General features: G+C 33.5%; 2 protein-coding genes across 2 annotated transcripts; one reads left to right on the forward strand and one right to left on the reverse strand.

The window, feature by feature from the left end:
- Nucleotides 1-18,921: 18,921 nt before the first annotated feature.
- LOC133197915 (uncharacterized) lies at nt 18,922-26,974 on the reverse strand. Its single transcript, XM_061334095.1, has 6 exons — nt 26,908-26,974; nt 26,674-26,685; nt 25,820-26,066; nt 24,158-24,546; nt 22,595-22,785; nt 18,922-19,162 (listed from the first exon to the last, which is right to left on the reverse strand). The coding sequence occupies exons 1-6, from the start codon at nt 26,972-26,974 to the stop codon at nt 18,968-18,970; spliced, it is 1,101 nt and encodes a 366-aa protein (XP_061190079.1). The 3' UTR covers nt 18,922-18,967.
- Nucleotides 26,975-61,305: 34,331 nt separating this feature from the next.
- On the forward strand, nt 61,306-69,501 carry LOC133197935 (uncharacterized). The gene is made up of 2 exons (XM_061334112.1): nt 61,306-61,621; nt 68,918-69,501. Exons 1-2 carry the CDS (start codon nt 61,306-61,308, stop codon nt 69,499-69,501), a joined length of 900 nt encoding a protein of 299 aa, XP_061190096.1.
- The last annotated feature ends 2,588 nt before the right edge of the window (nt 69,502-72,089 follow it).

A 72,089-nucleotide genomic window follows, 5' to 3' on the forward strand; every position in this document is an offset into this window, starting at 1 on the left:
TGACCCATATTATAACAAGAGGTCCATGGGCCACATCGCTCACCTGAGCACTGTGGCTAGGAAAAAGCAGAAATCAGATCAGTATTAAAAAGTTTAAATCCATAAGTGGTTCTAAGGGTGAAACGTTTACTGAATTTTGTAAATGTTTAAATGAATAGCAGTAAACGAAACGTTACCGTTTAAACAGGAGAATATTTTGTGTTAAATTTTAATGGTCACTTACTCAGGAAACACTAATTCAATACTCTAGTCTTTCACTACATTGTAAGTATTAGTTGCTATAACTATTTATTTGTTGGTTTTTATGATGAAAGAATATGAAGCGCATAAAACTCATTCACTTTCTACACCGTCACCCAATATATTGCATTAATAATAATAATAATAATAATACTTTATTTAGAGAAGGTAGTCTGATTAATGTGACACACTATTCTCGCATAATCACCAGTGTAAGATTGACTTGTCCGGTGTGAGACAGCAGTGTTAGATTTTTCTGTCTTACACTGTGTATTACTACGCCGCGAACGATAACGTAAACATTCCGTCTTTATATAAAGAAATTGTAACAATGTTAAAAAATATTACATATACTTAAAATGTTGTCATTTAACCTATTAAGATAAACTTTTTTTCATTCAAAATATTGTCGTATTTTCACTTTTTAAATAGCACTATTTTTAGATTGCGGAAGGATTCTTCTTGAATGAATGTGTACGTTATCGGATAGAAAAGTTCTTTTATTCCAAGTTTTTATCTATCTAATTAATTTACATGGACTGAAATTCATTTTATCAGTTTACACTATGTGTAAACCATTTTCAGGTACGCTCTCTCCGATGGTGTATTTAGATTTTTAATTAGATGGAAAATTAAAAGAATATATTTTTAGCCCTATCATGGCGACGTCATTGACAGGCCGTTATTTTGGATAAAATAATGCGAGAAAAATAATCATTCATTACATACTCGTGTGGGAATAGTGAAATTCCACCTCGGGGCCAAGATTCACGGTCTAGGACTCGGCAAAGCCTCGTCCTAGACCGTGAATCTTGTCCCCTTGGTGGAATTTCACTATCCCACACTCGTAGAAATGAATGATTCTATTATTCTTCCCCAGGGCCTTCTAATTTCAACAATATTACATCAAATAGCAAAGATTAACAACTAGCAATTGAAATATAATACACAAACAATGTCACATGATAATAATGATAATGATAATAATAATTATAATAAACAAATTTATTATGATGACAAATAAATTAATATACATTTGTAAGATTTGACACAAATATACATGTACAAAAGATATAGATCAGAGTAATGAAATTCTATTGTTAAAGATATATTTTTCTATATTTCGTTTAAAGACTGACAGAGTTGGTGCACATCTTAAATCTAAAGGCAAACTGTTCCAAATATGAACACCAGAATACTGGAGGGAATTTTCAAACAAATTAGTTTGGTGTTTTGGAAGGCGAAGGTCAAAATTAGATTCTGAACGTAAAGTGTAAGCATTAGAAGTTTGAAAAATAAATAAATCTTGCAGGTAAGCAGGGCTCTGATTGTTAAATATTTTGTACAACAAGATACATTTGTGTAAAGTTACTAAATCAAAAATAGATAGCCAGCCTAATTTTTCAAATAATGCCTTAGATGGAGCATCAGGAGCAGCATCAAGAATAATTCTAGCGGCCCATTTTTGGAGCTTATGAATTCTCTCAAAGTAACTAGCTGGTGCATTACCCCAGACAGTCAGACAATAATTAATAGAGGGCAGGATAAAGGCATTGCAAAACAGTTTTCTAGTTTTCAGAGGAAGAAATTTCTTGATTTTTCGCAAGGTATATAATTCATATGTTAAAGATTTGCAGACCGATCTACATGGTAACGAAAATTTAGTGTTTGATCTATAAGTACCCTAAGTAGTTTTTCTGTTTCAACATTGTCAAGATGTTTGTCAGAGACATGTAAACTGAGATTTGGATTATTTAATTTCAATTTTCTTTGTTGAGTTCCCATCAGCATACATTTTGTTTTATCAACATTTAAACCATTTGATTTTTCAGTGTTTCTAAACACCAATTTTCAATATTTCCTAAATCAGAATTCAGAGCTGTTTCAATACTCAATATATTTTTCTCATAAACATGCAGAGTTGCATCGTCAGCAAACATATCAATTTTTGTATGACATACATGTAAGGGAAGGTCATTAATATACAACAAAAACAATTTATAAGGGGCTTAATATTGATCCCTGTGGCACTCCTTCTGTGACAGGTAAGACATCAGAAGAAGATGTACCAATTTTAACGCATTGTGTCCTGTTATTCAGATACGAGTGTTGTTGTTTTGTTGTTTTATTTGAACCAGAGACATTACATCTCATAGGTATACAAAATATGTACATAAATATTTATACATAAGCTTTGCACAGGATAAGTGTAGTATATGCTATACAATATACATTACATGTGGCAATTACATAAACAATAGCATTTGATGTATTATCACTTCTTATTGTACACTATTTAAAACATCATTTCTTAATTGATAAGAAAAATACAGAAATTTACCTAGGTTACATAGTTCTTTAGTATTTGTGGAACTCAGTAACTGTACTAATTTAAAAACTGATGGTTTTTTAAAATAATAACTCTTGATATATTTAATTCTTAGTTCTTCATATCGAGGACATTTTATACAAAGTGAAATTCGTCCTCTATCTCATTTGATATACATATTTCACATTTTCTATCTTTTCTTTCCATGTTACAATACCTTCCCCTCTCTATCTTTAAATCATGCGCTGATAGTCTTAAACGACCAATAGGTATTCTATACTTTGAATGTAATGGTTTTCTTAAATACGTCTGTAGTACAACATTATCCACTACATGTTGATATAAAACATATTTAGGAGAATTACAAATTCTTGCCATAACATCTTGTTTATAACCGTCATACATTCTTTGAAATACGATGTTCAAAGAATTATTATCAATACAATTGCTATTATACATGTCAGTTAAACCAAGCCTTTGAAATTCCTTCTTAATGTTTACAATCCATTCATCATTATTTTCCATCATATCTTGATAACATGATTGTAAAATACAATTATCACTGTTTTTTTAATTTCACCCAATATTTCAAAATTTTCTTTTTCCTTTCTAGTATAAGTGGAAATCTACCTAATTCACAATAAACTGCATCATTACTGGTGCTATGTCTGACTTTTAAAACTCTTTTACAATAAGTTAAGTGAACATTTTCTATATCTTGACCCTTGTGAAATCCCCATACTTCAGCTCCATAACTCATTACACTGTTAATATAGGTATCGAATACTGCTAATTATGTTTCTACGTTAAAATGCAAATCCCTGGTTTTACTATTTACACCATACATAGCTTTTTTACCCTGACATGATAAATGTTTCTGTGTTTCAGCAAATTTCCCATTATAATTGAACAACATTCCTAGATAATTAAATTGATTAACAACTTCAACAATGCAACCGTTGTATATCCAACGTTCATTTTCAAGGATTTTACGACTATTGCGAAAATTTTTGTTTTTTCAACATTTACAGTTAAATTCCACTCTGTGGTGTATGTATACAATGCATCCAACATTCTTTGTAAACCATCAGCAGAGTCAGATATCAAATAGTATCATCTGCATACATCAGTAAAAATATATTTATCATCTGCAGTTCAATTGATGGACAATTATTTGTAATAAAGTGACGTTCAAAGTCATTCACATACATAAAAAATAACAATGGTGATAAAATTTCTCCTTGTAACACACCAGACGTAATTTTAAAATACTCTGTAAGTAAGCCATTATATTTTACACATGCCTTGATATTATCATATAAAGACTTAATAATACAAAGTAATTTCCCTTGAATACCCTGAGAACTAATTTTAAGCCACAAGTTAAGTCTATTGATATAATAGAAGGCTTTTTGATAATCCACAAAACAACAATAAAGTTTCCTTTTGTTCCTTAAAAATTGTTAACTAGCGTCTGTAGTACAAATATTGCATCAATGGTACTTGCACCTGGCTTTAATCCAAATTGTGCATCTGTAATTATGTTATATTCTTTGTCCCAATGCATTAGTCTATTATTCAGTATGCTTGTAAATAATTTGGCCATGCAACTAACAAGTGTAATTCCTCTATAATTATTAGGATTATTTGTATCCCCTTTCTTAAATACTGGCACTATACACCCAGTAGACCAGCTCTCTGGATAATGGCTTGATGTAAATATTTTGTTAAATAACATGCATAAAATAGGCATGAGTATTTGTTTACAATGTATAAAGAATTCGTTAATCATGCAATCTTCTGCATTACTTTTATCATGCTTTAATTTATCAATAGCATTTTCGATTTCCTGTTCCGTGATTTCCTGATCTAATTCACAGTATACTGATGGTTGTGTCTCTATGTGATTAAATTCATTATTCCTACTGCTTTCTGTATTACCTTCAAGCAAGTTTTTGAAATGTTCTAAGAAATCATTAGCAGATAAATCTGAACTTATTTGCCCTTTCTTACGTTCAAACAATTTGTAAATTTTTTTAGAATTGTACTTCCGGATATACTCGATTTTATTACCTTGATGTCTCTTATAACTGTGTTTACATTTTTCATAACTTTTTCGTATGCCGATTTTTTATTAAGTAATAGCAATCTATTATCAGTAGATTTCTGTTTATTAAAATGGTTTAGAGCTGTTTTATATTCTATGTACTTTGACTTACACTCTTCATTAAACCATGGTTTATCTTCATTTTGTAATGAATTAATATTTCTATTCACAGAAATAGAGTTATTACTCTGTATAATTTTACAGTATGGTAGTATTAAATCACATAAAGTTTTACTAAAATTTTCTACACATTGATTTACTTCTTCTGTGCTATCAAACGAATGAAACAGACAATTAGAAAGTAAGTCATAGTTATTACTGAGAGTAGTATTTATCTGTGTTACATTTTCTTCTACCCATTTTACTGATTTAAAAACCGTTCTACCTGACTGCTCTTGATCACAAACAACATCACTTTGTTTGTATGACTCATTTAGAGAAAAAATAATAGTGAAACCACTTAATTGACAATTCATCAAAGTTGTAATTCTTTCACTTATCTATAAGAAAGTAATGATTCATTAAATCAAAAGCTTTGCTGAAATCCAAAAATGCAACCAAGCATCAGTTTATTTAGTAAGGCTGTTTGACAAGAGTGAAATTCTCTGAATCCAGATTGAGATTTTGTTATAAGATCAAAAGTTGAGGTGAAATCTCGCATTTGGTTTGCTATGTGCTTTTCAATTAGTTTAGATAATGTTGGTAGTATAGAAATGGACGGTAGTTACCGGGATCTGCTTTGTTGCCCTTTTTATATACAGGGGTGACTTTTGCTTGTTTCAACTTCGATGGAAAAATACCATTACTGATACTAGCATTAATTAAATAAGTGACTGATTTACCAATGATACTAGCTGATAGTTTTAGGAGACGAGGTCCTATGAAGTCATTGCCTGCCAATTTATTGACGTCAAGCCCATTCAACAAATTAACTACTTCATTTTCACTAATTGGTGTAAGGCTAAAAAAGTTTTCATTACCAAGTTTAGATTTTGTGAATTGTCTCAACAATTCTGGGTTAAATCGGCAGTTTGGAAGATTAAGTAAAAGTTTACTTGAAATTCCTGTAAAGTGTTCATTAAAAATATTAGCTATTTCTTGTGAATTGTTCATTTCTGAGTCATTATGTATGATATGGGTGGGAGTAAAAGTTTTAGAATTAGATGCCAATTGATTAAGATATCCCCACATTTCTCTAGGATTTGAACTGTATCTTCGATGGCTGATCTGTAATACAAAGTTTTTGCATTGTCAATCAACAGTACAACTTTATTTCTCCATGCTAGGAATTTTTCAAAATCCCCCTTATAATGGTAAAAATCTCGTAAATGTCTAGCCTCATTTATTTCCTTTGTTAGCCATTTAAATTGGTCTAGTTTCATTAATAGTTTGTTTGGCTACATACCGGATGCAGGAAAAGCACAGTCAAATTAAACTTGCAAAGATGGCTCTTTTAATCCTGAATTAAGTATACCGCGATTTGCTGACTGTATTGAAACACTTTTCAAAGACTGGTGAAAACGTACTATATTTATTTAATCAAAGTAAATAAATTTTTTTACTTGGAAAAATAAAAATAAAATCATAATACATCGTTAGTATTCGCTACTCGGAAATCGGAATTAAATATGTTAGACAGTATTGGGTTTTAGATAGTTTAGTTTAATAACATGTTTCCGGTATTGATTAAAACAATTGTTTTCTTTGGTAGATATGAAATAAAACAACTTGTTTGTATTTATCTTCACTTCTGATAGACATTGGTATTGACCTTCGTGTAAACATTTACTCAATCCGTAAACGTTTAGTACATTTAATCGAAATGTCGCCGTTTACACATGTAATCGTTTCGCCCAACCTATCCTTAAAGGGGAGAGGGCTATTTTTTTAACAAACTTAAATACTTGAATTTACACTAAGTAAGGGTGTTTGCATATTTCTTTGACTAACTCAGGGTTTTTTTACCATTTAAGTTTGAACTTCCATTGTGGTCCCCCTCATCCCTCAATATCCCCTGGTAATGATTTGAACAAATCTAAATCTACACTACCTGAGAATGCTTCCATATGAATATGACTAATCTAGCTTTGCTGTGTTTGTGAAGAAGATTTTAAAGACTTTTCCTATATATTCCTATGTAAAACTTTGCTTATCCATTGTGGCCCCACCCTACCCTGAGAGATCATGATTTGAACAAACTTGAATCTACACTACCTGCGGATGCGACCATACAAATATGATCAATCATGGCTTTGCTGTTCTCGACAAGATGACTCTTATAGATTTTTTTCTATATACTCCTATGTAAAACTTTGCTTGTCCTTTGTGGCCCCACCCTACCCCGGGGGTCGTGATTTGAACAAACTTGAATATACATTACCTGAGGATGCTTCCATACAAATATGATCAATCATGGCTTTGCTGTTCTTGAGAAGAAGATTTTTAAAGATTTTTCCTATATATTTATTCCCATGTAAACTTTGATCGTCCCTTGTGGCCACGCCCTACTTGAATCTACACTACCTGAGGATGTTTCACCAAAAGTTTAACCTTTCCTTGCACAGTGGTTCTTGAGAAGAAGATTTTTAAAACATGCCACCAAATATTATCTCCATTTGAATGAGGGCATGGCCCTTTATTTGAGCAAACTTGAGTCCCCTTTACTCAAGGACGCATTGTGGCAAGTTTGGTTAAAATTGGCAAAATGGTTCTGGAGAAGAAGTTGAAAATGTAAAAAAGTTTACAGACGGACAGATAGACGGACGACGAACAAAATGTGATCAGAAAAGCTCACTTGAGCTTTCAGCTCAGGTGAGCTAAAAACAAGTTAACATGCCTAAGCTTGTTCTTGAAAATAATGCTGCATCTACCGCACTTCGTCATATTCACACACTGGACTTCTTGGAATATTAGTAAGTTTATGTTAAAACCTCACATCTTATAAACAATACCTAATTTATTATATTTTTAACACTTTTCAAAATTTTGTTTTAGAGTGCCCAGAACCAATTTCAAATTCTAATTCATAAACGTTACAGCTGTTTTTGTAAAAACTGTAGAGGTCATTATGCACAACACAAAAGTCTTCTCTTAGAAATTATCTATACTGATAAAAACAAGAGGCCCATGGGCCACATTGCTCACCTGAGTAACTTTGGCCATGCTGTTCTTTACCACATTTCCCCCCTTGTAATACCTATTGTTTTTTAAAAAGATTTTTCCTATATAATTCAAAGTAAAATTTTGATTCTCTATTGTGGCCCCACCCTTCCCCTGGGGGTCATGATTTGAACAATTTAGAATCTACACTACCCCAGGATGCTTTCATGTAAGTTTCAGCTTTTTTGGCCCAGTGGTTCTTGAGAAGAAGATTTTTTAATGACCCCACCCTATTTTTGTCTTCTCTTGATTATCTCCCCTTGTAAGGGGACTTGGCCCTTTATTTTAACAATTTAAACTCCCCTTTACCCATGGATACTTTGTACCAAGTTTGGTTAAAATTGGCCCAGTGGTTCTTGAGAAGAAGTTGAGAATGTGAAAAGTTTACAGACGGACGACGGACAACGGGTGATCAGAAAAGCTCACTTGAGCTAGAAATAAAAGGATAAAACGCATTTAAGTGATTTAACCAGGAATTTTTTTCAAGAGTAATCAGTATACATAAAGTATACTGTTCTTTACCATTGCACTTGGCATCTTGCCCAAGAAACGAGTCCTTTTACTGTAAAATAAAAAATACCACTGCCTAAAGCCGATGTGGAATATCTACTTATAGCTTGTTTGGGTCATAATCAGGTCTGGTACAATCACTAGATTTAGCTACATAGCTTAAATTACCTACATATATGCTTTATTTACCTACCTGAAGTAGCTTTATTTAGCTACTAAATCAAACCTATTTCTTAAATTAGCTTTTTTCTCAGCTAAATGTACTGATTGTACTTGACCCGATACTCTATCCCGTTTGAGAGATTGGTACTAAACCTGTTAAACCACCCCTACACCAGCAGGTCCAGTCCAAAGACTATTTCTACCTACTTGCTACCTACATGTATGTATTTAAACCTACTCTAGGTAGCTTTTTTACCTACTTTTTGCTTTACTTGCATTCTGTGACCAAACACAGGAACAGTGCAATGGTGAGTACCATCACATGAGTTCGCAATTTTATCAATAAAGTCAATAGAAACACTTGATTGACCAAGCCATGAGCTATGCGTTAGCTAACGCATAGGTCAAGGCTTGGTCAATTTTTATTGACTTTATTGATAAAATTGCGAACTCCTATGGTACCATTAATTTCTTAATACAGTCACACTGATGATACAACAAAAAGAATTTGGGTAAAAAAGATTACTTTCTAACTTAACAATTTTGCATAAAAACTATATCCAGTTTCATTTCGGGTAGCTAAAAATCAAAACTAAGTCTAAGATCACCAGGTTCCTTTTGAGCCCTACTCAGCCAAGCCTTACCTGTGTGCAACGAAAAAAAAACTTTGTTAGATAGGTACGAATCGGCCGATGTGTGCCGATTGCCGGTAGCCTGGTTCCCTATCCCTGTTTTGCTTCGTATACTCCGCGTCACTAGCAAGGATGAGACAGGGGACCAGGCTAGATTGCCGCTAGACTGGTATTGCCTGTCTCTATCGTTCGAAAGAGACAGGTGATCACCGCCATGTAAGCCAGGCCATTCCTAGCTTGAGTGATGCACCATCTATCGTCGCTGCTCTACGATACAGCATGGGAAATAATCACACAATAATGCGATCTGCTGACTCAGTGAGTCAGCTTTAAACCGATTTATGGTTCATGCTTTAATTAAATATGTCAATTTCAATAAACAAAACTAGTTTGAAGAGTTGTTGCAGTTCTATTTATCCAATTAATGTAGGTTTATGATAGGATGTATGATAGGAGCTTGCTTATGAGGCGCCATTTTTATTTTTGAGGTATTTTTTGATATCATAAAAACAATTCTTGATGTCAATAATTCGAATTCTTGATATCAAAACATGATTCTTGATATAAAAAAATAAAATTTTTGATATCAAGAATTTGAATTTTTGATATCAGAAAAACAAATTTTTGATATCAGAAATAAATGTAGATCAGTTTTCTTATATCAGAAAATCGAATTCTTGATATCAAAAAATCATTTTCTGTTATCAGAAAATCGATTTTTTCAGATCAGAAAATAAAATTTCTGATATCAAAAAATGCTTTTGAGTTTTTGATATCAAAAAATCAAAAAATCGATTTTTTGATATCAGAAAATATGAGTGAAATAAATAAATAGAACTTACATTAATGAATGCTTCCTTATTCCGTATCTGTGGTTAGTTTACTCGTATTAGTGTCATCCTGAATACCGATGCCACTGCAACGGAAGAGTCTATTATTTTAAAATTACTTCACCAATCAGGCAGTTCAGAAAAACAAATTCCGGTATGACTCTAGATTATGTAATTCGAGAGGGAAGACCTAACCCGATTGAATTGGATGACCCAATAGTTTATGTGATTTTCATATACATGTAGATGTTATAAAATCCTTTTTAGTCTAGGTATCATTAAGTAAGGCAATTATATGAACTTAGAAAAGGAAACTGCTTATATAATTTAAAAAAAAAAAAAAAAGCAGAAGTATAAATTAATGGAATGGAATTAAGAATATTAAAGAATGGATTAAAATAGCTAAACAAAACAAAACAAAACAAAAAAAAAAAAAAAAAAAAAAAAAAAAAAATCCACCAATCAACAAAGGAATCTAAAAAATAACAATAACCCCAATCTCACCCCCGAAAATTAAACTAAGGCAGTTTAGAACTTGGTTATCAATTTCAAGCAGGTATATAAGGGAGTCCATTTGTTCAAGGGTTTTTTTTTTTCTGGCACGTTGTATCATCTTTGAAAAAATAAAAAACGAGGGGAGGAGGGGCAGAAAAAAGACAACTTGCTTCTTAAAATAACTTTGACAAGCCAACAAAAGAAAAAAAGAAGGGGAGGGGGGCAAACTCGAAAATCTTTTATCGTGTGGACGTGTGTGTGTATTGGGGGGGGGGGGGGTAAGGTTAAGACTTCTTTCACGGCAAAATAATATTTATACTTATATGCATTTACATTTGCCTAGTTATACTGCAAAAAAAAAAGAGGTGGGCTGGGCAGCTTTTCAACGAACATTTTAAACAGTAAAAGGATGTGTTCCTCCCCGCCCCGTGATATTAAGACCTTGTACTTGTACTTATTAAGGAAACGGAACAAAAATACTAGTACATGTACATCTGATTTACACATGAAATAAACATAAAATATAAGTGAAAGTAACGGTTAAGCAGAACATAAACAGCCAGTTTCATAGCTAACCCAGGTTGGTTAAATCCTTATCCAGTCTGGAAGGAATAAAAACCATTTGCTAAGAACATAATCCGCTCAGGTAGAAACAATATCAAGTAACTTTTTAGAGCCTAAAACTGAACTTTAAACATTCAGTTTAAAACCTAACCAAGTCGGGCAGAAATTATAAATAAGGCAAATTAGAAACCTAATCCACTCATGCAGGAACTGCAAACAGTCATGCAGTTTAGAATCTAACCCAGTCAGACAGAATCATGAACAGTCAGTTAAGAACCTAACCCAGTGAGACAGAAAAATAACCCACTCAGGCGGGATATAAGACAGTCTATTTAGAACCTAACCCAGTCAGGCAGAACCAAAAACAGTCAGTTTAGAGCCTAAGTCAGTCATGCAGAAACCTAACCTACTCAGGCAGAACCATAAAACAGCCAGTTTAGACCCTTACCCACTCAGGCAGAAACATAAAACAATCAGTTTAGAACCAAACCCAGTCAGTCAGAAACTTGAACCACTCAGACAGGAACATAAAACATGCAGTTTAGAACCTAACCCAGTCAGGCACAAACCTAACCCACTCAGGCAGAATCATAAAACAGTCAGTTTAGAACCTAACCCAGTCAGGCACAAACCTAACCCACTCAGGCAGAATAAAAAAACAGTCAGTTTAGAACCTAACCAAGTCAGGTAGAATCATAAAACAGTCAGTTTAGACCCTTACCCACTCAGGCAGAAACATAAAACAATCAGTTTAGAACCTAACCCAGTCAGGCAGAATCATAAAACAGTCAGTTTAGAACCTAACCCAGTCAGGCACAAACCTAACCCACTCAGGCAGAATAAAAAAACAGTCAGTTTAGAACCTAACCAAGTCAGGTAGAATCATAAAACAGTCAGTTTAGAACCTAACCAAGTCAGGTAGAATCATAAAACAGTCAGTTTAGAACCTAACCCAGTCAGGCAGAATCATAAAACAGTCAGTTTAGAACCTAACCCAGTCAAGCAGAAACCTAACCCACTCAGACAGAATCATAAAACAGTCAGTTTAGAACCTAACCCAGTCAGGCACAAACCTAACCCACTCAGGCAGAATCATAAAAGAGTTAGTTTAGAACCAGTAATATGGCAACTCGCGCCTTTGTCTCGCGGGTTATCATCATCTAGTTTTAGAAATAAATTGAGTCCACTTCTAGGCGTCATATATCGATAACTTGTATTTTCACTGAAAATATAGACTTTTTATGTACTATTTCCGTAAAAAACAGCTTTCATTTGGGTTTTTATATGAAAATGGAAGTGATTACCCATCATCGGAAAGTGTCCGATGTACGGTGAAATAATCATACTAGTAAAAACAACTCAAAAAATATTATACAAACATTGAAGTAAATTTTTTGAAAAATTTCTTAAAAATTATCAATCATTGACAAATTTCACCTAGGTCCGACTCGTTCCGTAGTGTCTATTTAAAAGATCGACAACTCTAGAAATTTGCAAAATCGTATAATTCTGGTTACTCCCCTTTGATGATGCAAAATATGAGGTTATTTCAAGGTCATTCTTTTGGTATTTTTATCACAACACGAAAATAAAAGTCGGCATCATTGAAAAGAAGACAGAAACAAGTAAAAACACGGGGAGACTCAGGTTCAATGAAAGTTTATAGCTTTAATAAAGTTGTGTGTCCGATGCATGGTTAACTCACCCTATCTCAATGAATATGATACTGACATCATTATACGCACATTCAGTTGATGTGCTCGGCAGTTCAATTATTGATAGCATGCATTAATTGAATTACATTCAACATTTATTAAGGGCACCAACTCAAGTTTCAAGTTTCAAGTTTCTTATTTCCTTAAGCCAACTGGCTCATCAGAATAATAGTACAATCATGTTATTAAGGAAAAAGAAAACAAAATCATACAGAGAGAGTGGACGTAAAAAATACATAGATGAAAATATCTTATACATCGATAATATTTTTTCTTAACAATGTGGCAGCATTAAAAAATTTGCCCAAATTTAACAAATCTTTAGTATTATTAGAACTTAACAGTTGAATTAATTTAAAGACACTAGGCTTGTTATAATAATACTTTTTCAAAAATTTCTCTCTTAAATCAATATACAAAGGGCATTTCAAAATAAAATGAAATTCGTCTTCTATATCATGGAGATTACAACATGTACATAATCTATTAATCTTTGGTATGTTATGGTATCGACCTGTTTCAATATTCAACATATGATTTGATAACCTAAATTTTGTTAATAGTTGTCTAAATTTTTTGTCAATAGGTTTTGTTAAATATGATTGCAAACAGAAATTGTCAATTAAATGTTGATACAAATAACTCTTTGGAGAGTTTGATATACTCTCTGTTATGTTATGCTTTGAAACATCTAAAAGTCGTTGTTTTATAATGTTATAAGCTCTATCATTTAAACTGTTTTCTGTCCAAAGCTGTCCTAGTCCTAGAAAAGACAATTCTTTTTTTAATTTGTGAAATCCATTTGTCATTTTGAATTACTTAATTACTGAATTGAAAATTTTTGAATAACCAATTACAGCATAGAAATTAATATCCTTTGATTCAATGATATTTCTTTATTGTTACGTTCTTTAATCACCGTTATTTCAATTGTTATATTTTACATCATGATCATAGACCCATTAACTTGCAATAGCAATCTGAACTGCAAATGAGAAGACAAAAATATTTGAGATATATATTTTTACTGTTCGTCGCTCTTTACTATAATGCTTAAGAAATATTCTGGATTGAAAGCAGATTCCCGATATTTTTCTGGGGACAATAACGAGGCCAATGGGCAAATCGCCCATCCTTACTTATCATATATACATGAATAAATGTTTATGCAAACACTCGTGAACATCTCAGATTTATACTATTTTTCAAATGTCATATATAGGTATAACACCATGAAACGACCGTTCGTTTATAACTGATTACAGTATAAGTTTCAGATTAAAGCATAAGTTTTACACTTTAATGTGTAAAATTTAAAAATAAAAAGTGTCAAAATGGCACTAATACGCTTCCGTAGCAAGAAGAACTAGCCATCTTGTACATACATTTAGGGAATTGAATGAAAATAAAACAGACTACACCGCATGAGAATAAGCATGAAAGGTAAGAGAAATTAGTACTTTCCTTTGCTTCCTAGTGTTTGCGGTACATGTACATAGTGAAATCGCCTTTTTGTTCCATTGATTGCCCAAATACCTTGCCGAGTTGACTAAGCTTGTTTTTTGACCCGACAGACAGAACCAGTAACACAGTGTTGACTTGAAAAAATGTTATTTAATAAAAAATGACGAATATAAAACTTGTACAAATAATGGGGGTCGCCTTTGTTCTTCGCCATCTTTCTCCCATTCCCTCAATCCAAGCAAGTGAGTGACAAAGAGAATTTATTAACCTTCACACTGTATAAAATTTACCTTACTTGCTCTAACGTCATACAGAAAAAAAAATTGATGAAATATCCTTAAAGCCTTTCCCCCCGAATTTACGTTTTACTGATATATTTACATTCAACATGTATTTTGCTTAGAAAGTGTAAGGAAAGCTACGGCATTCAAAACACCATAACACGGACAAGGGGTCAAAAGGTTAAAGTATGCGTTTAATTTTGACGTCACAAATGTTGAACGCCATGTAAGTGCAACGTCATAAACGAAAACCAAAATTCAAGCTCACATCGTACAGAAGCTGTTGCAACGGCTCTTCCATTAATTATAACTTACCCGGAGGATAATACAGGGATTTTGAAATATAAATCACATTTGCAGTCAAGGCAAGGAGTTAAAAATGTAAATATAAGCATTAAATCATTATTTTTTGAAAGATATAGTCCCATAACTGCAACGGTGTGTGCAAACAAATTTTCATAACCCGCTAACGCGCGTTACTCAATTTGTTTATGATATTCAAAAAATAATGATTCAAAAAATCTTCCACTTGAAAATAAAAAGTCTCTTGTTGTGGCCTTTCATTCAACGTTTAGATATATCGACGACGAAATAATCAATTAACAATATTGATTTTAATGCCTATGTTGACTCGATATATCTCATGGAACTCGAATAAACTACAACACAATGCCCGAACATCTGATTCATATTTAGATTAATGTACTTAGTAGAAAAAGACATTTTAAAACTAACTCGGCACACTAAATATAACAATTAAACTCCATGATAAACGTGATGACTTCAACATTATTTCTATCGTCAACTTCGCTTATTATTTTTAGCAATATGCCATTGTTATACCTGCACTATTGGGGATTTGAATGAAATTGCAAGAACCGGGCGTCGTATTGACTATTCTGAAGTTATTTTATCCTGGAGAAATTGGATTAATCACTTCTGGTTCCGCGTTACGGACCACGGATATTCTCAAGAACGGCTGAAGATTTCACTGTCAAACTTTCAGATTTTTAGAGATCGTGATAGAGGTCGTATATGAATCTATCTTTGTCGTCTTCGGTACTTCCGGTCGCTCACGGAAGTTAATTTCAAAAATCGATCTTTTAAAACCTTTTCTTTTTCTACGATATTATAAGGGATATTAAAGGGTATTTTCAGAATGATAAATGCATAATTTATTTCAAAATTACTTTAACCATATTCTAGATATTCGTTATTTTTCACTTTGAAGCGGTGTTTCCGATGGTCTTATGGTAACGATGGTAACGATGTCCATGCGGGCGACCCGGGTTCAATCCCCAGAGTGTCCGATTTTTTTTTCTCCCATTTGAGCTTAAAAGTACATTTTTATCTTTAAAATAATTTGTGGTAAGACGGCAGAATATTAACTGGCAATATTAGAAGAATTCGGAAAACTTACTTCCAGTTCCGAGTTATGGATCATTTTCTGATTCAAGATGAAATTTTGTCTGCGGATAATCTCAAGAACAGCTTAAGATATCATTGTTAAACTTTCAGCAGTTATAGATCTATCGTGATATGTACTTGCTTTGTTATTACTTTATTTTCGATGTCGGCACTTCCTGTCGCCAACGGAAGTGAATTTTAAAAATCGATTTTTTCAACTTTTTTGTTTTTCATCATTTTTTTAATGATATTCGTAGGGTTAATAATGAGTCTTCTCATATAATGGACAGTATTTAAAACTTATTGGACAGCTACAGGAACGTTATTGGATTTAAATTAGGCTAAAATGCTAAAAAAAAAAAAATTAACCTAACGGCCCTTTAACAGTTCTTTATTCTCATATATGGCCAGTTTTTGGCCTATAACAATTATACTTAGAATAGATGATTTCAGATTGAATGTATATTTCCTGAGAATGGATTTTATCTTGTTCATGGTGGATATAAAATCTGTCTACAGACTAGACGAAATGAATAACCAACTGAAGATTTGTTGACCTACAGTGTCTAGAAAATTGGCAATTTGGGTTGATATAATTTTATTACATGAAGAAAAGAAAAATAAAAATAAATATGTAAGTGTACCATATTAGACAATTTCCAATTGATATTTAGTATTTCAATAAATAAATATAATTTTTAAAAATGCTGCAGAAAATTTAATTCAGATTATATATATGAAACTGAAAACAGACTATAGCCTATCTGCAATTAAATTTTTTTGTTCTCCATCACTGTCCTACTGTTTGTAAATTGTTTGTATTTTTTTTAAAGATCGATCGCTGTTCGTAATGTACATTTATTTCATTCATACTCTGAATCAGACAAGGTATTTTCCCCAAACGTTGCCAATTTTTCTGCATTCTAAAGTTTGTTCATCTATTTATTTTTCGATGATTTATTGTTCATTACATTTACATACAATGACCTTGTCAGCAAATACAATCTATCTGAATTTTCTTCCGATTTTTTACCGTTTGTCCAATAATGACAATGAGCGCACGGCGGGTGTGACCGGTCGATAGGGGATGCTTACTCCTCCAGGGCACCTGTTCCCACCTCTAATGCTTTTTAGAGGTCCGTGTTTTCTCTACTCCCGATTTGTATTGTTTAAATAGAATAACAGGCGTGTACACAACGTCTGATAACTTCGGTTGTTGTTGGTTAAAGGTTGCTGTCTGCCACATTTTGTAAGGATCAGCAGTATTTTGTTTCTCTGGTGTACATAATCTCCTGATGTACATGTAGCATTAATTGGAGTCAAAGGTAGGTATGGTCACGTACCTGAGGTGGACATACATGTATTCCTGTTATCAGATTTGTAATTGTTTAATCTGTCATCATTTTTTTCCACAGACAGATTGCTTTTAAATAATACTGAACATCATATGCCTCTGGGAGAGGTATTTTACCCAGCAATCATCCCATGTTATGTCGGTTGAATCGGGATGGGGATATATTATGCCAGTGACTGTGTATTTCAATAGATCGACCGATTCTTCAGCTTAATAGCAGTTTGACAGTAGGTTTTCTTTTGTTTCAATGGATTTTGCGATCTAAATCTAACAAATCATCTTTTCTATGTCCTGGTACTCGCAGACACTCGATAAAAAATTCTTTACATATCAGACAAAGATTTCTACACAAGAAATGAATCGCTCGCTATAAGTGACGTAGGCTTAATGAAATGTATGGAGATAATGAACAGTATTCAAGCTCAAAAGTCCATTAAACAATACAAATTTTGGAGCAGAGCAAACACGGACCTCCAAAACATCAGAGGTGGGATCTGATGCCATGGAGAAGTGAGAATCCCCTGCCGACCGGTCACACCCGCAGTGTGCTCCTTGTCATGATCGGGTAATAACGGAAAAATCCGTCGACAATTCAGTGTGTAAATAATAGCCTAACAATTATTATGAAAAAATTCAGTCAGCATTTGACTTAATGATAAATTGAATTTGCTGACAAGACCATTGTATCGACCATAGAACATACGAAATGACTTTAAACGAGACTGTTGATATTCTTGTTTCATCAACTTGCTTGTCAATAACTTACCTAGTTTTAGAAATTGTTCATACGTAGAGCATTCTCTTGTGTATCGAATCAACTGACAAATATAAGCCCCGTATGCAGGTGGTGAAGGTATACTGCTGCAAAAGTAAGGGATGTTGACGATTGAAATGTTAAAGTCATCAGGTTTATCATAAAGCTTTGTTGATAGATTACCAATAAAGTCTTTTTCTAGTAAAATATCCAAATATGAAACAGATGTGTCAGACTCTGTGGTATCTTTTATTTCAAGCTCACTGGGATATATCGTATCGATATACGAATGGAAATAACCATTGTTAATTGACAGTACGTCGTCGATATATCTAAATGTCGAGTTGAAGGCCGCAGCAAGTGTTTTCTTCTTTTCACGTACAAAATTTTGAACAAGTTCTGCTTCATATGCTTAACACGATTCAGAGAAAAATAACAAGTGTATTTCAAAATTACTGTAGGAAAAATAAATCTGTAAAAATCCGCTTTGATCGAATATCTTTGCTTTTGACAGCTGAGCAGACCTTGAAGTCTACATCTGCATGTGATTTTTGTTGGAAGAAAATCTGATGACATTATGATAACATTCATTGTCTTTCCTTGCCCATCAGACCTGAAGTTATGAATTTTGCAATTTTACAATTTTAAGAACAACAATAAATTTGACCAAGAGGTAAGATCTCTATGTGATTTTATTATTCGAAAAAGATGTGCATTTACATTAGATATCACTTAACACAAGAAATATAGATGAAATATTGATAAAAATTTAATATATTTAGAATAAAATACTACAATTTTACTTTATTGACATTGAGTATATCATTTCTCTTTACTCCATATAAAATTGTACGATACCTGTACAGTTACTTAGTAAACCAGGTAGTTACAAGAATATAAAAATGTCAAAGTTGTCTTGGTGAAGCAGTATAATGCTTAGCTAACAAAAATATATAAACAAAGGTCAAGGTTTTCTTTGTCCAGCTGTGTTCTGCTTAGCCAGTCTGTCCAGAATCAGGGGAAGGAATGCAGCAATAACAAGGACAAACATTCCCGCCATCAGAAGCATAGAAAAATATCCACCTGAGGATTTAGCATCAGCTGGGTCATGGAATTTCATTTTAGGAATTTCATATGCAGTAATATGAAGATTGCACAGCTAAAACGAAGGGAAAAAAATAACATTGTTGATATATCATGAGGGAAAATAATTACAATAATTACAAAACAAGAGTACATTGCATGAAACGTATGATTGTTCGAAGGTGCATGAGGTCAGCTGCACGAGTTGACATGGACATTCACTGTCTCTTAAGTGGAACTGTGTCCTTGTTAACAATGATTTCAAAACCTTCATGTACAGTGACATCTCAAAATGTCTTCTTTGTCATTTAGCATTATTTCTGTGCATATTTTTCTCCGTCGTACCGTAATAACAAGTACAAAAACAATATACCTAACAAAGCACGCTACGCATTTATAATATCTCATCATAATTATTCTATACAACACGTTATCTGATTGTTCTAGATTTTCACGTGACAAAGCCATAAATCTTCACATTTCCCTGTCATTGTCATGCTTTTCATCATATTCAACCTTTTCGGAGACCTAGTGCATTTTCCCGCGATAGTTATCATTCTTTGAACGAAAACTCCCGAGAGAAGTAGACGTCACAAAATTGCCTGGTTCACGTCACAAAATTTCATCGGAGTGTAATGTGTCCAGTAACTTTACGTTAAAATTGAAAGAGAATTTAAGAGTGGGCCGAATTTTGGAAGATTGTGTTTATTTTTAAAGTTTTTGCATGGTTCGGTATAATAAAAAAAATTATTGCATGATCGTGAGGGAAATATGAAGATTTATTCTGCCAAGAAATATCATATTCCCTCGGGCGAATATGATTTTTCTTAGCTGAATAAATCTTCATATTTCCCTCACGATCGAAGCCCTCGGGGAATATGATATTTCTTGGCTGAATAAATCTTCATATTTCCCTCACGATCATGCAATAACTGTATAATATCACCGTAAAATCTTAACTCAGATATGAATTTTCACTGACATATTTCCTACCAGTTGTTAGACCATTGTTTTTATACCAAACTTGACCGCTGAATATCCCTTCTACATGATCAATAAATAGGACTCACGACGGGTGTGGCCGGTCGACAGTGGATGCTTACTCCTACCACCTGATCCAACCTTAGGTGTTTCCAGGGGTTAGTGTATTTGACCTGTTCATGATTTGTTTTGTTTATTGAATTTATGAGATTGATTACTGTACGTTTACTGATCTTCACAGTATCCATGTTTTGAGATTATCTGCCTTGGTGCACTCTTTCGTTACGGAGGAGAGTTTTGTTTCCGCGTAAAAACCGACAGGTGGGAATTATTTACATTGGATACGTTACATTATGAATATGCTGGTCTATCATAACTGATTGTCGGGATGCACTCTTCAACTCGAAAATTACCGAATTAAAGTAAAGGTGTCATTTTTTTCTACCAAAAAATCCGAACAAAAAAAATATCACAGTGGATAAGACTAATCAGAGGAGGGAAGAGATATGGATCTCTAAAAAATTCACAAGCATCTGATCATTGCACTTGAGCATTCCGAATGACACACCAACTCTTTTTCTTACAATAAATGACTTTAAGAAGTCCTATAGCCATCGTTCATTTATTAATGCAGATTTGTATATATCAACAACCTGTCCCACTTCCATGCTGGTATGGATACTTTTTGCGCCTCTGTTGTTGGAGAGTTACTATCTCGAAACTCGACTATAAACATGGATTTATACGTTGTCAGGTCAAATATTGTCACTATGTCAAATCCATCTCAACTGGCATTACTTATCAAAAGAAGATTACATTGCATATTTTATATTATATACTAGCTTGTATGTGTTTTGACATCCCCTTGATAAGTACATATTTTACACAACACATGATCTAACGTTTTTATTGACATTTTAGGAACAAAAGAATTTGTACCGATACTCCTATACTGTAGATCAACAACATTTTTGGACACCCTATTTTTTGCAAGATATATATGAATTTCTAAGCAAGAAAAGATTTTTGCCAATTTTGATTACTGTTTAAAATAATCTTTACTCATAAAAGCATTCGATGTTTTTGCGAGCAGACTTTTACAGTTTTACAATTTTTCTCTGTACTTTTTGATTCACCTACTTGAATTAGTTCAAGCCAAAAAAAAAAAAAAAATTTACAATATACAGTGGCGCCTCGTTAATCCGGACGCCTCCGTCCCCAACGAAATCGTCCGGATAAATGAATCGTCCGGATAAGTGAATCACTTCTTAAAAGACGTACGTACCCTCTCAAAGCATATACATATGAACATAGTGGTATCAAATGTGAAGGCAAAGAAAACACCTTTATTTTACCTTGACTTATTGATTTTAGTTTTATAGTTTTAAAAGAAATAATAAGTATTTAAAAAAGAAAAAAAAAAATGTAATTTACACGATGAAAAATGGATAGGCAGTTTTATGTTGAGACTTCCTTTTCTAACACAGGAAACTTTACTCGCCTTCTATTTGACGTGTAGTTACATGGGCTGACCAAATTTTGATCTGCTACTGTTTTATTTCGGCACATTTTTTTTAATTTATTCAAGCTCATATTAAGTAGAACTGTTCATTATCATCACTAAGAATGTTCAAATGACTAACCGCGTAGATTCACTACATAGGGAAGTAAGTAACTAAACACTGTAATCAGTGTACGTATTGCAAACATTCAACGTAAACACAAGCCATATTCAGGATTATCAATACTTTTTCTATAAATTCTAAGTTATATACCTTGAAAAAAAAACGTGATTGGCATTTATAACTAACGCCAGTTACGTATTTCTTAGTGCATTACATAGAAATATATTTTCTTGAATTATGTATCATAATGAATTGTCTTATGAAAAGAAAAAAAAGTTTCAAATAATGTACGTTTTGAGAATTGGAAAATCGTATTTTGATAAACTTACGCAAATCAATACCAGAACGAAATCTCGTGATTTATTATTCAGTAAAAAAAATTATTTACAACTCTCCAAAATTCTCATAAATTTATATAGCGTTATCAATTTATTCTATTCTGAACGGATTTATTTTTAATTAATGCACAGTATAAGCTAAATTCTTCGGGCTTTATAATATAAAAGACGTGTGTGTTTTATCTGAGGTAAACACACGCTAATTATAGACGCTATTGTTTAGAGGTCACAGGTAACCGCCTTCAAACTGACTCCACGGACAATGTTTTTACAATAATTATCACTACTGCAAGAAAGGTGTGAAAAGTCGTTCCCCGAAAAATTACCGTCCGGATAAACGAATCATTTTTCAATGAAATATTACGTTTTGTAGTAGAAATTGACCGTCCGGATCCGGAACGCGAATTTCCGGATTAATGAGATAGAATAACGTGGAAAAAATCGGTTCCCAGAAAATATCGTCCGGAAGGTGAAGCGTCCGGATTATTGGCGTCCGGATTACCGCGGCGCCACTGTATATGCTAGAAAATTTAGTTCATAACTTCGATCATGAGACATACGTACCTTAGAAAAAAATTCTAAAATTCTTATGTCATTTTCTAAGTCCATGGATTTCTCGGACTGGTAACACCTGCATACTAAAAAGTGTTCTTCATCAATGCTTAAAGCCTGACAAATATCCTTCGTTTTCTCTTGAATATTTACCGATTCGTCAATTTTGTCCTTTTTTGTCATCACTCCGAAAACAGGAATTTCTGAAAATGTTATATTATTTCAAAATTAGACATCTTATTATTTTTATTTTCTAAGATGTTGAAATCTACTTTTTTCAGAAAAAATCTCATTATGGATTTTTTTTTTCAAAATATTTTGATGATCAAGACCAAGGTTTAATTTTTCATGAAGAAAAAAGTGTGATTATCTACTGTATACATTAAACTATCATAAAAACTGCAAAAAAAATTTAAGATAGATAAATGTCTTCGTGTTCTTGCAAAGTCTATCCAGGATTATGCGTAATGCTATTTAAGATTATAACCAATGTAAAATTGCTGTATGATTGCAATTTACAGTTATTTGCAATTTTAAATAGAACAAGCATTCTGAGAGTATTGCATTAGCAATACTAGTCCCCTACCGGCAAGTGTAATCTGGTTCCCGCTAAAATTTGAAAATGCCATAATTCCGTCAAAAATCAATGAAGCGAAACGAAATGCGAACTTGATCTATAACTCATCAAGGTTAAGTCACATGCCAAAAATCAGTTCAATATCTGCATGCGTTTAGAAAAAAAAAATGCGGAAAACCCTGAAAAATTGAAAAGGTCGTAATTCCGTCAAAAATCATTGAAGCGGAACAAATAGCAAACTTGATCTGGAACTCCTCATGATACACTCACATACCAAAATCAGCTCAATATCTGCAAGCGTTTAGAAAAAAAAGTGCGGAAAACCAAGTGGGACAGACTGACTGACAGAGGGACAGACAGACAGCTAGACAGACGGACGGACAGACTCAGAGGAAACCGATAGTCCCCTCCGGTTTCACCGGTAGGGGACTAATTAACAAAAATTCCTCAAAAAATGCACGATAAAAATTTTTGCACAGCAACATTCGGATACTGGGGGTCAGTTAGCTTTAAGGGCTGGCTAGTTTTTGATTATATTTTTTGTACTAATCTATTAATTATTTTATATATTTATTTATTGGCGTAAATTTTTTTTGGTGCTCTTGATGTTGTTTTTGCAAATTGGTTTTTAATTTTGATTCTGCGACAAAAAATTATTTTCTCCAATGTTACAATTTGTTCACTAATCATATCATTCAGAATGTGTGGACTCCATGGTATCAATTATAGAAGCATAAAGTTTGTTATACAGCTAGCTTATGGAACGAATTCTAACAATATAAAACTAAGAGCAATGTTGGTACTCGTATATACCTCTTTATGACTTATCCCTTTTCTAACTATTACTTTTTCATTGAAAGTCAATTATTGCACATGTCTATTTCTGCTATCAATTATTTAATTCTTGCACAAGCTAACCTTAAAATGATTGCGTGGAGATAACATATGCATGTGCATCAAGTCGTTTGAATACCATATAAGTATTAAAAATTCTTTACTTTTTTGGTTTAAATTTGCCTCTTCATAGATATCATCAAGCAAAGCCTTGGGAATCTCCATGGTTTCTCCGGATACAACCACTATGATAATATCAACAGCCATTCCTTTAATTTCTTTTGCTTTCTCTATTTTTCTCCCCATATTCAGATTTCTAAAAAGTGCAATTAGGTCACAATTATCCGGAAGTCTGCCCTGAATGATTAACTCTATTGCTTGCTTGTTGACTGACTCTTTATTTTTGTTTGTTTGGAAATCTCTGTATCTTTCATCGTTTTCATCCTTTTGTCTTGATTGGGAGAGCTGTTCTTCCAAGCCACTCACATCGATAAAAGTGGGAAGAGAAAGCTTCTTGTCGTCTTTTTGCTTCCAATATTTCTCCGGTGTAAATCTGATTAACGATTAAATAATATAAAAGTAAATCATAAACAAAAAAATTTTGAATTAAACTTGAGCACTTTAAACTATGTGTTTGTTTGTTTGTATGTTGTTTAACGTCCCTCTTGAGAATTTTTCACTCATATGGAGACGCCACCACTTGACGGCGGAGAGCTACAAATTTTGTCCTATACTCGGCACTTACGGCCATTGAGCAGTGAGGGATCTTTTTCGTGCCAGCACCTACTGCGACACGGGACCTCGGTTTATACGGTCTCATTCAAAGGACCGGTCTCCACGTCCCACGGTGGGATTCGAACCCGCGACGTAAGGATCAACTCCTTACTCTGCGACTCTAGAGCAGTCGCTCTAACCACTGCGCCACGCGGGCGACAAAACTGCTATGTGTTATGGGAAGTAATAACTCCGAATTAACCCGTCGATTCCTCAATCTTAAATTTGCTTTAAAAAGTTTAGACGCTGCAAACACTAAAAACATTTTTTAATCATAAATAAGTCCAGTTTTGTATTCTACCTTATTTCAAGTTAAAACTGTACACGGTGTATTTCCTACGGATATTTCCCAACCATTAAATCCAATCATTTCAATTGTTAACAGACTTTACAGTGACCATCTAAAACATTATTTATTTTCCATGGTGTTCTTGTTCTTCCTCTTCTTTTAACTATAGTCCAACTGGGCACACCATAACTGGTGATGCAAGTATTGTTCAAAATGACAACCTTTAAGTTATCATTTTATAAAGTCCTAAATTAAGGAAGCCCAGATTTACCAATTACAGTAGTTATATTTATTTATTTGTTAACATGTCAACTTGATATATCCCAGTAAACTCAAAATAAAAAAACTCTACAGAGTCTTTACCTCTATTTCATATTGGATATTTTACTGACTATATCTGGGATGTACAGCATTTCCATCGCCAATTTCCCTTATATATCCAGTAATATTCCAACATAACCTGTATATGGTGTGTATCTCTCCCAACTGATTCGAACCGAAAGAGCATGCTCTGAGTGCGATCAATTTCTAAACCGAGACAGGCTACTGGCAAATAAGTTGAATATAAGATTTCAGAAACACCGTTCAAAGTCAGCATTTCACAAATTATGTAATGGTTATAATGATCTTGTTTGTAATTACAACCAGGGGAACTTTTTTCAAATGAATTTCAAAACTTTAATGAAAAACAAAGTACATGTAGTTACATGCATCATATATTTAAACCTAAAGTTTAAGGTTTTAATGAGATACAGAAACGTACCTCCGGTATGTCGTTGACACGTGTCTGATTCCACTGCCTGTCTGAGCTATATATTCAAACTCTCCATTCAAAACTGATGTAATGGTATTAACAAAGGAGGATTTACCAACACCAAGCTGACCAAGAATTAAAACGTTTCTTGGCTCTTTTATAATCCGCAATTTTTCTTTTATTTCGTGCATTAATTCCACTTTTTTTTCTTCAAGGGGTTCCTCTTTTCGCATGTTAGGAAATTCTTTCCTTTCACCTGAGAAAACAATGTAAATGAACTTTTAAAAGTTTTAAATTTACATAATACGTACAAGTACTCAAGTGGCTTCCTAATTATTTTTTAACCAAAAAAGTATGCAATTAATAAGTTGATTAATTGCAAATTGTTTAGGTTGTTTAATGTCCCATTCGAGAATTTGTCACTCTCTTAAAGAATTTTGTATTAATTTGTACAGATTTTTTTCTTTACATTTTTAGTTGATTCATCCTAAATCTTTGAATTTTTTTCTTTATTTGCAACCAATGAAGAGTGTGCATTTTTCTAACATTATATCAGTTCTATCATCAAGTTGAATGATGACTGACGTTTTTTGTACCAATTGTAAGGCCATTATTAAAACATTGAATCGTCAACGGATTTTTTCCGTTTTGCCTGATCATGACACTGAGCACACAGTGGGTGTGACCGGTCGAGAAGGGATGCTTACTCCTCCATGTCACCTGATCCCAGCTCTGGTGTTTTTAAAGGTCCGTGTTTGCGCTGTTCCAAATTTGTATTGTTTCAAAAGACTTTTGAGCTTGATTACTTTTCGTTATCCGCATATTTGATTGTATGAAAATTTTTCCATAATCCTAATTTTTACCTGAACTTGCTCCTAAAACCAAATGTCAAGTCTCACTTATTTTGCACATGAAAATAAAGGTGTATAAATTGCAAGACGAAGAAAATCTATTGTTTCTTCAATGTCTTCCAAATGACAAAGAATCATGTTCATAAAGTCCTTTTGACGCCCAGATAATGTGTAGAATTTTTTAGTTAGAACTTTTAAACTACAACGGTGAAGTTAACGAATATTGATCGATCTCATGAAACCTACTATCAATACAAATCTGTGTATAGGACAGAAAGGCATGGACTCCTGATAATTCCTGTCGACTAGTCATAGTTGCAGTGAGCCGTATCTATTGATCAGGTAGACGGAATAATTTGTAGTCAAATTTAATTTAAAATCAATGACCTCACAATAAGTATAAACACTACAGTCATAAAAACTACCCAAAAATAGTTTGTGTTTGCAAACAAGTCCATATAACGACCAGATTTGTCAGTAGCTTGCCTCGCTTAAAAAAAAAATCGAAAAATCGACTCAGATTATAACTCATGAACACAAAATAACTATATGCAAGTGATTGTGGAATATTACTAAATAAGGAAAGTTTATAATGTAAAAGCTGAAGTTATCTCTTTTGTCATAGAGTTTAGTTGTAAGTTAGCCCATACCACTATTGTCAGAAATACACCCAACAATGAACAGATTTTACAGACTCTGGGATGTCTGTTTTTTATATTTTGAGTTTCTTGAGATATATCAATTCGACATATGAATGGAAGTAACTATTTTTGATTGATAAGACGTCCTCCATAATATCAAATTAAAGGCCACAGCAAGTATTTTCCTCTCATGTACTCTGTTAATAAATTCTGCTTCTCAGGTATATAAAACAGTTTTGTATACTAAGGGGCACAATTAGTGCCTATCAGAATTTATATAGATTGTTGGAAGATTTGGTCACAAAAGGGAACAATAACGTTGTTCTATATTTATTGAAGAAGCAGTTGTCCATGATATCAAGAAGTCTATTTTTTTAATTTATCGTGAGGAATACTTGTATAAAGTATAGAAAAGTCATTAGTTTTGATTTTACTTACTTCTGACATTTCTTAAATTTTTTTGAGAGTTTTTTAGAATCCACGTTTGATTTACATCACTTCCAGGATATGCTAAAGCACAGTATGTCTAAAGATTCACCTTTAGAGCAGTTAATAGTTTTGTGAGGAGTAAAGATAGGGGCTTTGTATAGCTTTTGCTGGACACTACAATGTGTCTTTGTAAGGAATTTTATGAAATTAAAATCACTTTCTAAGGAGGAATTCTTCCAAATTATATGTCAATTTTAAATATAAAGTCCAGCCTTTTTGACATCATTGACAGCTTTTTTTTTTTTTTTTTTTAAATAAAAATGGAACTCGTAAGTTAACTTACCTTGTCATTGGTCATTTGCAAAATTATTTTCTTAAAAACATTCTTATTGTACACGCAAGTACTCTGAAGTAGATATCAAAAATACGCTTGAGTTTCTGATAAACAAAATCTGTGTAGTTTTTGAAGGTCAGATCTTCCAACAATCTGTTTGAATTCCATGGGTATCAATTGCGCCCCGTTATTAGCAGGCCTATTTTTGTACTCAAATGAAGCAGAATTTATTCAAAACTTTATACACGAGAGGACGAAGGCACTTGCTGTGGCCTTCAACATGACATTTAGATATATGGACGACGCATAATCAATTTACAATAGCTACTTCTATTCATGTGTCGACTCGATATATCCCACTGAACTTGCAATAAAAGATATCACAGAGTTTGATGCATCTGTTTCATATTTGGATATTGATTGATGGTAACATATAACAAAACATTTTGATAAATGTGATGCCTTCAACTTTTCTACCGTCAACTTCCCTTACTTATGCAGCAACACACTATTATGATCTGCATATGAAGTTGACATTTCCCACTTTGATTCGATATGCAAGAGCATGCTCTACGTGCGAATAATTTCTAAAACAAAAAGCTATTGACAAATAAGCTGATGAATGAAGAATATCGACAGTCTCGTTTAAAATAACCTTGTTGCAAATTTTATGGCCAATACAATGACCTAGTCAGCAAATACAACCTATCATTAAGTCAAATGTTGACTGACGTTATTCATACTAATTGTTAGGCCATTATTTTTACACAGAATAGTCTACTAATTTTTCAGTTTGCTCGATCATGACAATAAGTACATGGCGGGTGTGACAAGTCAACAGGAGATGCTTACGCTTCCATGGTACCGGATCCCACCTCTTATGTTTTATTTAGATGTCCGTGTAATTGGACTTTTTAGCGTGATTACTGTTCTTTATCTCCATATGTTATTTAGGAATCAAGTAGGCTGGGAACATCGAATTCATTTTCGTTGACTGGAATGTTAAGATTTTAAAGACTGAAATGTAATTTTGAAGAATTCCATACTTAAAAACTGAACTATGAGGATAAGCTGGACGTACAATTAAAACCAAATTCTTCTACAAATGAAAAAGGTGAAGATATTGAGAACAGTGTTATATCTCGAAATAGCTACAAATAATACAAATCTGTGAACAAACAAAGACGATATTATTACAAGCCTAGTGAGCTGGAACCAGTTCATATTGTTTATACTTTCTCTCTTATTCTTCTATCACTTCCGATTTATTGATGTTTTAGGTTGATTTGCAAATAAGGTCATTATGCAAACAATGTCCTAATTTCATGTTCATTATGTATACTCATTGTCTCATTGAGGTTACAGAGTTGGCATAAAAGTATAATAATTCTAAAAGGCAAAGTACGAAATCAGATATTTTAAAATGAATTACCTACTACTGACGCTTGTGCATGTGTCCTTGGATCTTCCGCCATTGTACAATTTAGAAACGAAAGTACGTGCACATATGTACTCCTGTAACTTTAAATAGTCACAAAAGATGACATAGTTTTTCTTAAGCTTCGTTCGGATCAGACTATTTGACGAAAAAATCGGTTTTTGCACAAAGTCAGGGTCCTCCATCATTTTCAAATTTAACTGAGGCGCAAGACATACGTAAAGTGCTAAAGTACGCGGTCATTTCGCGGTCGAATTCCCGAAGAAAATACAAAACAAATTGAAAAAAAACAGCTCCTCTGAATCACTATTCAAATACGCATATGGAGTTAATTATATAGCAATTTGAAAAGAAATTTGTTTTACCTTTAAAAATTTGTTCCTATGAAAATCAATGCTAAAAAAGTCTAACATTTCTAATGTTTCACTAAGCGGGCATAAAAAAATCGATGTTTGATCGCGGAGTGAAATATTGGACCTGTCGGTGAGATGTTGGACCGCTTACGTCACATAATGGGCGGGGTCAGCTAAATCTCATTTGCATTCCTTGTTGTTCGACATACATGTATGTCAAAAAAATAATAATGATAAAATAAATAAATAAAAGGTATAACAAAACATTTATTATCTGCGTTCTCGGGCAAAATGCGTTTTGTCGACCTCTTGAACCAAACTGTTTGCCTTCGGCCTAACGGCCTCAGGCAAACAGTTTGGTTCTTAGGTCCGACAAAGCGCATGCTGCCCTCGAACCCGGTCAATAAATGTATATTATTACATGTAATCAAGTAATATTTAAGACCCATCTATGGATATTGAGTAAACATATTTATTTAGTGCAAAACAAAAATTAGAATGTTTTCAATATATATTATTTTTAGTGTACTATGACCCCCCACCCCCACCCCACCCCACCACTACATTATTATGAATAAACAAAAATAAGCTTATAGAATTTTAAAATGATAATACCAGAAATAATTTATTTCGAAGGGGTTCACTCTGATTAAAAAAATGTTTACGAAAGGTAAATTATTCACCTACAGTGTCCATTAAACGGCAGTGAAAATTTTGGTAGGGACACAGAATCACACAAGCAAATATTGGTCTCGGTCGACTTATACCTTAAAATTTGTAAACTAAAAAATACATAGCAATTTAGAGTCCTAAAATACCATTTTGATGGATGATCTATCGTCAATTTTTTAACATTATATCAATACTTGATTACAAAACACGTACGATTTGATTCACTGGCAGTGCAATTTTAAAGACGTGGTTACCTATAATAAAGCTAAGTACCTGATTACGCTTGTTGGTTTATCTCTTTACATTCATGCGTAAATTCCAGCGAGGTCTAGAAGATTATTGATTCGAAAGCCACACAATGAGTCCTAATTAGAGTAAATAAATGGTTAATATTACAAAAACGATACATAATTTGGAGGTTCATTTTGAGATTTATAAATTTATATATTTATCTTCCTGATAGACGTCAATCTTACTGTGGCGCTAATATTTAATGTGGCGGAACAATGGCGCTGATTTTTTAACTGTAGGGCTAAGGAATTTAACTGGCGGGGCCGCCATGTTAAACAGCCCATAGTGATTATATAAGTTATGTGATATTTTTTTTTATATAGAAAACGGTTTTCGAAAAAGAGAAATTTCAAAAGGCCTTTATCATTGCTAATTAAAAGACATGCAATATTTACTCCCAGTCTGTGTACTACTGAACAATTCAAATTTCTAAAATGATTAAGGGTTTTAAAATTTTGATAGATTAGTCAAACTGATTTTGTTTATTGAAATTTCAAAAACCTAAACATTCAATTCATAGGTTTTAAAAATTAAAAATTTTGGATTTTTAGTTTTTTACTTAAATATTCAAAATTCGACTTCCTAACATTTAAACATTTTAAACTTTTAATCTGTCAAATGTTCAGAAAATTTACGCCGAACAATGTGAAATTCATTATCATTTTTCATGTTTTGATATTTTAAAATTTACTTCAAACTTCTAAATTTCAGCTGTCAAAACAATTTAGATTTTTTTTAAATTAGAATTTTGATGAAAAGCATTCAAATTTCAAAGAACCAAAACACTCTTTAACATTTTGAGTTTTTAAAGTTTTACTTCAAATATCCGAAACATAAAATTTCACCGCCCGATTTGAATTCTGAAACTATGTCTGTATCAATTCAATATTCTAAACATCTAAAAGCGTTTTTGACATAGTTTCAAATGCATGCATTTGTCAAATTGGGCATAAATTACTTAGGAGAACATTTTGTTTGAAAAGTATCAAAGATCATTGGGTGCAACATGAAAATTATACATTGAAGCAAGCCCCTGGGGCTTCACACTCCCTAAAACCAGAAACAGTCAAATAATTAAATTCAAAAACGTCGAGCTCTAAGTCATCTTTATATTATGACACATTAAATGATACTGGCGTCATAACCCTTTAGAGATTATCCCATCTCCATGATAAATAATCATATTTCTCGAAAATGATTGAAAACTTCTGACCTTAACTATACATATTATTCCTCGTTTTTGTGCCATTATGCATTAAATGGTATAAAGCTTATGATCGATCCCCTGGAGATCATTCCAACCCTTAAAACTGGAAATGGTCACAATATGACCACTGCATCATACATATAAGTGCATCAATCCATTTGACCTTTCAGTCTGACGCCCTAGGTTAATGCACTCTTCTAGAATTTGAAATAAATACATTAATAGTCTCACCACTTTGTGTACATTTTTGTATCTATATATATTCACAATTTGTTTACGTAAAAACAAAGTTTTGGTTTGTATACATGAACGACCCAGGGGGCTGGAAAGGAGAGAATGGGTAGGAGTCATCTCTGCATGTCTTGAATGTTGAAAACTCCAAACATTTGTGAAAATTATCCCCACATCCCACTTGTCCTCAATACCTTTTCCTTCTCATAACTTACATGTTTATTAGTCAATAGATCATGGACATCTTGGTCATATTCCTAGCTCTCCCTTGAATCATGAATGATGGTATAAATATTTTAAAAATAGTTAAGAGTTAAACAGGTCTTGCACAATTTCTTAAAATTGATTAAGCTCTATAGGTTAACTAGCAATACGGGTATTGCTAATTGATTTCGCTATTCAGTCAATAGTCAACACGTTGATTTAGCTATTTAATCATATTTTCCCCTAAAATGTGTAATTAACAACATGTATAAGTCGTACTATGGTAACATGGTATTTTTCAGCTTTGAACTGTTCTGAAAACAATGCATGAAAAAATTCAAAATATTGTGTCTCTTTCCAAACATTTGTAATCATAACTTTTTGAACTATCGTATGAAACTGGGGCTGTATCCATCTCTCTCTCTCTCTCTCTCTCTCTCTCTCTCTCTCTCTCTCTCTCTGACATCTACTTGGGCCAAAAATTAAAATGGAACTATAAGACAAGTTTTTTTTTTTTGTAAATTGATTGACTTTAAGGATTTTACATTGTGTATTTCATATACTCCAGCTAGAATGATATCCCTCCCAGACATCTAAAAAATAAGTGCTCACTATCTTGTCCTTGATCTACATTTAATTACAAAAGGACTCAGCCAAAAGTCTTATTTTTCATAATTTGTTATAAATGTCACTTCTATTGCTCAAGAACATGTAAAAACTTAAATCCATTAGAAAATACATGACTTTGTTCATATTTTGAGTATGCGGAAATGAAATGAAAAATGAAAGCTTCCCATTGTGAACCATTGCTTGATTTGTTGCAGACAGGTAAACATATCCCTCGGAGTATAATTATCATCCATGGGCCTGTACAAAATTAGACCAGTCAGAATTTATTCAACACTATCTTCATTAAGATAAGAAGAAATACACTAGAGTTGTTATGAAATATTTTGAAACAAAAAAGTGTTATTTCTCGTACAAACAATTTCTCTTCTAAAACATTGTGTAAAAACAATTTGTTTTCGTCATATTATTTTTTTATTTTTTTTTTATAATTTCATCTTCTTCTCAAGAACCGCTGAGTCATTTTAATCAAAATTGCTGAAGTATTTTAACAGATTTCTTTCAATTAGTTCTTAAAGCCTTTGTTAGAACTTATTTTTTTAAAATTATTTAATTAACATCAATTCCTCTGTCAACCAGAAGAGACAGATTTAAAAATAATGAACTGTATGCGATATATGCATATTTTTGCCCCAACAAAAGTCATATTTTGAAAATATAAAGTAGGTTATTGGCAAGTTTTGTTTCTATGACGTCACAGACTATTCGGATTTTGTATTATTTTTCAGAAAGAGGAAAATATGGACAAAATTTGTTCAATTTTTGCTATACAATTTATAGAACGCAGGCCTGCTCCAGAACAATATTTACATATTTCATTGATATTATCATTCGACACATTATTTCAAAATATTGAATTGGAGCAGACCTGCGCTCGGTGACTTTTACTCAAAATATCGACGTAATATACACCTGTTTCTGTATAAATCATGGAAATTTTAAATTTTAGGCCATTTTTCTGACGTCATACCTTACATATGCCGTCATGACTTATGAAAATATTCAGTGCTTTCAAGTTTGTAGATATTCCCCTGTTTTAGAACATATTTATATATTTCTCCGTCAAAGTTTGATTTTGGGGGCAAATATTGGTCATTACCGAATATAGTCCTTTGTGATGCGTAACTTAAAAGAAAACTTTATCTTCCCTGAAAAAAAATGATTCTGTTTTGATTCATTTAATAGAAAAGTGATATTGACAAAATAGTTTAAAACAGGAAAATTGAACAAAAATGCAACAGGAAGTGTTTTCAAATTCAAAACAAAAATAAAAAAGATGTGTTTGTGTGAACCACCGATGCCCCCGAAAGGCAGCTCATTGTGAAGGTTAAAGTTTCTCAAATCAAACTCCCAAAGTCAAGGTAAATAAATCAGAATTGTTGGTACTCAAGGTAATGTCTTGTCTTGTCATGTGAAATATGAAATTCTTAGAGCCACCTGTTCAAAAGTTATTGTCAAGGTTAAAGTTTTTCAAAAGTAAGTAAAAAGGTCAAAGAATCTTTATTGTTGGTACCTAAGGGAGGACTTATCTCAAGGAATATACCTGTGAAATATAAAACCCAAGGGCCAACTGTTCAAAACGTTATGGCCAAGGTAAAAAATTTTCAAAAGTAAGTCAGATTCCAAGGACAAGGTCAAAGAGCCAAAATTGTTGGTACCCAATGGAAGCTCTTTCCACAAAGAATATACATGTGAATTACTGTGGTTTCATCATTATTCGTGGAACACCAATTTTCGTTGTTGAGTAGATCCACGAAATCATATGTTCATCGAAGTTTGGTGCTTCCATTTTGATTTATGATAAATTTTTAAAAAACCTATTACGATTTTCGTAAATATATACGAATAAATCCCCCCTTTCCCAATAGGTTGGCTTTATTTTATCATTTGTAATCTAACAACCAAGCTTTATGATAAACGTGATGACTTTAACTTTTCAATCGTTAACTTCCCTTACTTATGCAGCAATATACCTTCATCACCTGCATACGGGGTATATATCTCTCAGTTGATTCGATACGCAAGAGCATGCTCTACGTATGAACAATTTCTAAAACTAGGTAAATTATTGATAAACAAGTTGATGAAACAAGAATATCAGCTGTCTTGTTTAAAGTCATCATTTCGTAAGTTCTATGGTCGATACAATGACCTTGTCAGCAAATACAGTTTATCATTGAGTCAAATGCTGACTGACGTTTTTCATACTTATTGTTAGGCTATTATTTACACACTGAATTGTCGACGGATTTTTCCGTTATTTCCCGATCATGACAAGGAGCACACGGCGGGTGTAACCGGTCGGCAGGGGATGCTCACTCCTCCATGGCACCTGATCCCACCTCTGATGTTTGGAGGTCCGTGTTTGCTCTGCTCCTATTTTGTATTGTTTAATGGACTTATGAGCTTGAATACTGTTCGTTATCTCCACATATTTCATTGTAAGAATTTTAAAGATAATTATCTGAAAAGTTTTAATCAATATGTATAAATGTTCTACACAGAGATAAAACGTAGATCTGTCAACGCAGTGCATATACCTATCAGTGGTATAACACAAAGAATGATAGATAATCAGGGGGTAAATTCGTTATTTTCAAACAATCTAAGTGTCCAACACCAATTATCACTTGTACAATGAAAACAAATATAATCGTAAAATGAAAATTATGATAGAAATAATTAATAACCCTCTGTTCTTAACTGGATTAAATCATATGAATTATAAACACAATTTAATGTAATGACTTTTATTTAGAAACATTTTTTTGGTTAAACATGAGAAAACAGATATGTATGTTGCGGAAATACTGCCAATTCGAAGCCCTCCAAGGCTTGTTTGTCATCTGTTTTGCATGTTAAAGCGTTGAGTCGTACCCAGCGAACGTGCATGTGCTTGTTCCGAGATCTACAAACGAGAGGGTCTAGATATCATTGTCAAGTCCGGAAACAACACGCTGTGCATGTGAAAATAAGTCTTTAACACCATTTTGTAAATTTAAAAACTTCATAATTTTTCACTTAATTATCGTCCGTATGTTTCATCTAAAAGATAATTTAACGTTTCCGGGTTCGTTTATGGGAATCGGCTGTTCTATCTGAAGAATTTAATCAAGTAGAATTTAAAGTTCTCAATCACAGATTTGAATCAACAATATGTACACTAATCCCTGCAGAGCGCACGCGCCTTCGAAGGCTTGAAGCGCATTCGCTTCAGACCTTCAGCCAAAACTACATTATACATAATTATGATAATCATATATACTCTAACAAAGTCTCGAAAGCCTATTGCAGGCACGTAAGACCTCATTTAGGTAACCTACCACGTTTGGCTCTTAATTCTTCTAGGCAGTCTTCTCATAATAGCCGTTAGCTACAACTTACTTGTCAACCCAGCTGTCTCAGTATATATACATACTTAAGGTCACGTGACCTACTGAGAACCGAAGGTAACAAAACAAAGAAACAGGAGGTTATCACCATGCAGCTTCCGAGAATCGGAGGGATAATTCGATCTTGATTAAATTTTTGCTTCAATAAAATTCAAAATGTCTTCATACTTTAGGATACTTGCACACATTTGAACCAAAACGTTGATGAAATTGAACTCTTTTGTAATTAATTGTTTTTAATAATCTTTTTCAATATCCGATATTTAATTTGACAATCGAGATCAAAGTCTTACAATGGAGATGGTGTTTGGAATTCCTCACCCTTTATTGTTATATACCAGTATACTACGTTGTAAACTCTTGAAGGTTCCGACTTTTAAAGATACAGATGTGTTAAATATAAAAAATAAATTATTATTGTAAAATATTAAAGTTCTTTTAACATTGTAAATTTCGTAATGTCGTGAAAATTCCCACTGAAGCATATGGAGAGTAAAAGAAAATGAAAAGGTGACATTTTTTGGCTGTATGATTATTATCCACGAATTTACGTATCCTCGACACAGTGATTTTTATTAGATCTAGGAAAATTGATGCCCACGAATATTTATGAAACCACAGTATAAAAGCTCTAGTATCAACCGTTCAAAAATTATGGCCAAGGTTTTTTTTTTTTTTTTTTTTTTTTTTTTTTTTTTGTTAGGTGGGTCAGACTTAAAGATCAAGGTCAAAGGGTCAAAATTGTTGCTACCCTAGAGAAGGTCTTTTCACAAGGAAGTATGAAAGTCCTAGCACCAACCATTCAAAGGTTATGGCCAAGGTTAAAGTGTGGTAAAATTTTGCAAAAGTTAGTCAAACTCCAAGGTCAAGGTCAAGAGGTCAAATTTGTTGGTACGCAAAGAAAAGTTGTGTCACAAGGAATGCACATGTGAAATATGAAAGCCATAGGTCCAACCAATCAAAATTTATGGGCAAAGTTAAGGGTTTTTGCGGACAAACAGACAGACAGATAGAAAGAGAGAGAGACGAACAGGGCAAAAATTATATGCCCCCAGATCTTTGATTATGGGGGCATAAAATATAGAAGTATTCAAAAAATCTCTAAAATAGGTTCAATAATTTATGAAAATTATATGTACTAAGAAAAGTGAATAACAATAATATACTTAACTTGAACAAAAATTACTTGGTGTTTATAAATTTTGTAGAAGGTTTTAATGATGAATTTAAAGGGAATCATGTCCCTGAGATAGATTATCTGAAAATTCAAATCAAAGATATAATTTTTTTTAAATTCTTTGAGCATCAACACATAAAATAGATATGTAAAGAATTTAAAACAATGTTCTTTGTCACAAGTTACAGGAAAGGGTGAGCTGGAATTCCTCCATTTAAAGTAGATTTATTAGACCTGAACACAAAATCCCTCAAAATGTCCCATTCTTCTATTACCCTTACATTTACTTTCTCATTGTTATCAAAACCTGGTGTATTATTCCATGAGTACTGACACTCAGTTAAATAGAGGCTTTTTTTTAGTCTTTTATGACTTTGTCTTTTCTGGAAACATTCATAAGCTATTTAGTTAACAACACAGCCTATTTTCAAAAAAGTTTATTCACAATTTTCTGCCCTTGATTATGAATATATTCCTTAAATTGAACAGAAAATAAAACACGCTTATAACACAGTGCCAGGGACAGACGATTTTGCTTCGTTATAAGCATAATTCGTTATATCCTTTAAGTTTACAATATAGTGTAATAAGTGAGACCTTCACGTGCTAACTCTTATATTGTTTACAATTAATTTATTCTGGATGGGAATTTACTATAATCATAGTACATGATTCTAAAGTGATTAATAAAGCTTAAACAGCATTTATTATGTCTTCTTTTAACTCAGATTTGGTATACAAAATTTGCAGTTTAACCGTTCGTGTTTTGACAACATCCCCCATTTTCGAACATTTGTTTACAAATTTTATTCTCTAAATTTCTTCGTTAATACTGTAAGACAATGCTTTATGTTCAACTACAACTGTTTATAATTACCAGTTGTTGATGCATGTTCAGTACCAGCGTATTCTTTTACCTTCATCTATGTGAAATCGTCATTTTACCGCTCGCGAACTTCTTGTGTACTTTACCATGTGTTTCTCTCGTCTGAATGACCGCTTCACTACTCATCTTGTCACTTGTGATTCTGCTGCCTGATTTTTCATTATTTAACCATATTGTACATTATTGTTATCTTGAATTATTGTAATATGATGGTGACCATTATTTTTGTCGATTTCTTACCTTATTATGGTGAACTATTGTCTTATTTTATCGATCTCCTCAATGCACTATGTTGTGAAGTCGCACATCCATATTTACATATATCGATGCGCGCACTACTTTAGAAGGCGCCTAGATTCGAATCCTGATTTTTATAGTAAAACTACGTAGTCCTGGATATTTTCATTTATTAAACTAATTACATTATTTAGTGTCAATATAATTAAAGTAATCCGGAGAAGGTCTTGTATTGTTCATTAAATGATTATTAAGGGTTTTAATTCAGCTTGTCCGGATATCGGGAATTGTTCGGAATTTCCATAGATCCGTACGTACAGCGTTTGGATTGGGTATAAATTTTCCGAACAAAAAGGACAAACGCTGATTGGTCGTAGAAGGTTATATATAGGACCCAGCTTCCGCATCTCGACACTCTTGACTCTTCATCCCTTTGGGTTGTTTGGTTAGAACTAGATCCTAAGAGAAAGTCCAAGGTGTTCAAGATGATAAATCTTGTAGTGGATGATGCTAATTTTTATATGGACTTGTGCGTCTGGAGAGGACAGTTTTAAGAGTATAGAGATTATTCCAGTCATGTAGACCAATAGTTCAATTGTTTACAGTTCGTGTTATTGATTAGGATTTATGACCTGAACATTTCTATGAGTCAGTCGTTTCCAAGTTGACAGAAGTTTATTTGTTAGTTTATGTCACGTTTATATTTTAATAGTTGTCCGGATCGTTTGTTCGGATGTCCAGAGTAGTTCTCTCTTAAGTTCACTTAGGTTATTCTTGTCCGGAATGACCTGTCCGGATTTGGAAGTATTTGTTCGGATTAGCTTGAGCTGAAAATAAATTCATTTTGAGAGTATACTCATGTTCTGAATAGTTTACGCATAATTTCTTCATAAGTTAAGTGGCATTAGAGCTTAATATTAGGCATATCTAGGAGTTTAGTACAGATAAAGTTTATTTATATTTTCCAAATAGTTAGGGACTGTGCGGATCGTCGCTTGTTAAATTATTTTTGACAATACATTTTGAAGTAATAAATTTACAATTATTTTTACGCAATTATTTACGCAAAGTTGTTTTACTCTGAGTTCGAGAACAAGGAGTTGTTTGCAGATACTAGTTATAACAATAAATTAACTGTGTAATGTAGCCGCAAGACAAGTTTACCTCCCCCTTTTTTATCCGGTCACCTATTGTCTGAATGGTCATCATCTCATTCGTTGCTATTGTTCTTAATTGTTGCCATCCTAAATAAGAACTTGTTACGCCTGACAAAGGAGTTTTTATTTTGTGACAAGGGTCCGCTCGACTTCTTACACACTGGTGTCAGAAGTGGGATTTTACATGTTCGTAATTTCCAGGATACGAACTCTCGTCAGTTGTGTCTTCTGTGTAGGGTAATTTTTGAAGTTTTGCTATGTTTTCTCTTTCAAGTATCTTCTTGTGATTGAGGTCTCTGTTTGACGCAGAATGGCATCTCCTGATAATGAAGTTGTTCTAAATATACCACAAGACCAACAGGATGAGGTCGACCAGTTATCTGAGCATGGAGATGAATTTGATCTTGACCTAGATAGACGAGGTGCAGGTGACTGGCAACCTAGACCAGGTGCGAGAGGTTTAAATCTAAAACCAGAACCTTACAATTGGAGGAAGATTGGCAAGAATATATTTCACACTTTGAAGTTTGCGCTGAACTGGGAAGATGGAGTGACCATTACAAAGTAATAGCGCTAGCTGCATGTCTACGGGGCCCTGCACGTACGTTCTACATTAGTCTACCTGTTGAATCTAGGCAACCCTATGCTGTCCTAGTTGACAAGCTTGAGCAAAGATTTGGAAGTTACCGACAACAAAATCGCTGGCTTTCCAGATTTGAATCAAGGAGACGCACACCAAACGAATCTATAGCAGCTTTAGCCTACGATTTAAGGCAGATGTTGCAGAAAGCCTATACTAACCTGGATGCCCTGGCGCAGGAGGCGATGTCCATTAACCAGCTCTATAAAAGTATATCATTAGAAATTAAGTGCTGTTGTATAGATAAAGACTGCCAGACGATTGCAGATGCTGTAGGAGTCATTGAGCGATATGAAGCTGTCCTAGGTGATGGTGAGAAACGGAAACAACCTGTTTGAGTCTTTGGTGAAGAAAAGGACATCAGAAAAAGTCAGAGTGGTGCCAATGCAGTCCATACGGAAGTGACAGATACTTTAAAGCAGATCCTCACCAGGCTTGAAAAGCTAGAATCCGGACGAGCGGTGAAGTTTGGTGGAAGACTGAGTTCCAACAACAGAGAATGTTATATCTGTCATGCCCCTGACCACTTCATGAGGGACTGCCCTATGAACAAACAACACTTTGACATGAGGAACAGATCTTACAATCCTAGCAGCAAGCAACAGAGAGCAACCAGTCAGGGAAACTTCAAACCGTCAGCTTACTAGGTCGAAGCTTGACGGAAGATACACATAAAATTTAGAATGGGATGAATATATCAGATTAGAACATATTGGTAAAACTGAAAAGAAATGGGATGATGGCCTTTATGTATCGGGGTTGGTGGTGGTTTTCAAACAATTGTTTTAGTTGACACAGGTTCAACAGCTGCAATCATTTCCAAGTATGTGTTTGACAGCATGAACCCTCACGTCAAGTCAAAGCTAAGTAAGGAAGAAAGGACACTGGTTGATGTTAACAACAGAGAAATTACAGTCTATGGTCATGCAGAAATTCCAGCAGTAATTGGTCCACTGAAGTGTAACCTTCCTGTGGTTGTTTGTGATGTGCTGAATGGAGGTATCCTGGGTCAAGATTTCCTGATGAAAAATGTTCAGAAACCAGATCTGGGGAGAATGGTTCTATATACCCATGAAGGTGATATCAAATGCTGGCTTGGAGGTGAAGCAAATATGGTGTGCAGGGTGTCAGTCAAGGAGACGATGATCATTCCATCTGAAACAAAAGTAATCATTCCAATTTTAAAACCTCAAGCAGAGCATTTAGCAGACGTTGGCCCAGTAGAAACACCAGCAGCCATTTTCCAAGACAGAAACATCTCCCTTGTCCCAGGAATCATAGACACCCATTCAACCACCCAACTGGCAGTAATTCAAAATTTTAGCAGCAACCCAGTTACCCTTTATCCAAATAAGAAACTCGGCAGTCATTGTGAAACTGTAAGTCATTCTAAGAACAGTCTTCTGCAGACCAGTCATGTTGCAAGGTTACGGAATCTAAGAATCCTAATGACAGTACCCCCAAACTGTCAAGAATACCTTCTTGACCTTCTGCAATGTAGTTCCAAGCATCTGCAGAATGAAGAAACTATAAAGTTAAAGAACCTGCTTATTAAGTACCAGGATGTCTTTTCACAATCATCAGATGACCTTTGGAGAACAGATTTGGTACAGCACAGAATCAACACTGGTCCAGCAAATCCAATTAGACAGCCTCAGAGAAGATTACCTTTTGGCAAACGTGAGGTGGAGAAACAGGACCTAGAAAAGATGCTGAAAAGAAATGTCATTGAACCATCAAATAGTGTATGGTCATCTCCTATTGTCCTGGTTACCAAGAAAGATTGTTCTACCAGATTTTGTGTCGATTATCGGTAAGTGAATGAATGATCTGACAGTCAATGATGCCTATCCTTTTACCAAGCATAGATGAATGCATTGATTCTTTGTCAAAGTCAAAATGGTTTAGCTGTATTGACCTCAACTCTGGGTTTTGGCAGATTGGGATGGATCCAGCTGACAAACATAAGACAGCCTTTTCTACCAGCCATGGTCTCTTCCAATTCACTGTGATGCCATTTGGACTTGCCAACTCCCCCTCCACTTTCGAACGTTTGATGGAAGATGTGTTCCGAGGTCTCCAGTGACACGAATGCCTGATTTATATTGACGATATTATTGTAACTGGAAAGACAGTTAAAGATACTTTGAGTAGATTAGAACATGTTTTCATGAGACTCCAGGCTGCCAATCTCAAGTTCAAACCTTCCAAATGCTCTCTGTTCCAAAAAGAAATCAAAGTATTAGGGCATGTAGTGTCAGAAAAAGGCATCCATGCAGATCCAGACAAAACAAAAGCTGTTCAATATTGGCCTGTACCAACCAGTGTTAAAGAGGTACGAAGCTTTCTAGGGTTATGTTCCTAGTATAGCAGATTTGTTCAGGGTTTTGCAGCAATTGCCCGACCTCTTTATTTGGCTTGTCAAAAAGATAAGAAATTTCAGTGGAATGAAGACTGCTCTAAGGCTTTCCAAAAACTCAAAGAAGTACTAGTTTCTCCTATTTTGATTTATCCAATACCTGGCCAGAGTTTTATACTGGATACCGATGCGAGTAACATGGCAGTTGGGGCGGAATTGTCTCAAATAGAAAATGACCAGGAAAAGGTAGTTTCATATTACAGTAAGGCACTAAATAAACATGAACAGTCTTACTGCACTACTCGCAAAGAGCTGTTAGCAGTTTTGTGTGCCCTTAAACATTTTCACCCATACCTGTATGGACAACCCGTACTCCTAAGAACAGACAATGCAGCAGTCAACTGGATGAGAAACTTGAAGAATCCTTCAGGGCAGGTTGCCAGATGACTACAAGAGCTAGGAACCTATAACCTTACAGTTGTCCATCGCCCATGAATCAAGCACAACAATGCAGACGCCTTGTCCAGAAGGCCCTGTAAAGCCTGTAAACTCCAGCAAGACAATGATGCAGAAAACAACTCAGAAAATGAATTTAGCAAAGAGACTGAGTGTAATTACAAAGATTTAGATCATGTTTGTATTGCTACCAGAGGACAGCATAAAAATTCAGAGCCCCCTGAATTTCCAAATACAGCTCTATTGCAAGGTTGGGAACCTGACCAAATCCGTTTACTCGACCTACAAGACCAGTACATCTCGCCAATCATGACACTCATAGATGATGCCTCCAACAAACCTGCTTGGAATGATATTTCTCACCTTTCAAGTTCTGCAAAAACACTATGGAGACAATGGGATAAATTACAAATACAAGGTGGCATTTTATACAGAATCTGGGAAGCTGATGACAAAGAAACCAAAATTCATTTAGTTGTACCTTTATCAAAACAGTCTGAAGTTATCAAATATTACCATGACATCCCGTCTGCTGGTCATCTTGGCATTGAGAAAACCCTGGAAAGAATCAAAAATAGATTTTATTGGCCCAACATTAAGGAATCTGTAGAAAAATACATAACAACCTGTTCTCGGTGTTCTGCTAGAAAGAACCCTGTCGACAAAAGAGTTGCTCCCCTTAGACAGTATCTAGTTGGTGAGCCAATGGAAAGGATTGAGATTGACATCATGGGTCCCCTTCCTCTATCCATCCAAGGCAACAAGTATATACTGGTTGTCTGCGACTGTTTCACCAAGTGGACAGAGACCTATGCAATACCCAATCAGAAATAGTTGTCAAAGTCTTAGTCAATGAATTCCTTTGTCGTTTTTGCACTCCCCTCCAGATTCACTCTGACCAAGGGCGCAACACTGAATCTCAGCTGTTTCAACAAATGTGTCAACTATTTCATATAGACAAAACCGGAACCACAAGTATGAGGCCCCAAAGTAATGGAAATGTTGAACGTTTCAACCGTACCTTAGCAACAATGTTTACCATGTTTTGTGAAAAAGAACAGAACAAATGGGATGAGTATCTACCTCAAGTTATGATGGCATACCGTTCCTCAGTTCACAGTAGCACACACTTTACGCCAAACATGAAGGTATTTGGTAGGAACATCACCATGTCACTTGAAGCTGTTACATGTCTTCAAACCAATGAAACAGAGTCTGACACCCATGATAATATAGCTGATCTTCAAGCAAAACTTCACTTCGTCCATGAACTTGCTAGACAGAACCTGAAAATTAGTGCAGAACTTCAAAAACGTTATTATGACATTAAAGCCAGTAAAAAGTCCCTTGATATTGGACAGCTGGTGTGACTTTACAAACCTTTACAGAAAAAGGGGATTTGCAAGAAGTTATCTTGTTCATGGAGTGGTCCCTGCATTGTCCTTGAGAAAATTGACGATACAACGTATCGAGTCAAAAGAAGCCCTAGAAAAGAAGCAAAATTATATCACATTGATCGCTTATCAGTGTATAGGGGGAGGGATGTGCCAGTATGGATATGGAGGCTGCAGAAAGAAATTCAGGTCTTTTCTACACAGTAATTGAGTAATGTTTCTGGAAGGAATGTTTAGTATCCATTGTACCTGTGGGAGGACGCGGTTATGTTAAGGCTGTCCAAAGGCTTAATATGCATTAGATATATACTATTTTATTTTGAGCTATGTTTTGATTTTAATTTGTTATCTATGTATACATGCACAGTTAAGTTGTAAAGAGAGTTGAATACGGTATTGTATAAAAGCATTTTTGTGGTGTCACATGACTGTGTAGATCACGTGACGGACACTTATAAATTTCCTTAAATGTTGCACAAAAATCGAATCGGCACAAGTGAAAAACAAACTTATTGTGAACGGCTTGATACATACATCATTTAAACGTATTCTTGGGTGTACATAAAGTGCTGGGGGCAAGTCTGAATTTTATTTCTTAAGAAAATATTTCACGAGAAATTCAACTTACCCACATACAAGGTGTCATTTTCTACTCTCCATCGCAATTTATACAAAATGGGAAAAATTACAAACAATCCCCCAGCAAAATTCAGTTAGAGGACACATTTTTCAAGTAGCTTCACACAGAATATCTTCAATTAATCCTTATTATTCACTTTTGCCAGTCTAATATATAAAAGATTTATAAATTCTAACTCTGTCTTAGGACGTGTAATGGGGAGCATTTCACAATCTTTTTTGTAATTGTTTGAATAAGTACATGTTAGACAAGAAAAAGGAATATCGATATTATTCTGCTAATATTCACCATCATAACAGCCGTAAAACAGCAATCACGTGAATTAAACATCAACGTAAAAAAAATTCTACATGTGATGTGAAAGGAATGTAAACGTTATGACACTTTTCCTGTCATGTCTGCTCAAATTTGCAGTGACTTGACGTCCAATGCCATTATGACGTCATATCTAGGTAGTTCAGAGAAGTTACTACGGGTGGTATACTGTGACATTCTTCGGACAGCCTTATCCTATCCGCGGAATTGTGTTTCTCCGCTACCGGGGCTTTATGTAATTCCTGTTGAGACTTTACAGGGGTAGATTTGGGAGCAGATTTTTCTTTTTATAAGTTGTTGTGTTTTTATTATGATGAAGTGAGGACGATGCTAGTGTCTATGGATGGCACTGTGTGAAGGGTCGCGCCCTTAGTTGAGGATGCACAACTGGCCTGATAACCCAGGGTTTTTTTTGGTGACCATGAAGAATCCTTGAAGAGGATGTTGGGTCTTTATTTTTTTTTTATTTTTATTTTTTGTGATATTTGATCTACGGGATCACTTGGTGTTGCATCTCCTCTGTTGTGATATCTGCTATCTGCCTTAGGTATGTTGTGTTGTAAAATGTTTTACTTTTATTGTCCTGCTGGCCATCCCGTCAAATTTATTAGTAATAGTAGGGTAGGCGGGTTGATTTTAGAATGTTTTTACGAAATAAAAAGTAAATATGTATCTGCAGACAATGTTGGTTTCCTTTCCCTATTTGTATGTACAGTGACCACGTCAAATCGAGCAAAGTATATTACTGGTCCCTGTGCTGCACCGCTGCTGTTTCTGAGACTCCCATCGCATCTATCTCATCTGAATCCAAGGGAACTGTAAAGAAGCCTCGGGACTCCACATCACTCCCTGGCACTGATCTTCCAGACTTGAAGGACTCTGTACTCTGGGAGTTTGCTGATCCTGCTGCTTTGTGTGGTTCTGCCCGGCCATCTGTTTCTTTGATGCTGGAAGCTGAGGGCCCTGCATCTGTCTCCAGTGGATCCAATGAGCTTCCAGCCTCCTCTGCTACCTCCCAGGTGTCACACCTATCCTCTTTTGTGCCTCCACCCATGTCAGAAGAGATCTCGGAACACTCTGTTGTCTTCGATTTCGTAACCACAGAGAGGGCTCGTGTTCTCTTGGAGTATGGGGTAATGCCGCTTTTGCCAGCCGTCAGGAGGAATTGGCAAGGAGTGCCTCCATTTAATATCTCGTTGGAGGGAGCCACGACTACATGGCTGCCTGCTTGGTGGGAAACCTTTACACCAGACCAGAAGCTCTAGGTGTGGGAGTTTGCTGCTCTTTCAATTAAAACTAATGGCGTCCTCTCATCAGACAGGTTCTCTATCTTTCGAGCACAACTCCTTTCCAAATTCAATATGCTTGTCTTCCAGGATCTGCAAAACCAACCATGTTACCTAAGGATGAGGTTGACCGCAAGCTAAAATTTTACAATAACAAGAAACATTCTGATATTGCTGTCAAGGGATCTAGGTCTGCTGATGACATTGACTTTCTGACCATGATGGAGGCAGCTTCTCTAAAAAGATCCAATAAATATGACTCTAAAATTGATCAAATTAAGAAAAGGAATATTCCTGTTAGGCTATCTTAAATATACATATCCTAAAATTCAGGAGAATTTTGTATTTTTAAGTGGGGGTGGTGTAATATGTGAGACCTTCATGAGCTAACTCTTATATTGTTTACAATTAATTTATTCTGGATGGGAATTTACTATAATCATAGTACATGATTCTAAAGTGATTTAAGCTTAAACAGCATTTATTATGTCTTATTTTAACTCACATTTGTTATACAAAATTTGCAGTTTAACCGTTCGTGTTTTGACAACATCCCCCATTTTCGAACATTTGTTTACAAACTCTATTCTCTAAATTTCTTCGTTAATACTGTAAGACAATGCTTTATGTTCAACTGCAACTGTTTATAATTACCAGTTGTTGATGTATGTACAGTACCAGCGCATTCTTTTACCTTCATCTTTGTGAAATCGTCATGTTACCGCTCGCGAACTTCTTGTGTACTTTATCATGTGTTTCTCTCGTCTGAATGACCGCTTCACTACTCATCTTGTCACTTGTGATTCTGCTGCCTGATTTTTCATTGCTTAACCATGTTGTACATTATTGTTATCTTGAATTATTGTAATATGATGGTGACCATTATTTTTGTCTATTATTTACCTTATTATGGTGAACTATTGTTGTATTTTATCGATCTCTTCAATTCACTATGATGTGAAGTCGCACATCCATATTTACATATATCGATGCGCGCACTACTTTAGAAGGCGCCTAGATTCGAATCTTGATTTTTATAGTTAAACTACGTAGTCCTGGATATTTTCATTTATTAAACTCATTTATTATTTAGTGTCAATATAATTAAAGTAATCCGGAGAAGGTCTTGTATTTTTTATTACATGATTATTAATTACATGGTTACATTACATGGTTTTAATTCAGCTTGTCCGGATATCGGGAATTTTTCGGAATTTCCATAGATCCGTACAGCGTTCGGATTGAGTATAAATTTTCCGGACAAAAAAGGACAAACGCTGATTGGTCGTAGAAGATTATAAAATAGGACGCAGCTTCCCCATCTCGACACTCTCGACTCTTCATCTCTTTGGGTTGTTTGGTTAGAACTAGATCCTAAGAGAAAGTCCAAGGTATTCAAGATGATAAATCTTGTAGTGGATGATGCTAATTTTTATATGGACTTGTGCGTCTGGAGAGGACAGTTTTAAGAGTATAGAGATTATACCAGTCATGTAGACCAGTAGTTCAACTGTTTACAGTTCGTGTTATTGATTAGGATTTATGACCTGAACATTTCTATGAGTCAGTCGTTTCCAAGTTGACAGAAGTTTATTTGTTAGTTTATGTCACGTTTATATTTTAATAGTTGTCCGGATCGTTTGTTCGGATGTCCAGAGTAGTTCTCACAGTTAAGTTCACTTAGGTTGTTCTTGTCCGAAATGACCTGTCCGGATTTGGCAGTATTTGATCGGATTAGTTTGAGCTGAAAATAAATTCATTTTGAGAGTATACACATGTTCTGAATAGTTTACGCATAATTTCTTCATAAGTTAAGTGGCATTAGAGTTTAATATTAGGCATATCTAAGAGTTTAGTACAGATATAGTTTATTTATATTTTCCAAATAGTTAGGGACTGTGCGGATCATCGCTTGTTAAATTATTTTTGACAATACATTTTGAAGTAATAAATTTACAATTATTTTTACGCAATTATTTACGCAAAGTTGTTTTACTCTGAGTTCGAGAACAAGGAGTTGTTTGCAGATACTAGTTATAACAATAGATTAACTGTGTAATGTAGTCGCAAGACAAGTTCACCTCCTCCCCCCCCCCTTTTTTTTCCCGGTCACCTATTGTCTGAATGGTCAGCATCTCATTCGTTGTTATTCTTCTTGATTGCTGCCATCCTAAATAAAAATTGTTATGCTTGAGAAAGGAGTTTTTATTTTGTGACAAGGGTCCGCTCGACTTGTTACAATAGTTTAAAGTCATAGGGAATGAAAATCACTTCGCTTTAAGCATCAATTCTTATAAGTGTGTTCGCTATAAGCGTGTTTTACTGTATGTCTTTCTTTGAAATGTTGATAAAACTTGCTTGTGGACTTCCTGTAGAGAAAAATGAAAATACAAACATGTCCGTTTTAGCTTGACAAACATAATATATTTTATTAAGTAAAGGGTGAATTGAAAAAATATGACCAAACACATATTTATCAACCTGCACTAAAACACAGGCACTTGGAATAAATTTATATTTCTCAGCATATATCATTAGATAGTGTCTAAATACCTGCCAAATATCTCATTGATCTCTCAATACACAAAAAAGTTATGCCCAAAAATGATGGTAAAAATGTCAAGAATGCAATACCTTTTTGTGACATTTGAAAATTCAATATTTTTTTTTTGAAGATATGTGAAGTAAATAAAAATGTTTTATGTTGGAAAGAAATACTTTCCGGATAATTTTCAAAGTATTGAGCTTTAAATGTAGACTGCAGCAAATTTTGTTTGACAAAGTTGTGGTCATGGCTGATGTTGAAAAAAAAATATAATACCATGCCAGGAGTACAAGAGAAATAATGAAGTGCTATCAAAAAACCCATCAGTTTTAAAGATCTGAAAGAAATAAAGTCAAAAAAGAATTTTCAAATTGTAAAATAATATCTGATATACAATTTAAAACTTAAAAATGTTATATTTATAAATCACAAGCAGCAATAATGAGTATCTGTGCATACCTAATAATGTCAGGAGTGCAATATTTGATTTTTTGCTCCCCAGCGTGAAAGTTTTTTTCAGTATATGATTCTCTGTTTTTTTTTGTTTTTTTTTTGAAAATAAAGACACAAAGAACATTTTTACCAAATAGATTTATTAATCAGTGTTTCAGATCTATATTTCTATGGTCAGGAGTGCAACACATTTTTTAAAGATTCAAGTTATAGGATGAAAAGACTTCTATTCATGTCAAGAAATATTTTTGAATTAATAATAATTTATTTGAATAATTTAGTGCTAAATTATGGACAGTTTTATTATTAAAATCCTTCTTTTTTCAATTTTATCAATTCAGATGTGTTTTTATCTTTTCTTTGATTTTTTTTTATGAATATGAAAGATTAACACATTGAGAAAATGTTATAAAATTCAAGAAATTCCATCTCAACCTCACTGAAAATTCTGATGTAATTTTCGCTTTATAATTCTACTTTAAAGACTCCCGTGCTCTTGGTCAGGAATGCAACAAATATGTTAGAATTATTGCTTTTCAAATATGAATAAATATAAAGAAAAAAATGAGTAGAATGTTTCTGGTTGACCTCAGTTGCTTACAGTGTTTGTCCTGTGAAAGAAAATATACTGTTATACATGTAAAATATATTTTATCTTCCAAATATTTTTATGTTCCTTAGTTCTCCTGCCAAACGACTGAGCTTGTTTATTGTTTAAAGCAGGCAAAAACAAATGACATCATGAAGAAGTGAAATATGTCATTTACTGAGTTAATGACGAAAAGAAGTAAAACAGTTAACAAGATAGGGGCCAGAAAGGGGGACTCAAATATAGAGTATTACACATCTTAGGCAAAATATTGCACAATCTGACCCCAGCACCAAATATATATTTTAACTAGTTTTTTTTTTAACATAAATAGGGAATAATTCAAGATATAAAGCCAAGTTTAAATACTTTCATGTGTTTTAATTATGAAGTATTGGACTATAAATATTGCACAATTTCGTTACCACTTGGTATTACCAATACTTTATGAATTTTTATGTTCTATGATTTTCATTTTTAATTTTACTGCAGTCAGGCGTGCAACAAAACTGTTTCATATTTATCAATGATCTGCATCTATCTTTAATAAAACATAAATTGAAAAAAAAAATGTTTGATACTATTTGATGCTCAAAATTATGTCTATTAACTATTTACAGACATTTTACAGTCAATTCAGAGAATAGTTTTCATCACTTAACGCATACCTTTAAATACAACGTGTATATATTACACTTTGCAAAACTCATGTTCTGAAGTCTTGAAAATATGACAAATTTTCCGTAAATGTCAAATATTTCAAAACGACAAACATAAGTAGATGACATATTAAAATTTTCAAACCGGAATTGAAAAAATAATGTAAATTAACAATCAAAAAGCCAGTTTTTTTTCCACATATATAAGAGAAGAACTCAATTAAGGTTTAGATCTAAAAATTTATATACCTGATACAATTTGAAGCATAAACACTGTAATTTCTTTTTTTTTTTTTTCTTTTTTTTTCTTCACACAACATACATAACATTATATACATACATCAAGTTTCAGAAGCAGAAGTGCGTTTTTATTTTATCAGAGAGAGAGAGAGAGAGAGAGAGTTAAGAGAATAGTAGGTTCCACCTGTTCCACTGGGTGTCAAGCTTTTCCTTTCCACCATTCTTATAAGAAATAAATTTTTGTGTTTCATAATGAAATTTCATTTGTGATATTGCAGTATGTACATTAATAGGTTTCTGGGTGCATCTTGCAGTATAAATATAATATTTAAGCCAAAGAAGAATAGCATTTTGAACATCAGTGTTTTCATCAATAAACCCTAAAATAAAAGATTTCTTAGTAACTCTAATCTTTAAACCAGTCTTATCTTCAAGTAAATGAACAAATTCTAGAAAAAATTGTGTACTATTGCATTCCCACAAAAGGTGTTCTATTGTTTCCTCCTCGCAGTGGCATAAACTGCAGAACTTACAGTCATTTTTCTTAATTTTGAATAAGAATGAATTTGTTGCTAAAATTTTGTTTATAATCCTATACTGGAACCATTGGAGTTTACAGTGTTTTGTTACTCTGAAGGGTATTATGTGAATTTTTTTTCCATTCCTTAATTTCAATTTCTAGAAGCTCACTCCAATGTGTTTTACCTGCTGCAACAGAAGAATTTTGATTAAGGATTTCATAATAGCATTTAGATTTTTTATATTTCATTCCTGTGTAGATATTTGACATAATTAATGGGTTAGTGAGCTTTTTTTATTGTTTTTTCCTTACCAGAATTTTTCATCCAAGTCTTTATAGCATGAATAATACTATTGTATTCTAAAAAATTAATCTTTATATTTGGATAGGTGTTACAGAAACACTCATAAGTAAAGAGTGAACCATCCTCAATTATGATATCATTAAGTTGTCTAATGTTACTGTCAAACATTTGTTTATTATAAAATGGTTTTCCATCGATATGTAAATGTGGATTGTAAAATAATGGTGAGTCACCAGCAGCATCAAACCTTTTTTTCAAGGTTTTGTAACATTATCCATGACTTAAAAACATCTGTCCAAAATTTATTCTTCAATGTTTTTAAGAAGGTTGTAGTGTATTCAATTCCACAATTTAAAAATTTGTTCAAATTGAATTTTGGAATGATGTGTTCAATCCCCCTATTTGTAAAGATGAGATGCTTTATCCAAAATAATTTTATGGAAGCTATAAAAGACATCAGATTTAACATTTTCAAACCTCCATCTTCATATATGTTTTTACAATTACTTCTTTTTTTTACTCTATGAGTTGAGTTATTCCATATAAATGAGAAGAATATTTTTCCAATTCCTCACAATACACTTCAGAAGGATTTGGAATTGAAATTAAAATATGATTTAATAAAGGTAGAACTAATGTTTTAATGACTGCAATTTTCCCTATGGGAGTTAAATACCTTTTCTCCCATTGTCTAAGTATTGATTTAATATGCACTAATTTTGGTTCATAATTTAATTGTTGTACCTTATCCAATTCTACATCAAAATGTATTCTTAGAAGAGTAAATCTGGTAGTTCCCCAGTTAAGTTTGTAATTTGGCAATAAAATTTCATCACTTAACTTTTTAGAACCTATCCACACTATGTGAGTTTTGGCATAGTTAATATGTAATCCAGACATTTCTGAAAATTCCTTTAATGTTTCCAATGTTTGTCTGAGGGACTCTTTACTAACCATCAACAATGATTGATGTATCATCAGCTAACTGAGAAATCTTTTTTTCAATATTGTTTACAGTAATACCTTTAATATTTTTGTTTAATCTAATTTGGATTGCTAAAATTTCAGCACATATAATAAATATATATGGTGACAAAGGATCGCCCTGTCTGCAACCCCTCTGAATGTTAATTCTATCAGAGAGATTACCACCTTGGTTTATTGCAGATGTAATGTCTGTATTAAAAAGCGATACCCACTTCTTAATTGAGGGACCAAAGTTAAAAAAGTTAAGTGCGCCTTGTATAAAGCTCCATGATAAAGTATCAAAGGCTTTTTCAAAGTCAATAAGTAGTAATAGTCCAGGTATATTTTCTTCCTCAGTGTAATGCATTATGTCGTAAATTAGCTTTGTGTTTTCTCCTATATATCTATTGGAAATGAAGTCTGTTTGATCTTGATTAATTATTTTATCTAAATAACATTTTACTCTATTAGCAATAGACACAGATGCAATTTTATAGACGGTATTTAACAAAGTAATAGGTCGCCAATTCTTTAAGTATTGTCTTGGCTTGTCACCTTTTGGCTAACAAAGTAATGACACTATGTCTTTGTGTAATAGACAGACTGTTATTCTTATATCCGTAATTAATAGATCTAACTATAAAAAAAACAATATATTTCCAAAACATCTTGAAAAATTCAGCAGAAAACCCATCCGATCCAGGGGATTTATTTGATTTCATTTTGTAAAGCGTAGAAGAGGCCTCCTCCATAGTAATTTTGCCTTCTATAGATTCTGACTCTTTGCATGAAAGCTTAGGTATTTCTTTATTGCTTAACTTGCCGAATAAATCAATATTTGTATTTACTGTACTTTTTGTATATAACTGTTCATAAAATGATTTTGTTTCCCTCAAAATTTCTGATTGGTCATAAATAACATTTCCATTATTATCCTCCAATCTTGGTATGATCTTACTAGTAAAGTTTCTGGATTCTAGTGTACAAAAATAATGTGATAGTTTTTCACCTTCCTCAACCCATTTTGCTCTGCTTCTGATATATGTACCCTGTAACTTATGTTTTCGAATGTTCTCTAAATCTTGCTTTTTACTACACAATTCATCAATATTATTTTCACTAACATTTTCTTCCAATATTCTAATATTTTCTATTAATTCTTTCTCCTTATTTTCATTCTTCTTTTTGATATAAGTTGCATAGGAAATAGTTGTACCCCTTATTTCAAAGAGCAGGGTTTCAAGGAATAATTGATCATCAATAGTGAAGAAAATGTCTGAATCTAAAATATTATTTATGTTATCAAAATTGTATACTGGAATTGCATATTGTTTATTAACCTCTAAGATAACTTTTTTGATGCATTCTAGATATTTTCATCATGAAGTAAAGAGTTATTAAACTTCCATAGACCCCTTACTTTCTTAAAGTCGTTAAAGGCTATAGACAATGATATCATGGAGTGGTCTGATCTGTAGCTAGATTCTATAGTACATTTTTCTAAACCTGACAAAGGGGACTCTGATATTAAAAAGAAATCTAAACGACTTTGTTTCAAAGGAGTTTTTCTTCTCCAAGAGTATCTACGAACATTTTCATGTAATTGTCGAAAAGGGTCAATATAACAATTATTTTCTATTATTTCCAAAACCTTTTCTCTTGCCTTTCGATTATTGATAGATTTATAATTATAATAATCTAATTCTGGGTTTAAAACTAAATTAAAATCACCACACCAGATAAAATTACCACAGTGCATATCATCAATGTGATTTTGTATGTTTTCATAGAAGAGTGGTGTGTCATTATTAGGACCATATATAGTGCATATCAATACTTCATGTCCCTCTATACATGCTTCAAGCAAAATATAGTTTCCATCAACATCACCCTTTTCTGCAAGGGGTTTAAAATCAAAGTTATTATTTATCAAAATTGCAACTCCCCTGGAGTTTGTAGTGTATGAGCTAAAAAAGCACTGATATCCCCATAAATTTCTTACTTCATTTTCGATATCACAGGAAAAGTGTGTGTCTTGCAAACAGTAAATGTTATATTTCAACGCTCTTAAATAATTGAAAACATCCTTGCGTTTTGCAATATCACCTAAGCCTTGACAATTTACTGATAGAATTTTAACCATTTGATATAATTACGGAAAAACGTTAAGATACCCAACGGAACCATGGAGGTGAACTCATGACAGGGATGGGCACGATTACTGAAAAATGTAATTGATTAATAATCGATTACTTAGAGGAATTTTGTGTAATCGATTATTAATCGATTACACTCATTTTTGTCCTGTAATCGATTGTAATCGATTACTTTGGAAGATGTAATCGATTAATAATCGATTACTTTCAAGTTTTATCCCTTCAAATATCAAAGCAATATTTAAATGGTAAATGATGATGTTATCCACTGAAGTCTGAATGTGTTCTGCAGTTTCAGTGCAGATTCTTTTAAGGTTTTATTCTGGCTAACATTCTCACTAAATGCCCAAATGAGGGATTCTCTACCATGGAAAGTGGAGACATGATTCCTGCAATAAAATATGCCGGGAAATTACTTATTCCTTTCAACCTAGGATCTGAACCTCCGTATTTATTGACTTGTTGCAAAAAATTATTTAATATTTTATTGTGAATTTCTTCATTTATTTAGAAGTATTTGGGCTGCCCGTATGTTGACAGTACACATTAAACGTTCCTGTACGTGTCTTTTTCAAAAAAAATAAGTAAATTAGAACTCTTAGTAATAAACATGTAAATTAAATGTGTCTTTAAGTAATTAAACTAATAGTACAATTTCATTCTGTATTGAAATAAGTGTTTTGAGAGCTTTTAATTGTTTTAATAATATTGTTTGTCTTCATGCAATGAAATGAAAGTTAAGCAATAGGTAGTTCACAGCTAGTTTACACCTCATTATCTGCAAATCAGGGATGTCTCAGTCACTTAATTAATTAGCCAATTAAGATAAGCAAACACAGTGACACTTACTCCCTCTCTTACAGACACTTATAACCTCTCACTGATATATAAAGCAACCTTACAATTTTGACTGAAAACATAAGAATGATTTTGCAAATTTTGAAGTTACTAAAACACAAGTTTGAAGTTGTTTAAACATTTTCAGATATGAATAAGTATTTCCATCTTTTTTTTGAGTAGTTTATTTATCAAACTATTTATATTTAATACAGCACTTAAATCTGTTTTTGCTGTTTATAATTTTCTATTACAAGACAAAGTTTTTCAACATCTGAAATATGAAAAAGGACATGATGCAAGAGGACAATGGGTCAAATGTAAAATGCACACGAAAAATCTGTATATTTTATTAATAAATACACTTCTGAATTATTTAATACTAGACCAGTAGGCCTATAATGCAAATTTTATTGAGAACATTATTAAACTTATGATAATATAAGTTAGGAAATCCAAATATTACACTAGGTGGTTTATATTTGATATTTATGTTTGACTGACTGGAAATAATTCTCCAAAATAACATCCATTAATGTATAAATTAATCGAAAGTAATCGAAAAAGTAATTATAATTACATTGATAATTTTAGCTGTAATCGATTAAATTACGATTACAAGTAATCGAAAATCTCTTCGATTACAGATTACTGTCGATTACTTGAAAAAAAGTAATCATTACAATCGATTACGATTACTCGATTACGATTACCCCATCCCTGACTCATGATATTGAATATAAGTCTACAGAGATAGAGATATAGAAAAGAAAGAAAGAAAGAGCACAGAAAGAGCAACAATACAGTAAGTCAGATAATGATTATCAACAGTTAAAAAAAAATCCACAGAAAAACAAGTTGACTACCGTGATCTAGTGAGTCACTGTTTGGAAAAAAGTCAATGCGTATGACACCGGATAAACATTACTGTCAACAAACGTCGGTGGGAATACGGTCGGATTTTTGAGTCCCGGATGTTATTTACCTTGTATTCGATGTCATCTAGAATATCAAACCTTATTCGTTTTCCCTTCACCTGTCCATAAACCGACCCATTGAAGTACCATGCCGACGTTACACATTCATTATCCAACAGGCGGGCAATTAACTCGCTGTTTTCTTTGGTAACGTCGTCGCCCAATCGAACGTTACCAGGGGCATCCTTCACCGTTGATCGCTTTCGCATTATGTGGGCCTTTTTGTCGTTATTTTTCATCTTCAAAAGAATAGGTTTTGGTGCTTTCGCCCTGGATCCTGGTATTCTGTGAACTGCCACTATGTCACAATCATTGACCTCTACACCCCCTTTCTCTTTCAATACAGATTTCACGACCTCGATAATATTCTCGTCTTTTGTCTCTTGAACACCGTAAATTTTAATATTGTTTCTTCTGCTGTATTGATGTTGGCCTTCACTGTGGCAAAAGTAGCTAGATCTCTTAGCACATTCATTTCCTTTTGCAGTTCTCTATTGTTTTTATTTGTTTCACATAATTTTTCTCGTAGGGATTCATTTTCTAATGTTAATCTATCAACGTCTTTTGTTAGACCATCAATTTTTTGTTTTAATTGTGTCTCTCGTTTTTCTGCATTTTCTTCATGAATCTTTAAAAGTCCCATCACAATATTCGTCACCATAGATTCGAGATCGCATGTTTTGACCGTTTTTTGCAATCATTCTTTTATTTCATGTAGATCAGTTTTAAGGGACGCTAATGTTCGGTCTTTTGTTGCTACAATCGTTTCATTTTATTCAGTCCCAGATTTACTGTTTTCAGACCCTTTCCTGGTATTTGGCATGTTTTTGTTTTTGGGTAGCGGAGACAAAGATTAAACAATTTAAACAAAGAGGTCATCCAACATAGGTGAATCGAGGTGTTTAAAAAAACTGTAGTAAACTGTAGTAAGCAGTACTCACGGCTGTATAGAATGTTTATATTCCTTTTAAACACTGATAGTTAGATCCAGTCTTAATTTTTCACTATGTTTTCCACAATGTAAAGACGCTCCTCATGGTATTTTAACACTCTGTTAGAAAATTCTCTGTCATATCAGTCAATATTTTGTTAAATATCTCCAAACTCGCGCTCACCAAAAATCGACCTGTCACCTCACGAGCGCCATCTTGCTTCCTTGCTGTAATTTCTTTTGATTATGTATTTGAGAAAGTCTTTTATGACGTATTATTATTTTTTCTATAAAGAAGAATTACCATATTCTCAGCGATAAGGACTTATCACTCTTTTATTTAAAAAAGGTGACAAGAATTATCTGAAATATTACAGACCATTAAGTTTAACAAACACTGATTACAAGATTATAACTTTCGTTCTCGCAAAAAAAGTACAAAGTGTCATAGCCAAATTAATTAGTAATGAACAATCGGCATATTTTAATTGTCGTTACATAGGAATAAATGCAAGATTAGTTCTGGACATTTATGAATATTGTATGGAAAATGAAAGAGAAACTTTTAAGGATTTTTACTATTTCTAGATTTTGAAAAGGCTTTCGATTCAGTTGAGTGGAATTTTCTTTTTCAAATTTCGCATGCAGTTTTTAGATTAGTCACACCTATCTAAAAGGAATTTGAAATTTCTCATTTAAGTTAAAATAAAAGAAATGGATACTGTGCAACATATAAATGAAAAACCATCATGTTGATACAAAGATAATGTCACATTTTCTGTGCATTATTTGTTAAAGTACTCTGTTGTTTACATGCAGTCATATTTGTGTAATTTTAAAACAAAATAAAAGGAAGAATCTTAATTTTTTTTTCATGATTTCACATAATGAAATGCACATACAATGTAACTTGTACATGTACAAAATTTATTAGTGATGGCAATGGGTAACAGACTTAGTCGGTTAGAGAGATGATTTTCATATTTAATTTTTAAATATGACTATCAAAACAAGTTCCCGTTATTTAGTCCTTATAATAATTATTAATCAAAAGTTTACAAATTAACCCCTGTCATAAAAAAAATGGTTTATTGTATAGGATTTTAATGTTGAAGAAAATTATCACCAAAGTTAACCAATATTCAGAATTAAAAACATTGGTTGGTTTTCTAAAACGTGTAACATGAACAGAGGTATTAGACAAGGATGTCCTATTTAAGATCTGTTGTATTTATTTTTGCAGACATATTGGCCCTTAAACTTAAAAATAACAATGAAATAAAAGGTATTAATTTATCAAACATGAAAAGAGATATAAAAAAAATATTCAACATGCAGACGATGTCACACTGGCTGTAAAAGATACATCTTCTTTAAATATTGCTGTCACAACTGTTGAAGAATTTTGTAAACACGCTGGCTCAAAACACAATGTTTATTACTAAGTAGTCTTAAAGATAAATACACAAGCGTAGGAGGCATATAGGTAACTAATGATGCTGTTTGATGTTGCGGTATACACATTGGCCATAATGAAGTTAAATGTTGTGAATTGAATTGGTTAAAAACTTTTCAAAATATGGAAACATTCTTTGAATCTTGGGAAAAAAGAAAATAGACTATCTTTGGGAAATCATGTGTCGTTAATTCATAAACTTGTAACAACTTATTCATACGGGTTCAATATTACCAATCCCCGATCCCGAATAAAAGCAGCATATTCAACTTTATATGGAATAAACGTGATAGAATCAAAAGAAATATTGTGATTGGAAAACAGGAAGATGGTGATGTAGGTGTTTAAATTTGAATTGAAATTTAAAGACTTAAAGGCTGCATGGACTAGATTCTTAGTAGAAAAGATTTGTATAATTAGTAGACGGCTATTTAAATCGACTTAATGTTGATGTCAATTATATATTATCTTTGTTCGAGACAAAACTTTCAGACTTAAATTTATTTCAAAAATTCCATATCTAATGTAAGTTTTGCTCAACAACCTATATGGTATAATAATCTGTTTAATATGAAAGGAAAACAATTTGTTTTAAAAATTGAATCCAAAGTGGGATAACGCATGTTAAAAACCTTTGTAACAGAAGTGGACAGTTTTAAACCAAAAACATCATTTTTTGACTCCCATTTGACCCCTAGGGTAAAAATGGAAATTCCGAAACTTTATTGCACATCTACAGGACAGCACCAATCATCTTCCAAAAGATGATTAGGTTACTGCGTAAAATGTAGGAGGAGTTCTGGAAACCAAGTCATAGTAGAAAAACATCGTTTTCGACCCCTATTTGACCCCTAGGGTGAAAATGAAAAATCCGAAACCTTATTGTACATCTACAGGACACCACCAATCATCTTCCAAAAGATGATTAGGCTACTGCGTAAAATGCAGGAGGAGTTCTAGGGACCGGGCTTCTGTAAAAAAAAAGTCATTTTTTGACCCCCGTTTTGCCCCAGGGTTAAATTGAAAATTCCAAAACCTTTTTGCACATCTATAGGACACCGCCTATCATATTCCAAATGATTAATTGAATTCTGACTAAAATGTAGGAGTAGTTAGATTATAAAGAAAGTGTGACAGGCGGACGGTCGGGTGGACCAGGGGCCCATTTTACAAAAGAACTTACGACTAAGACGAAAATTTTATTCTGCTTATAACTTTATAATTTACATTAAATTGAATTTTTATCGTTCTTTTTAAAAAGAATGTAGAAAGGTATTTTTACGCTAGAAATTTCAAACAGAAACATTAATTCTGCAAAATTTTTACAATCAACTGAAGGTTTTGGTCTTAGTCGTAAGTTCTTTTGTAAAACGGGCCCCAGGGTAACATTAATATACCCGAACTTTCTTTAGAAAGTTTGGGTATAATTACATAGGAACAGAATTTTTTTAAGTATAGAGACTGTTCTGTCACATGGCAGATTGTATATTTAGATGTACAGGATTTTTGGACCGTGGACGTGCTTATATTTACAACCAGTTGAATAAGTGGTAGTCTCAAAATAAAATACCGTACCTTGGCACCTTCGATCTTCCGTATATCTATACTCAGAGCCCACTGGGTCTTCCATACGTTAACAACTAAAATGATTTCGTATAGAGACGTAATCTCCGTGTTGCTTTTTGGTATCGTATACCTTCTGTATCAGGAAATAAGTGACATTTCTACTGAGTTGACAGTGAAAAAAGAGGAAGAAAAGCAACTTCTTCGAAATGTTGTTGATTTAAGATATAGAATGTCTTTCCTCACAGATGATGTACAATATGTTAAGTTTATCAACGATCAAAAAAAGATTACGAATGAAAATAGCATCGGTAACATATATGGAACCCTCACTTCAGCTCTGGTACAATTGGATCTTATCATGAGTCATATACGGAAGGAAACATACCTTTTCACAAGTAATTCTTTAAGATTTATTTTTATGAAATTACGACATTTGTGAGAATGAGACGTATTTTTCTTATATTTGTTCTATAACAAAATATCCTTTTGAAAGCTGAGGGAAAGTATTTTTTCATAAAATAAAGTAATCAATTTCGGCAGATTACATTTGTAATGACAACCTCGACAATGTTCGCCATTGTTTACATTTGTTTACGATAGGTGGGTATTATTGTACTCGGTGAACGATTTCATATAAAGGACTTATTATTCAAGGCTATTGATATTTGCAGAACAAAAACGAAACTGGTAAGTCGTGAGGAGCCTTAAAGGTGAAGTAAATATATTTGTTAAATGTTACTTTATTTTCTATATCCCCGCCGAAATATTGCTGATATACTGCTGACTCGGCATAAACAGCAAACAATTGAACCAGTTACCATCCCCTTAAGTTTACTTTCATTATTTACTGTGATTAACTATAATAGGTGAATAGCAAAGGGGAATAACTAGAAATTGATAAATTTACCAAAGGGTACAGAATTTCAAAATCTGGTAAAAACACCCTTGCTTATTTCAACTTTATATACCCTATTTGCCTCCTAGATGCCCAGGCCCTAACAAAAAAAATACTATAGTTTACAATAGTTAACTATAAAGATAACTTTGACACTTTGAAAACTTTGATTTACTATAGTGATAACTTTGACATTTTGATTTACTAAAGTGATAACTATGAAAACTTTGATTTACTATAGTGATCACTATGAAAACTTTGATTTACTATGGTGAAAACTTTGATTTACTATAGTGATAACTATGACACTAAAGTGATCACTTTGAAAACTTTGATTAACTAAAGTGATCACATTGACACTATAGTGATCACTTTGAAAACTTTGATTTACTATAGTGATCACTTTGACACTTTGATTTACTAAAGTGAACTATAGTTAACTATAGTATTTTTTGTTAGGGGGAGCAGAGATTTTCAAGGAAATAATCCATTTTCACTAAAGATGCATTATAGTTCCAGCTGAACACGAAAGCCTCTGACCCAGGGGCCAAGATATTCACAATTTTGGAAGAAGCACTCTTGCTCATCAAAACATGCACTTAGTATGTTTCCATAATAATAATGGGCAGAGAAGATTTTCAAAAAAAAAAAATAATGCACATTTCTACTGTATACCGGTATTCAAAAGATCCTCCCCCTAACACCAAGATCCTTGACCCCATGGTTATGAATTTCAAACTATTTGAAAAGATTTCCTTGCTTGTAATAATCATGTAATTAGTTTTTTCTGTTAAAAACCCAGGGACAGAGAAGAAGATTTTCAAAAAAAGTATTTCCACTATATATTCAATAGAAACCCCCCCCCCCCCCGACAAGAACCCCTAAACCTAGGGGCCACAGATTTCACGATTTTGGAAGAGGCATTCTTGATCATTATAACCGTGATCTTAATTTATCTGCTAAATACCCAGGAGCAGAGAAGATTTTTGAAGAATTTATGCAATTTCACTATGATTATAATCAATAGAGCCCAACCCTTACACCTGTATCCCTAACCCAGGGGCAAAGATATTCATAAATTTGGAAAAGTTGCCCTTGCTCATCATAACTAAATACTTGGTTTATTTGCTATATATCCAGGGGTAGAGAAGATTTTCAAAGAATTAATGCATTTTCACTATATAACCAATGATGCCCCCCCCCCTAATTCTGGGGCCATAAATTTCACAATTTTGGAGTCGCCCGCGTGGCGCAGTGGTTAGAGCATTTGCTCTAGAGTCGCGGAGTAAGGAGTTGATCCTTACGTCGCGGGTTCGAATCCCACTGTGGGACGTGGAGACCGGTCCTTCGGGTGAGACCGTATAAACCGAGGTCCCGTGTCGCAGTAGGTGCTGGCACGAAAAAGATCCCTCACTGCTCAATGGCCGTAAGTGCCGAGTATAGGACAAAATTTGCAGCTCTCCACCGGCAAGTGGTGGCGTCTCCATATGAGTGAAAAGTTCTCGAGAGGGACGTTAAACAACATACAAACAAACAAACAAAACACAATTTTGGAAGAGGCATCCTTTAATCATCATAACCATGCACCTAGTTTATCTGCTTTATATACAGGGGGAGATGGGATTTTTAAAGAAATAATATGTATTTTCACTATATGATCAATAGAGCTCCACCCTTACACAAGAGCCCCTGACCCAGGGGCCAAGATATTCACAATTTTGGAAGAAGAGCCCGTGTTCATCATAATTATTTAATTGGTTTATCTGCTAAATACCTAGGAGCAGAGAAAAAATAGTGCACTTTCACTATGAAATATGAAGATAATGAACAGTATTCAATCTCGAAAGTCAAATGAAACGATACAAATTTGGAGCACAGCAAACACGGACCTCAAAATTTAGAGGTGGGATCAGGTGCCATGGAGAAGTGAACATCCCCTGCCGACCGGTCACACTCGTGTGCTCCTTGTCATGATCGGGAAACAAAAACCGTAAAAATCCGTGGACAGTTTAGTGTATATATAAAGGCCTAACAATTAGTGGAAAATCGTCAGTCAGCATTTGACTCAATGATATGTTGTATGTGCTGACAAGGTCATTGTATCGACCGAAAAGCTTGTGAAAAGATGTCTTCAAACGAGACTGTTGATATCCTTGTTTAGTCAACTTGTTTGTCAATAATTTACCTCTTTTATAAATTGTCCATACATAGAGCATGCTCTTGCGTATCGAATCAACTGAGAGATATACACCCAATATGCATTTGGTGAGGGTATATTACTGCATAAGTAAGGGAAGTTCAGATCCATTAAATCAAATGTTGGATTTGTGAGCTATCATAAAAGATTCTAGAGTGCTTCCTCTTCAGATCTTGTTAGACAATGAATTCTACACATTTAAATTCATACATGACCATCAAGAAAGGCTAGCGAAATTATTGCAATTGAAGCCATCATCCAACATCCATCATCCCAGCGTAACGGATATTTCTAAAAACGAAGGATTCTGAAAACGTCCACAGGCCATAGATACAAGTAGAAAATAACCTTGTTGGATCTTTTACATCTGAATTTGTTTCAACAAGGCTGATTTCGACCGAATGGAGTAGACTTCCGTTTGAGATAAATTTTATCGAGCTAGATCTCAATTCTATATGATGACGGCCACACCAAATACCGGTAGGTGAAAATATTGAGTATATAAACGGATACACTTTATGGGGTTGTGATTTCACTAAAGATCAAGAAGCGCACTCGGATAAATTCCATCTCATAGAAACTGGAAATTTAAGAGTAGAAACCTAGTTTACCAACAACAGGGATACCAGTTTAGATTGTGTGATGTATGAATAATTTGATAACATGTTAGAAATTAACAAACAGAGAGAAGTGAGCATTGATTACTATTGGATATAGGACAGTTGAAAGATCTTATCCAAGAATTAAAGAGGTTTTTTAGGTGTGCCTCCCTTAAATTTATTACCGGATCAATTAAAACTTCAAGAAAAAGCCACTGTGACGAATATGACCTGGAGAGCTCTTGATTTGTCCGTATTGATCCAGTTCAGTCATGGAATATTTTGATTCTTATGGATTTCCTCCCTTAAAAAAAGAAATGAAATTAAAGACTTTATACATCGTCAAGCTAACCAATGGATTTATAATCCGTTTCGATGGCAGGATTTGAATACAGATGTGTGTGGACAATATTGTGTGAATTATTTACATATAAGACACAAGAAGAGAAAAAAAGCAGATGAATGGTTATTTCCCTTTGACCATAGTACAGCTTTACAAAGAGATCATTATGTCGCTCAATGGTTTAAGGACACATCATAAAATTCCTACGGGTCAATGACAAACTTGTCAATGTTAAAATGTATTGAAATTATTGTTATCAATAAAGAATTAAAAAAAATTGTTGTTTGTGGGTTTTTCCAATGATACTAAATATAAACAGTATTGGGTATAAATATAAAAGCATACAAATTAAGTGATGTAAGGAGACATAACACAGGCATCAATTACTAGAGGATTAATAACAAAAGAAAAATCATAGAAATGCTATTGAAGGGTACTTTTATGGAAAAAATTCTTCAGCCATAGGCATTACAGTCATTAAGATTTATTTACTTTCAATGCTAGTGACCCTCATTACAGAATTCTTCCCTGTAATATAATGTCAAATTAAATAGAAAATTCAGAAATTCATCTGCAACTGGATATAAAACTCGCCATCTTAATAAAATATGATATTAATTTACACAATCATGTCTTTTTATTATCGATTCAATCAAATTTAAAACATAAACATTTGTAGTAAAAGAAATTTAATGTATCTCATTGAAACTTTATTATGAAATATACCTTCAAGTTTGTTTGTTTCTTTGTTGGTTGATCCTAATTGAGTATAGCACTCAACTGGAAGTATTACTTAAGGTATGTCACTCGTGAAATTTGTTATATCAAGGATTTTTTGAGAAGTATATTTTGGATAAGTACTCATATAGTATGACTCAAAATCGCAGAGAAAATGGGGGGTCAGTGTGCGTCTAACCGAGCTACGGTACAATTAAGTTGACCTTTTTGCACTTAAATTGTAACTCTGGTTAATCACTTTAACCGTTATCATATTTTATCACATGGAACTATGGCAATAAACATAATCTTATTTTACGTAAAATAGTTTGAATAATATTTATCATTGAACAAATCAAGCAAATTAATGCGCGTAAATTTTTGTGTGACCTTTTTGCACTAAAAAAGTCTCATATTTGGGGTATTAAAAATCTAAATAGGCAATAGAATATTTTCTTGTATCAAACTTTTTACGACTTAAGTGCTGATCGGTCAAAAGTATCGAGTAGTTTAAATTAATGAAAGAAAAAAATGGGGTCAGTGAAGTAAATTTTGAAATATTGATCAAAATATGCGATTTTCAGGCAAAAAACTATGTAAATTTTATGTCGACTTCCTTAATATATCTTCATTTCTTGGCAAAACTTGTTGAGAGAAGGTGTACATTTTGTTATAAAAATATAAATTGAGACCTATATTTTATATCCCAGGCATATCATAACGGAAAATATTCTCTAAGTAAAAGTATGTGAGGCTTAAGTTCCAAGATATTAAATTTAATAAATGTGTAGATTTGCAGAATTTTCTGCTAAATATCCTTCCACCACAAGAAATAGTCTTTTATAAATCTTGCTTTTTTATGAATTTTTGAGCAGTTTTTTAATTGAATGTTGAACATTTTACATTGTTTAATTTAAATATGTTATAAAGATGGAATTGTAATAAATAGTTTTTAAGTAAGAGGTTCTGACTGAAATTTTCCAAAAGGCTGACGAGTGACATACCTTAAGTATTTCCAAACGAAGAGTAGCCAGGCTCATTGGTAAGCTGGTTAAACTGATAGGAACAAAGATAGTTTCTATGTTGATGACTGTATAAATAAAAATAAAACCATTTTATTATCATTGATCAGTTATTCAGTTATGATCTAATCTTTCTATTAGTATATTAAATTAAATTATATATAAATTATATTATATTATTAAGGTCTTTCGTCTTCAGCGGAAGACCTTGTTATTCTTCGGTTTCTTTTCCACTATTTTTAAGGTCTTTCGTCTTCACGGAAGACATTATAGTGATTCTACAGTTTCTTATTAAGGTCTTGCGTCTTCATGGAAGATCTTATAGTGATTCTGTTTCTTATCATTATTAAGGTCTTACGTCTCCACGGAAGACCTTATAGTGATTCTATTATTTCTTATTAGGTCTTCCCTTATCAATTATAGTGATTCTACGGTTTCTTATCATAATATTTTTTTTAAGTGCATGAAAACGCTATGCATTAAATAATAACATTTTGACAATAATGTCAACAAGTTCCAGTAATAGGTAAAAAAAAAATTAATCCCCCTTTTTTATCAAAATTTCTTTCAAATATTCTCTTTTACATCATTAAATACTGTAATTTCAGACTGGTAATTAATTTAGTATATTGAATACCTGCAATAGAGGCCCATGGGCCACATCTTCTGAACTATACCTGAACATTTAATATGCTCGATGTGACAAATACATTCTCTGCGTCAATTATAGAATTATTGTGGCCTTTTCCTAGCTGGTTACCCAGATATGAAGTAGAGTGCATTTAGAGGCAAACACCCTAGTGCGTGTATTACTGTCTTATGACAGCATCTAGATTACTCTGTTCATCTCTGTTATTTAAAAATAATATGCGTTACAGCTTGATCATAAGGTCATAAAGACTAATGGGCTTTGAGGAATGCAGGTACTGAAAAGTGTTAGCTAAGGTTTGATTATTTGACCGGTATTCTTTGATATTCTGAATACCTTGCCCTTTTGTAAACTGGCATGTCCAAGAAATTGACACTGGCATGTGAAATATGTGATAAGTCATTCGCAAATGTTTATGACGAGTTCCGTGTGTCAACCAGCAATACGAAATGCAATAAAGGGCAAAAGACATAACCGTGTGATTAAATTTCAATCGAAAGATAAAAATTAGCTGTCTCTTCTTTTTTTTCTTCCCCCTACCCAAATATTTGGAAAAAAATATCCTTTAAACAAATATTAAATTTTTCTCGCCTAAATATTGTTAATTTCATCTCTGTGAAATTATTGATTGTCAAAAGATACTGTCTATAATCAGTATTTTATGAAACTGACTTTTGAACACATTACTTACAAATCTCAGTACCATTTTTTTTTTTAAATTACAACAATTCTTTCATTACTCGACAAATTCTGGGGAAAAAAAATTAAAGCTTTGAAAACAAAATTTATCATAACTAGATTGGTTTCAGCTGTTAATGACAATGGTTAATAAAGTAAGACCTTTCACCATAATTCCATATTAAGGTAAGTAGAACAAAAGTGAAATTGTATTACAGAACGTTTTGAAATTAACAATCATGTACATTTATCATGTAAATTTTCGATTGTCATGAGAAATCATTATACACGCTCTGGGTATACTTCATTTCAAATAAGAATAATTATCCGGATAAATCGGAAAATTTTATTTTATAGCAAAATATCCGATTGTCATTTCCAGTGCATGAGGGGAATGTTTGGTATATTGTAAACTTTATTGTGGGGAAAATTTATTATAAAGCAAAGCATCCATGAGGAAAGTGTGCTTTATAGCAATTATTCCGAGGGAAAGCTTTACTATATGGTAATCATTCTGGGGAAAGGTTTATGGAGGATTTATTATACTACACCGGTAATGGTTCTCCAAATCTAATTTTTCTTCTTTTGAAGATTCTACATTATTTGATTCGGCAACACTCCATGGTGAAGTGTACGTATCAGAAAACAGGAAATTGCTGAGCAACACTGATTTTCCCAGTGCCCTCCAAGGACCAGGCTTGAAACCCTTGATTAAGTATATTGGTGTTAAGGCTGATAAAACAGTATCACGACAGGAAGAATGGAGATTAAATTTCATTGTAAAGTATAATATTACAAAGACATTAGAGGAAAGGGACATGATTTTCGATTTGTCATTTTGTAAAGAAAACAATACTGATAATTTGCATTATGGGGGCATGTACTGTTTAAGTATGCATGCAGCACATATTGGTGAGAATCTTCACCTTTTGGTTGAAAAATTTAACCATTATCTGCACAGATCTACAGCTTTGTCTCCTTCCACTCAGGGCACGACAGCCACTTTAGGATTTAATGTACTCATAAGTGGATTAAACGGCACAATTGTTTTTAGAGATCTATTGAGTGGAAAAGAAATATTTGCTGTTAAATCGATTGACTTTTCTGAGCCATTATTCATAATGTTCGGACTTTATAACAAAAAAAGCGTTCAAAGTATGATCAGTTTGATTTGATATTTTATGTATTTTTCTTATATTCAGAATCTGTTCCAAAATATGTATTTTGTATCACATGATTAAAATTGGGTTTGTAGTCATTGCTTCTGACATGTAGTCAGATTATTATCCATACGAAAATACAAGTAGCCCAGGGACCTTAACGGTCACCTAAACATAACACAACCTTGTAAAGTATCCCTAGAATGGCAATTTAATAAATAAATAAAGTGAAAGATGAAGATACCTTGTTCTAAAACAAGAGAAGTAAGACGATCAGGGTTCAGCACAATAATTTGGTACTCAGCAACAACTCATAAAGTAGATCTCTTTACTTGCCTGTATAATCCAGTGCACTAAACAGCAAACTAAACAACACAACAATGCTTGTGCATGTACAAAATCCCTCTAACACCGTCCTCTCTTGGACTGAATACCATTTATTGTAGAAATATAGGCTACTTTTGTTTCACTTTATTTATCTATTATCTACAAGTCTACCTAACCATTTCGAACTGCAAAGCTACTTTTTGTATAATACATTTAAAATTGTTGTATAATTCTTTTATTCAATTGGCCCATTAATTACATTGTTGACAGTAATTAATTATCATAGGTGAATAACTAAGGAGAATAACCTCTCTCAAAGTAGAAGAAAAGTTTTCACATATGATCAGTAGACCCTATGTCCAGCACCACAACCCTTGACCCATTGGTTAAGAATTTCACAAATCAGTACTCATTACAACTATATACTCTTTTGCCTAGATACACAGGAGCAGAGAAGATTTCGAAAGAATGCATTTCCACTATACAATCAATTAAGCCCCACCTTAACATCAGAACCCCTAACCTAAGGACCATGAATTTTCACTATTTTGGAAGAGGCAACATTGCTCATGCAAACTGTGCACTTAGTTTGTCTGAGCAGAGATAAAGTTTTTCAAATTCATTTTCTCTATATGATCAATGAAGCACTACTTCAACACCAGGCTTCCCTTTCCCTGTGGCCCCGAAATTCGCAATTTTTGTTAGAGTGTTCAATAATTATTGCAATCATGTCGGAAGATTGTCTGCTTGCTGTCCAGGAGTAAAGAAGATTTTTAAAAATTGTGTTGACTTTGATGGCTTAAGCCCCAAGCCTTCAGGCCCCAGGGCGGCAGAGACTATGAAATTCATTTTTTTTTTGTTTTCCATTACCCATAGATGCTATATGCCAAAATTGATCGGAATTGATTACACTGTTCCATAGAAAAAGCTGAAAATGTTCAAAAGATTACGGTCGATGGAGGACATCACCTGACTAAGTCAGATGACCTGATGATACCACTATTAGTTTCTGAATGACATACACTTGTATAATTAGGTCACAGATTGATTACCAATACAAAAATATAGTATTACTGTTAACTTACATAGAACTTGTATAGTCAAACCATTTTTTTACTTTTATCTAGCTCTCTACTTACCTTCTAAAAATGAAAGAAACACCTGTCGAAGTTGAATATTTCTGTGAAAACCAATTTTTAAATACTTTAAGCACAAATTAAAGTAGCAAATTTTGCAGCTTATTGACTCCTTCTTTGCTGTTTCAATATAGTTTTGACCACTATTTTACACTTGGAGTAAGTCTTTGTCATATTGAGTTGACCGTATAAGAATACAAAAGATTTATTTAAGAAATAATTGTCACATGACTAAGAATCTGTCACAATGTGTATTTGGTAGGAAAATGAGAAACAATTTAAACTAAAGTCCTAGTGACATATTGATGAATCTATGAAAACTCCTAAACAATCTATTTACTTTATCGGGAGGATTGATTGTTTGATTGCATGTTGTTTTACGTCCCATTGAGAATTTCTCACTCATATACCATATACTGGTGAAGTGCTTCAAATTAAGACCAATACTCGGCACTCCACTCAGGGCCATTGAGCAATGCGGGTTCTTTATCGTGACCAACGCCTACCGTGACACAAGACTTCGTTTTATAAGGTCTCATCCGAAAGAACCTTGACTTTCACTTCTAGTGCCGGACCCTTGGCGAAAGAAATAGCACAGCTATTAACATAATATTGATTAGCTGATGGGACATGCTTGTAGAATTTAGTTTGAAGTACAGTACTTATATTCTTATTAATGAAGACCTTCACGATATCTCTGTTGGTAGAGCGCTCACTCAGTGATTGGATGGTCGTGGATTCACAGCCTTGCCACGAAACCTACCTTGATAGAAACAAGAGGCCCATGGGCCACATCGCTAACCTGAGTAACTTTGACCATGCTGTTTTTTAACAGATCCCCCCTCCTTGTAATACCTATTGTGGCCCCGCCCTACCCCGGGGGGTCCTGTTTGAACAATTTAGAATCTACACTACCCAAGGATGCTTCCACATAAGTTTCAGCTTTTCTGGTCCAGTGGTTCTTGAGAAGAAGATTTTTCAAGATTTATTCCTCTATATGTCAATGTAAAACTTGGATTCCCTATTGTGGCCCCGCCCTACCCCGGGGGGTCATGATTTTAACAATTTAGAATCTACACTACCCCAGGATGCTTCCACATAAGTTTCAGCTTTTCTGGTCCAGTGGTTCTTGAGAAGAAG

This window comes from Saccostrea echinata, unplaced genomic scaffold (genome assembly GCF_033153115.1).
Source record: "Saccostrea echinata isolate AGI-Se365-2 ecotype Australia unplaced genomic scaffold, CSIRO_AGI_Sech_v1 ptg000001l, whole genome shotgun sequence".
Classification (NCBI taxonomy): domain Eukaryota; kingdom Metazoa; phylum Mollusca; class Bivalvia; order Ostreida; family Ostreidae; genus Saccostrea; species Saccostrea echinata.

Coding starts and splice junctions, on each gene's coding strand:
- LOC133197935 (XM_061334112.1), top strand. CDS start 61,306: ATGATTTCGTATAGAGACGTAATCTCCGTGTTGCTTTTTGGTATCGTA. Junction 61,622..68,917: donor GGAAACATACCTTTTCACAA/GTAATTCTTTAA, acceptor CTTCTTTTGAAG/ATTCTACATTATTTGATTCG.
- LOC133197915 (XM_061334095.1), bottom strand. CDS start 26,974: ATGACTAGTCGACAGGAATTATCAGGAGTCCATGCCTTTCTGTCCTAT. Junction 24,547..25,819: donor GTGTCAACGACATACCGGAG/GTACGTTTCTGT, acceptor ATCGTTAATCAG/ATTTACACCGGAGAAATATT. Junction 19,163..22,594: donor TTTTAGAATTTTTTTCTAAG/GTACGTATGTCT, acceptor CCTTCGTTTTAG/CTGTGCAATCTTCATATTAC.